Genomic DNA, 72,089 nt, shown 5'->3' on the forward strand with positions numbered 1-72,089 from the left:
CAAATTTTGGCACCCACCAACTTCCAAGTGCAGCACAGAACAGACAGCTCCAAGAAAAGAAAGAGAGATGCCTTTCAAACTTGTTCTCTTTTTGAGAGCTGGCACAGGTTTCAGAATGGAATCACACACTCAGAAACATTGTATTTGTTTGGCTGTGCAGTCGGAGGCTTTTGCTTGCTGATTAATTAACCAAGCCAAAAACTTTTCAGGTTCAGATGAGTAGATTATACTTTCCAGGGGTTGGATACAGTTTTTTGTGTCACATTCTTGCCATAATACCACTCCTGTGCAGTCCTCTCGCCTGTTACGCATTCCTTGGCTACAAACAGTTGAAGAAAGAAGTGTTTCAGCAGCTTCCCATCATGGCCCTTATAGAGAGGAAAATCCAATTTGCTTCCTTTTCTTTGACTTATTTGCTAGCTACAGTTGAGGTCTACGTGTGTCTCTTGTCTGTATGCATTCTGTGGTTCTTTTCAGAGTGAATGAACATGCTTATACTTTTGTAGTACTGCATTTACTTGTAGCTCTGTTGAAGATATGATTAACAGGAGAAGAAATTGTAATTTAGACTGACTTTCCTGAGCATCTTTTATCAATCTGTGTTTATGCCTTGGTCTCCAGGAGGCCCTTTGATGCATGGCATCCATAATAATTCTCAGACAGACTCCCAGGATTTATCCCCACCCTAACAGGATTTGCAGAGAGATACAAGGAACTATGGCTTGCTGATACCACCGTTGTGCCAGTGCCATGCCTGTGCATGCCTACACCAGCTGAGGGCTGAACAGTAGCTCCTTTTCTACTGCTAGATGGCATTGTGTCTTAAGGAAGGAAATGCTATATGACTGATTCTGCTCAGTTCTCTCAGTTGTTTTCATCTGAATGGAACATTTACTCTTTGTGTTCAGACACAAATTAGTCATTCAGTTAAAGGAGGTGTGTTTTCACTACACTTCAAAATGTGGGGGAATATCTCAGATGCTTTATTTGTAATCACTGTGTTGTAAAGGTAACTAGCAGCCATATGTTCAAAACTTGGTTATCTAATAATGTACTGGTGGGTGGAGTTGTACTTCTGAAAAATTTTCATTCTGTTGCAGAAAGATTAAAAAAAGATGCTTGTTTGAGATGTTAACTGAGTGGAAAAGATGGCTTGGGTAGTAGAACACGTACCTTCAAAGTGAAGTCACCCACTCACACATCTTAGCAAGCTCTTGCAGGCCAATATGAAAACCACATCTAGTTCCAATCTAACCTTGCTTCATTTGGGGGCGTGGGGGGAAGACAGAAAAAGTTACACAAGGAGCAAAGACGGAAATTTATGCCTTCAACTGACAGAGGCTTGGCATAGTAGGCTAACTTCAAAGTGTGCTAATACACTCCAGAGATCAGTAAACATGATTAATATACAGTCTGTGGGATTTGTGTGTGTGTGTGTCTGTGTGTGTGTGTGTAAAGTTACACAGACTTCTAAAAACAAAAACAACTTTTATAGTTAATGTCTAATGTATTCCATCTGGTGGAGTGTGTATCAATATGTTCCTATTAAGGGCCAAATTAGGGACATAACGCACATGCTGAGTAGTAACTTAGTCTGCAAATAGTGCTATGTGCTATTCTAATGAGGAAATCATCAGCATATGATTTTCAGTCTCCCATATCAGTATGTTTAGAAAAGCGGCAACATGCTGCTCAGGGTTCTCTCTTCTACATTGTACCTACTGGCTTCTTTTAGCATGCAGCCTAGGGAACACAAAGCTCTGATAATAGGTTTTATTCTCTGGTAGGTCTGCTCTGTGTCAGACTGTGTGATCTGTGCTGCTCATGCCAGTGAGGCTTTATTGGGAACTGTTTTCCAGGAGACATACTTCCAGTGTGCCTCTTATTTAAGGGGTGATACAGTTCATCAGCAGATGCTGTGGGCATAGAGCTGTATTGATGAGTCTTGCCTGGTTAGCTAATTGTGCCCTGATTCAGGTTTTCAGAGTCATTTCTTTGTATGTCTTTACTTTCTTTAAATACCAAAGTTTCTGGGTATTGTGCATTTGAATTTTGTAGAATTCAAAGGGAGCCTTCTGGATATTTGTAGAAGAGTTAGACTGCAATCCTTACTTCAGCTAGCAAATGGCATCTTCCACACTGTTCTGCTGTCTTTCAACTGCTACAGAGACCTTATATTTGCTAGTGGTCATTTTCTTGCAATTATTTTATTTCCTTAAAAACAGTAGGAAGGGCAATATATATCTAATATATTTTCTTTCTCCCTGTATTTCTCTCTATTTGCACCAAAGCTATGTGCTGTTCAATTATAAAATTTCCCTGTTCCTGCTCTTCTCCACAGAGGCAGAGCAGTTGGCAGACAGCTGTAGCATGGAAGGGTGGTAAGAGGGTGTGGGATTTTCTGCTGGCACTGCTGCCAGCTCTTCTGCAGCCCCACTTCAGTTCAGTGGGCTATGTACACATGTGCGTGCTGCCTCTGCTCTCCCACTGCATGTGCTGTGAGCCTGGAAAGGAAGACTCTCTGGAAAGGTGCCTTAGTTTTCCATGTTCATTTATTATTGCATTGGAGAGTTCAAGGGTATGTTGTAAACTTGTTAAAACTAAACTAAAATATCATGCATTTCAACTCAAAGTCTGTAGAACATTTGGTTAGATGGTATGGATTCTCCTCTTCTTGTTAAAAAGCAAGGTAAAATTTCATCTGTCCTGATAGAATGTGGTGCAGCTGGAGGCTATGCCTGTGGTGAAGGCAGGGTGCCTTTCTGAGAGGAGAGAGGTGGATTTGGCTTAGAGGAATGATCATTGACAAAGCATCTCTCTTTGGTTATATTCTTCTCTTTAGCTTGTTCTGGGGACTAGCTCCAAACTTTCAGTCCTAAAGCATGACAAATAAGGTGGCTATGGTGGTGCCAATCTTCTGGCTTTTCTGAAGCCACTCTGCTCTGCTTTTTCTTTGTCCGTGTGTACTTGCCTTCTGCTCAGCACAGTGGGGACTGGGTTTGAGGCAAAAGCTTCCATTTGGACAGACATTAGTAGTAAGGATAGTGATCTCCTCGTTTCATGACACTGCTATAGGTCGTGGTACAGTCAGCACATCTGCTTATGGTCAAAGTCAGCTGTGCAGAGTTCAGATCCATGGCAGCCCTTTACTAAGGCATATAATGGAAAAGCAAAGTCAGGGTTTGCCTGTTTTAATATGTGCTAATAGTCTTTAAGAGACAACTCGAGACAGCAAGGAAGTAGCAGGTAAAGTGGAAATTTTAATTCTAATTATTTTTTAGGCTCAGGCAGATGATTCCCTATCCAGGTATATTTTTTTTTTTACATCTTCTTTCACAGCCTAGTTTGCTGAGATGGAAACAAAACCTAAGGGATTTTGTTTTTGGAGGACAATGACAGATGCTGAACTCCAGAAGTTGTTGGCAGTTTCCTATAAAACCTGTTGGAATTGCTCTCTCTGCATATGCAAATGTGGCTGAGTGAAACACCTGGCATGATCCTCCAGTCCAGCTGATGCGGAGCCAGAGTGTCCACTTGAGGTGTCTTTACTACGGCTATCTCCAAATACTCATATTTGGAAGTAGGAACATGCTTGAGGTTTTACTATTAATGCTCTGCTGCTGTAACCTGTCATTTGCAGAATTAAAAACAGGGAAAGGCACCCAGGGCTGAGTTTCCAGAGGCAGATCCCCATTCATCAGGTGCAGGATTGCTGTGGAGCATGATTTTCTTTGAGCATGGAGAGAAAGGATTTTGTGTGTTTCCAGCACTGTGGAGTTACCAGTATTTCTCATCTGGATTTAACTGATGCCAGTGAGTATTACATCGAGATTTTTTTCTTCTGATCCACGGCATGAAGTTAGAATAACAAAAGGACTAAGTGCTCACAAAGATTTAGTTTTGCTACAGTTGATTTCATTTTTTAGCAAAACAGTGAAAGTTGCAATTGAATTTTTAAAATGTGACATTATTGCCATGTAATTTGTCTGTGGATTGGAATAATGAAACCCTGTTATACAAAAGTTCTTGGCAACACATTTGTGTTGGTAATCTGCTCAAGCTCCCTTCAGTGTGCTGAAGTCTGGTCAAAGTTGGGTGCTTTTCTAGATAGCAACTGACCATTATTCTTGCTTACTTACTTAAGCAGCCTTTTTAAATCTGTTGCCTTGCTTTGGACTGTCCAAGCACTGGTTCGGTTTAATATATTGTGTGAACAAGGTGTGCAGAATGCAGATATTTAAGGTTTTTGCTGGGCTCTAAAGAAGAAATAATAATCTTTTCTAAAGTCTGATGCATTTCATATTCTATCCAAACAGGCATACAATATTTGTACAATCAATAGGTTCTTATTCAATGGAATTCTTCTCCTGGGTGTAAAATTAAAAGACTCAAGAAACTATTAGCTCTCTAAAGCCTTGAGGAAGCTGCTAGATCGGAACTTATGCAATTTTGTCATCAGCTATACTAATCTTGATTTCAAATGCTTAAATCATCACAGGCTGCAAAAAAATATTAAAATGCTCTCATTAATGTCCCCCCTCTGGATTTCACAGTGCTTTATCAAAGAGTAATACCACAATGGACTAAATATCTTTGAATATATTTATCCTCTGGGAAAGAGACATTTACAGAAATTCCGGAGAGGAAAATGTCAAATGTTACTCATCCTGTCTGTGGCTTTTTATTCCTTTTTGAAGTATGTTTGCTTCCACTTGGTAGCTGAGGGTGTCACTGCTTGTTATTTGATATCTGGAACTAGGGCACACAAAAGGATGACTAATCCCATTTACTGGAATTTTACAGTTTTCATCAGGCCACAGTTTCCATTTTAAGCTTTATAGTAAAAGCAAAACACCAACTGGCAAACTGACTCCTGTTATTGCTGTAGTAAATTAATATGGATTGCTATTACAGTAAAAGAGTCCTTTCTGAAGATTATTTCTTGAACTGAAAAGAAACTTGGATTTAAATCTTTTATGAGAGGCAACTATACACTATATATCTTTTATGAGAGGTATATGAGAGGTATATAGCTATGTGTCTTGTATGAGAGATAACTATATACAGTACAGAATACCCATGTATCTTGATTATTTTTCGTTTAGTATTCAGCTGATCTCAAGGATCTTATAGTCACTGTTTTCGGCTGTTCTTTACAAAAATGTTTTATTCCGGTTTCTCCAGCACTTCTACTAAGGTAACATTTCCAGAGCCTCTGTAAGGGCAGCTATAGCAGGCTTTCAAAACTGGTCTGAACTCATTGTGATAAATCTGATAACCCTGAAGAAGAAAATCTAATTCTAAGATAGTCATCTGCTTGAATTCTAGCCCTAAACCCCTTCATTTAAATCACTGTGCTTGTCTCTTCCCTGCTATCAGTTCATTTCTGTTAGTTTTCCCTCTTTCCCTTTTTGCTCTCATGAATTACCGTCAGTACATAATATGGCTTCTTCCATCACACATTCTCCATAGTACATGTATTAAATCCAACCCTGTGACCTCCCGCACAGTGGGCAGCTACAACATAGCACAGATTTAAGTGCATTGAAGTCAGATGTTGAATTCACAAACAAATAAAATCTGCATTGCCTGCTCTTTGCTTTACTCCAAATCCTACACTACCCAGTATTCTGGATCCTGCATTTTCTGATCTGTCATCTGAACACCTCACCTTCAGATGAGACTGTAAGACCTAGCTAAAGGAGATCTATGCTTGAAAATGAAGACGGGAGATTTCATGATTTTTAGACCTTGTCATCAACACTGATTATACATGATGTTTTTTTTATTGCTTTACAGATTTTTCTCTTCTTGTCTTCTGGAAAGTGAATCTGCAAAGTAGAGTTTCCCAGAGTCCTGTTTTGCAATGTAAGTAGTGTTTATCTGGGAGACACCTAGGGTCCTCTTTCAGATGGAATGAGAGACGTGAACTACCAGTACACAGAGGATGATGGGAGTTGGGCAGACTCTTGAAGGTTCAAGTCTCTGTTACGGATAGCATTGGGTTGATTTTCAGTCTCTTGAAACCGAAAGTTTTAGCCATGTACTGGCTCTATGTTGGGTAATACCAGATAGGCCAACTGTGCAGCCTGAATGACTATGGAGTTCAGAAATCGAGGATGTCTCCATGATGTACATGTAGGCCACATTTCTCAGAGGTTCAACACTCAGCATGTTGTGCTCTGGACTGTGTGAATGTCAGCCAGCTTTCTGGATTTAGGCATAAGATCCATATCCCACGAATATAGCTGAGCTCACTTGACTAATGTTCTGTTCTGATAGTTGTAATGGCTATTTTCCATATAATAGTTTCCTCTCCTAAATGATCTTGTGTCCAAACTAAAGGTCTGTTCTTCATCTGTTTTAAATCAGTATGTCTGTGCTGATTTAATGCTTACGTATAATAACGAGTAAGCTGGAAATTTATAGCTAGTACTGTTATGCAAATGCACAGAAATTCATGGCACTGGTGTCACCAGTGACAACACTGGTAAGGATGTTGAGACATTTTGGAGTTCCTATTTGTGATGTCACTTCTGAGAATGTGAAAAATCACTGTGTTTCAGTCTCTGGGGGAGGGATGTAAGGGTGGGGAGGCCTAGGACTCAGGTTTCAGTGAGATTTCAGTTTTTTGTGATGTAATTTTTGTAATGTAATTTTTGTTCCTACACTTTTCTCACCAAAGCAATCTTCAGAGCAGTGCTGCTAACAAACAGAATGTTACTATCCTGGGATATCAGACCTTACTTGCAAAACTTTTATTTGCTTGAATAGCAACCAATCTCAAAGCCCTTCTTGCTTGTAAGTTTTGTCTGTAAGTTTAGGTAGAGACAGCACAGCCACTCTTGCAATAGTTTATTGTGGGAGGCCTAAAGTGAAGCTTTCTTCTGAGTTAACACCAAGGGAGCATCGGATGAAACTGGGAGCTGTGTCACAGCAGTGGATTGTCAGCAGCTAAACTACAGTCTAGAAAAGGAAAATGTATTTTTATGTCTTCTGCTTTGCTCCTCTAAGAGACTTTGAGGATTGTTTTTCCCATTTTGCCTATTTACCCAATCTGGAAGTCCATACACTTAAATTACTATTCTGTTTTAAAGAATTAATACTTCTAGCTTAAGCTTCCAGCATTAACCTGGCCCCTTTCAAATTACAGAAATATTCCAAGAGGATTTGAATGCAAAGAATATTTCAGCATAGAGTATTTCTATTTCCATTTGTTTGTTCACTTTGACCTCTGTGAGACTCTAAGCAACTGCTTAGATGTGATGCTGCCATCCTATATTTGAGTATTCCCTTATGGAGTAAAATGAATATAGGCAGGAGAATTTATTCTGGTAGATTCTTCTTCTTAAAGAATTCTAAAGCCATAAGCCAAAAGCTGTGAAACCATGAGCCATGAGAAGCGTTGAAACCATAGGGTGGCCATGATAGTGCTCTGCACAGGTGTTTTAACATCCAAATCCTGACCAAAACAAGTGCTCCAAAGCTATCTCATGCCCCATCCTGCACACTATCTGCTGAGCAGTTATCTTCTTCACTCCTAGCTTTTTCCAGAAGGTGTCACTGTTAGGCAGTGGTGATCAGAAGGCCTGCTGATTTAAAAATAATTGCATGAAAAGGACTTCATGGGTCTTCTTTTCTTGCTATGATTATTCTATTCCTAGTAAATCAACATCAACAGTTAGACCATTAGAATTAGAACATGAAATGGGATCAAAGTTGCTCTGTAATTTGAATTTACATTCTGTCTGAGAACATTCCATCCCAAAGAAAATTCAGCTTCTTAGACCCCTAGCTTAAGAGTTGAGAGTGTGAAATTGCCAACATGATTGGGCAGTGTTAAAGGACACACTTTTAATGTTCATATTCTGTGCACATAAGCACACATCTGAAAAGCGCATGTGCACCACTAGGCAATGTTTCGTGATGAAAAGCTGCAAATAATATTTCTATTTGCAGGTGTTTAGAGAGATTTGATTTGTTTGCAGACATCACCTTGCATTGGGCTGTGGGTCTCAGAACAATGCATCAGAGGCTATTAAGAAATGAATAGATGACCCAGATTTGGAAAATATTATTAATATGCGCAAGAATTGGAACACTGTTCTACAAAGGTGGACAAGCATCTCCAGGTCTTTGATGTGGTCATATATATTAAAATGAAATGCAAAGGTTCAGATGTAGGAATAATAAACCGGAAGTGCATCTGTGGGCAACAAGAAAATGGAAGATAATTCAAATTATGAAAGTAGACTAAAGAGCTATTTCTAAGATCTGCCACTGAAAAATGAAAGTATGGTCTAAAACAAAATAGAAGAGGTGTTTTTTGTGAAGCCTTAGCACCTCTAACCCAAGGCTGGCTGAGCACTCACCTGGAAATTTGCACCCAGCTCTGGCTTCTCACCCTCAGTTGTGGTGGGTGTAAGCTGGAAGAGGAAAAACACTAGTGTGCTTAGGGAACTCAGCAGCAGCAGGAGAGAAACAATGCTTAAGATGCAGATAAGTGTTATCTCAGATCTAGTGGGCCATTTGAGATGGAAACTGGAGAGATGGAATTGGGGGCAGAACCCTCTATATGTACTGTAGCTACAGACTTTATCATGGCCATAACTACAACACAAGACTAAAATTAGTAGTCTTAGTTTATGAGGGCCTGTTTCCTACTTGTGTTTTCTACACAGTGGGAAAATCATATGCAAGCTGAATGGTTCATTCATTTCCCATTTGCACTCTGCATGGGGTGTTTGCTGCTGGGTGACATATCTTCTGCCTTGTAATATAAGATGGATAAACCATCCATAAACATCACACAGTGTTTTTGGGAAAGAGGGGTAGGGAGACCAGCCTTCCTAATGCAAGCCCTGGACTGGCACTGGTGCAGCGTTGTTTTCCCAGTGATGGGAAAAGGCTCATTCCTGAGAATTCTTCATCTGTTATTGCCCAGGGAAGCTGTAGAGGCACTATTTATGGAGGTATTCAAGGCCATGCTGGATGAAGCTCTGGACAGTCCAGTGAGAAGCGTCCCTGCCCATGGCAGGAGGGATGGAGATTATACATAAGGACTCATCCAATACAAACCATTCTACAGTTCTATGTTTCTTTTGAAATGGAATCCATAAAATAGTGCAACCTTTTTGCTCTGGTCATAACAGTCTTCATGTTGTGAGAAACTGCTCTAGCAGGAGCAGATCTGGGGCAGTGGGTGGGTGAGCTTCTGGGGCTCCTGTAGTTCAGTGGGGAATGAGTATCCTGTGAAAGCACAATACCTACAGCAGTCCTGGTTCTACTTTGAGCAGACCTTGATAGTAGCCCCTTTCTAGCATGGGGATGACCTTAAAGAGGGGCACAAAGCCATAATCTGCCTGTGATTTTTGCTTTCCTCTTACAGCCATCAGAATGGAGAAAGGAAGGGAGAACAGGAGGGAGTGAGCCAGGAGGTATGTCCCTGAAGGACCCTACTGGGGCAGAGTTTCAAGAACTCAGTTTTACAGCACATGCTCAGCAATAAATCTACTATTTAACCAATGTGTTGACAAATCAATCCTGATCTGAGTTTGTATGTTGCTTTGATTCTTCAGGCAAGTATTGAATATGTGGCCAGATTCTTAATATAGAAGCAATTGGAAGTAGGTCATTTCCGCACTTCAAATGCCATTTAAAAACTCTACTTAAGCTATGGAAGAAAGGGAAAAGTTTTCCCCATCTTTTCTTCTTCCTTGTTTTTTGCAGCACAAATCACTCTATGAAAATAAATTGGCATGAAATAAAAATTGTTATTTCCTTTTTTTCTTCAATTTTACTCTTTATCAGGACAATTTTAATGAAATCCATCTATTTACTTTGTGGGATTCTAGTAACATACCTTCTCATTATACCATAAATAATGGCAAAGTAAAAATCTTATGACTATTACTTTAAAAGCAAATTTATGGTTTTTTTAATGGATTCCATAATACAGATTTCAAAGTTTACAGTAGTTTAACCATAGACAAACATTGTGTCCTTCCCTCCTTTGTAATTCAGCTGCTCTTTATTTTCTTTTTCAGCTTTATATGGTTTAAACATCTGTTCCCTCAGAGTCGTTCCATGCCTGCCTGCCTTATTAGAGGGTTTGGTGCTGGAGTTCTCTGACTGAACGCCAAAGTCCTTCCCTTTGTTTTTCTCAGTGACGTACACAAGAACTTTGAGGTGGTGTAAGAACAGAGGGATTCATGGCTAATAAATACTTCATCTAGATGGGTGAGTGTTTGAGCTAGGCTGTTAGCTTAATTCCAACCATAAGGAGCAATAACCACGGCATGCTTTGGGTGGGAGAAGACATCAATCACTGTCACTTTTCAACAAAGGAAAACGAGTAGAGATGGAAGAAGCTTTTGAAAACTGGGACTTAAATTTTCATCCTAGCTAATTCTTCTCTGGATTGCTGGTGTTCCTAAAAGCCATCTTGCAAGTCTCTTTTTCCAGTGGCAATGTTACTCCTGTTACTCAGTAAAATTGGATGATTAATATGTGCATTCTGACAAAGGCCGGCTACAGATATATTACTTGTAATAGAACATAGGAATATCCTCACTCATATCAATCTCTGGGTATATAGGGAGGTTTTCCAAAGTAACTCCCTTGACATATTAGGACTGACATACTTCTGCTGTGCTCTGAAATTCATTTTAAATCTTTCAACTTAGGGAGAAGTAACTGCTGTCACAAATTAGCATGCTGTCATATTGAGCTCAGAAAGTTCTTTTTTATGGTCATTTTATGTTTCATTTACCCTGCTATTAGTAGAGAATAAGAAGATTTACTTTTAAATGATTATGTAAGGTTTAGCGGAGTAATGATTTCTTGATGGAATTCTTTCTGATGTGGAAATGAGTTGCCTCCTGTATAAAGTTTTGCATTCACTGTTTTTAAGGAAACAGGACTGGGGCAAATGTCTGTGCCTCTCAGAAATCAAAATATCTCAGGAGAACAGCTTTTGTTACGAGCAGCTGTATTTGCCTGGCTGGGCTCTGCAGTCAGCTCGATGTGAGCACAGCTCATCCCTTTGTGCTTTGCACGCCGAGGGTGAGCTCCTGGCTCTGCAGATGCCAGGAGAGGTTTTGCCCTTGACTCCAGGAATTCAAGACATCAACTTCAGCCTTCAGTGCAGCCTGTCTCCCTGTGGCTCTCTGTTTTCCCTGACAACCTCCTTATCGTTCCTACAGTTATTTAAAAAACTCATTGCTGCTGTCCCTTCCTATTTGTTTTTTGGATAATGTGTGCATCCAAAGAAATCTCATCTTCATCGGTAGCATCACTACTGTCACTAGCATGGGGAAGGGGAAGCTCTGACGCTGCATCACTGTCTGTGCCCATTACCAGCAAAGGAAAGAGATCTCCTATATGTCTTATCCATTTAAGAAGAGTCTTTTTCAGTTGCAGAGCATCAGTCTCCTAACTGTGTTCAACATAACAGTTTTTTCTTGCAGATATATTCTGCCACTTTCAAACAGCTGAGTCTTGGTTTTTCTCATTGTTCTGGAAAACTGTTGTCATTCAGATGAGTTGCTACTTCTCTAAAATCTCTATCATTGCCTAATTTCTTTGAGATCCAGTTGACTCACGTAACAATACATAAATTAGAATGAAATTAGAAGAGCATTTGCTCTCTATTTTCTCCCAGTCGTTATTACTCCATACATGACAGCTTCGGATTTACACCAGTGTCAATTTTGAATAGGAGCAGAACTGGCACAATCCTTTAGGATCTTCTGATTAAACTTATTCAGCCTGTTTTATTTTTCAGGCTGTATTATTTTTTCCTCTCTTTTTATACCTTCTTAATCCCTAGTGTTCTGATCAGATGGAAACATTTCTTTTGCTTGTTCCTTTGGTAGAATCATGGATGAAATTACTGTACAATAATGGTCCCAGTTTTGCCATTTCACATCAGTGGAAATAAAAGGGAGGTTGGGAGGGAGCTTGCACATAAATAAGAAAACTTTAACACTCTTTGATAGTGCTTTTATTTACAAAAGAAAGAAAAAGAACTTCTAAGGGAAAAAAAAATGCATCATGTCTCAGCATTATTCAAAAAAAGAATTTTTAAATAGAATTTTTAATTTAAAAAGGTTTTTTATTTGTTATTTTGGTCTGACTGCTGAATATGTGGTTAATTGAATGGCTTCCTATATCTCACTGGTTTCATTTTTGGTTATTTTCACCTTCGTTGATATTTCTTCAAATCTTTCTTCTATATTCAGCTTGGTTGAGGTTCATTTTATTTTCTTATTGGGCTTAAGCTGTCTTTTAAATAGTAATATGTAGTCAGAGGACGTTTTCAGAAAGTGGGAGACTTGGATCCCAAACACTTCTCAAACAAAAAGCATTTAAATAATGTTATATGTACAGAATGGACAATCTACACTTGGAAGAATGTTGTAGTCATCTTCTTTAAGTATCCTAATTAAAGCTATGCTCTTTCGTAGATGTATTTCTTTGTGCAAGTCATCTACATATTTATTGAACCAGAGGAAAAAAAAAGACTTCCCAGCATAATAATTAAATTCCTCACCTTATGAAATAGGAAAACAGATTTCCACTCTGTGATTATTGTGAATTATTACTTCATGTTTTAATATGAAATGAAGAAAATCTGGGAGAGACTGAGTGTTTACATCTTGGCTTATCAGTCATTTATAAAGGAACAGGGTGAGGTAGATTTACAACTTCTTAATAAATGGAACCAAATTCCTAACAGATATGGGAATTATTTTAATTGTTAAGTGATCAGAGAAAAGGTTAATTATTCTCCTTAAACCTAGTTTTTCTTTCTTAGATTCATACTACAAACATTTGGAATTAAATTTTCTCTCAAAACGAAACTTAGCTTTGTGATATCTTCTTTGTAAAATCTTGGGTTTTTTTTAATGAACAAGAACATTTTCTTCTCTAAGCACTCTACACTGTTTTGTTTTCTTTGCCAGCCTTCAAACACAGAAAAGCAGTTATTTGATCGTTTCTGCTTACCTATTGAATTCATTCATTCTTGCCATGACCAGTGAAATTAAGGCTAACTACTTTGAGAAATTTTGTGCTTTTCTTATGGTTCACAAAATGGAAATGGCTTACCAGAATGTCTGTTCTAACTCCAGAAATAGTCCTTGATTAGCAGCATTCAGCAAAAAGTTGTTGATGTCTCAATGTATTTGCCAGTGAATAATTAATACATCTGTGCAAAAGCACTCCCTCCCATAGCTGCCCTGGGTCTCTAATGAGCGTTATTACTGACCAGGCACTGACAAAACATTTCACACACTTAAAAGCTGTCTGGAACTGTTTTTTGGTACATTAGTATATCTGAAGGGTTACTTGATTTGGCAAATTTCCTGTAGATAGCCACCTCTCATCCCTTTGAACTAATTTATAAACAGTTTGGCAGGATAATCTTGACAGTCTTTCAGTTCACCATCAGTAGTTTCAGAAGCCCCTTCTCCCTGAAAATAATAAGGAAATAGATCTTGGCATTCAAATTATTTCTACCTATTCCATACTAGATCTCTTCGAATGATTTCTTCAACTAATTCTCTTGTAATTCATGTCAGTTACTGCATATCTTTTAATCCTGTTAACAAGAGAACAGTGATTATTTCATTAAGGAGCTCACTGGAAAAATGATCTAAACTGTTCTCTGAATCATTAAACAAAGCCCATAATTGAATTATGTAATACTTGGGAGAAATTTCTGTTCCAAAGGGTCAGCAACGAATATCAGTTTCTAGTGTATTAAACACTGACCAAGAGCATAAAGAAGAATGATTTTCTTTGTCTGTTTCTTATTTTTTGCTAAATTAACAAATTGATTTAAAAATTTACAACTGAATAATTTATTAAAAAATGAAATGATGTCCAAATGTAGTTCTTTTTCACAAAGTGAAATGTTACCCAACTCATCTTGGTGATGCACCTTCACTGTTGACCTGCTGATCAAATGTAGTCCAGTACAGAATGCATATGAAAATCAAAATTTTATTTTATTTTATTTTAGAATATATAAACTTTATTGCTTTTGGATATATAAATTGATTTAATGGTACTCACTCAAGCCCTTTTCCCTACCAGCTTCCAAAGAGACCAATTGTTCTCCTGAAAAGCCTGGCTGACTTACCACCAAGTATTTGTCAAAAGTCAAGATACGCATGTCAGAGGAAAGGTGGAAATCTCAAATGTGAAGGTCTGTGTCTCTTGGAAAGATGTGACCTGTCTCTCGGGAATAAGGTTAATCTGTTTATCTGGTAACAAATTACAAATCAAAATCTGTTTTTGGTTTCGCTGTGATGGTAAGAATATTGAAGCACCAAGTCATAGGACAGAACTTGATGACTGAATCTTTAAATGACTTACGTGGCTATTCTCAACATTATTAGAATGGTAGGCTTTTTTTTCCATTCCTTTATTCTCAGAATTCTACTTCCAGAACATTAAGTCCTCAATAAACAAAAGGGAAATTCAAACTGCTGTTAATACCATTGCTGATGTTTTGCTATATATCTTCAGCAATATTATATCAGATATGAGAAAGTAAACAGTTTTCAAAGTAGCAAAAAAAAAAAAAAGTAAAAAAACATACATTCACCTTCCCGCATGTTGTATTGGTGTTTTGAAAGAACAGCCTGATAAAACTGAAAAAATTTAAGAGCTGAATAATATGGGAGAAAACATTTTAAAAGAAAATTGTGAATGATAGTTGGGAGCTACTTAGGAATATTTTATCAAATACTCCAAAAGCCATAATTGAGACAAAGCCATATTGGTTAAAAAAATAGAGACACAAAACAGCCAGAAGAAAACAAACTAATAATAATAATCATAGAATCATAGAATCATAGAATCACCAAGGTTGGAAAAGACCTAAAAGATCACCCAGTCCAACCGTTCACCTATTCCCAATAGCTCCCACTAAACCATGTCCCTCAACACAACATCCAGTCTTTCCTTGAACACCCCCAGGCTCGGCGATTCCACCACCTCCCTGGGCAGTCCATTCCAGTGCCTGACCACCCTTTCTGAAAAGTAATACTTCCTCATGTCCAGCCTGAATCTCCCCTGCCGTAGCTTGAAAAATAAATATATAATATAATATATATATAAAATATAATAAAACAACCAAACTTTTATTTGAAGAAAAAGTAAAAGCAGATATGAAAAAAAAAAAAAAAAAAAAAAAAAAAAAAAAAAACAGGAAAATGTACATTTCTATAAATGAAGGAAAGGGAAATTTGATAGGTAGATAGGACTTCTTCAATACTTCAATACAAATGCACGAAGAGAGAACTCTGGGTAATTTCTAGAATGTCAGAAGGAAATTTTAAAAAATACTGAGAAGAAATCCACCTATTGCATTGTTCCATCATTAAAAGAAATTCAGAGAATTGTCTATAATTATAAAAAGGAGTAGAATTGCTCAGTAAATATTCATGCCCTGAGAATGGAAAAAGAACTAAGAGATACATTCACACCAAACTGATGTTTAAACTGTTTAAACATCTGATGTTTAAAGACATTGAGCACTTGTTTTTCTTGATAAACTTATGCTTGATAAACTACCATCTAAACATTAGTTCTCATCTAGAACTGGGAAGAAAATTATGCCAGTACCAATATTTTTAATAAGTAAGACAATGCTTCCAATAGTTGGAAGAATCATGGGGGGGATGCTGAACAACTTCTGTGTGAGAAATGAAGAGGGTGTCTTCAGCATCAGACAATCCAGAAAAAAAAAGGACAATGCTAAAGGCAATGGCACCTAAGCATTTGACGTTTGGCATTCTGGTCAAGAGTTAAAAGGGACAATCAATAATATGATACATATTGAAACCTCAGTAGTGGGTTTTGAACGGTAAACTTCTCAGAGAGCTGACAATAGTACAGGAGGAATGGTTCTTTGCCTATGCATTGGTAACATTTTAGTCACTAATATGAAAAAATAGAATGTTGAGATTTTCAGAAAGTACTGAGACTGAGTATCGAGATATCCATGCAAAAAAGCTTGGAGTACTGATGCACGTATATACATATGTGTATGTATATATATATATACATGTTTTCTTTTCATGTGATTAAATGGAAGGTCATTTGTCTAAATGACAACGCAACAGAGAAAATGATGACTGTGAAAAAATCATTGGTAATCCTTCGAGGTGGCTCTTCTCAGATGTGCAAGGCCTGCAGATTCGAGAGCAGGAGGTCAGGCCTGAGAACCTTGTACCTATGGATAGTGAAAGCCTCTGGGATGTATTTAGTATATTGCAGAGAAGATTTGCAACTAAATATCATGTATGTGGAGAAAAAAAGCTTTGGAATAGGCAGAATTTTAACCTGGCAGAAAAAAATCATGAGTACAGATAGCAAGTAGAGTCGTGCTGTCAACTGGCACAATTCAAGGCAAGCATGGCATGTTTCAAGACATGGGATATGATTTAGTGAGCAGCATTGGTGGCACATGGATGGTTGGATTAGATGATCTTAGAGGCTGTAGCAGAAATGCTAATTTTTGGCCTGAAACAGTGATTGAGCACCTGGGGAGAAGAGAGGGCCAACCTAAGGGAGCTCAGGTGAATGCTATGCAATTCAGTAACTGGAATGGGTGGAGCCAGGATCCACCCCTTCCCAGACCTCATTTAAGGGCTGGCAGTGGAGGTGAGGGCATCTCTTGACTCCCTACCTGAGGTCTTCTAAAGGTAAGCAGTTGTTTGTTTGTTTGGGTTGTTTGTTTGGGTTGTTTGTTTGGGTTGTTTGTTTGGGTTGTTTGTTTGGGTTGTTTGTTTGGGTTGTTTTTTTTTTCTCCCTTTTTTGTTTCTGCATGTATGCTTTTGGGCTTGTTCTTATTTGCTGTGGCCAGAGACTTTACCATCTTGCTATTATGATCCCATTTTAGCATTACAGCAATCTTTTCCGACTTTAATGATTCTGTGATTCTAAGAATTAATTCTGGAAAATCTGAAGTCTATGAGGTGTCAGGCTAGAGGATCCCTTACAATCTGTGAAGCTGAAAAGTTAGAAGTGGCTATTCGAACCAGGATACCTAGAGGGGGAAGGGAAAAGATCTGCTCAGGTCTGAGCTTATTGCTGCAGATGTCACAACACGCATAATGTTTGGAGAGTTTTACACTAATGTAATCCATCTCTTTGAAAATGACGCATCTGTTTCCACTTTCTCTTCCTTATATTATCTTTGTAGCATCACTGTAGACTCCATCTGGAACTGAAATTCTCTTTAATTTTTTTTTTTTTTTTTTAAAAAAAAGAAGAGTTCCTGATAAAATCTGGCATTGTAATGATTTGGAGGCAAGGGTAAGTTTAGAAAATGGAACATTTTCTATTTCCTGCCCATGTTACTATTGTCCTTCTTTCTTTGCAGACACACATGGTACAGATATACACAAATATGAATGCATTTATGCTGCATGTATACTGTGAGGGGGGAAAAAACCAAATGGACTAAGAAAATAAATTCTTTCTTGTATTAATATCTTGCATACTAATTCTAAAAGCAAACTAAAATGTATATTTGGAAAATTATTTTATGTATTAATAAATGTGATATCTATCTTCTTAGGATTCATCATTTTGCTGTTCTTTATTACTTATGTTTTAAAATTTCTCTTGGCTTTGCAGTAAATTCATGCTGTTGGGTCTTGTTCTTGTCTTATTGTAGTGCTAAGGATTTTTGCCATCGACTCAGTAAGAGCCAGCTCTACTTCTACTTTTCCTTTGCAGCCTCTTTTAATTTCCTTTACTGTATGCGTTAGCCCAGGGGTAATACTGCCAATTCTATTATGAAAAGGTCCTTGATAACTTTCAGCATTTAACCATTTCAGTGGGAATGAGAACTTGTTTGTTTGTTTCAATGATAAATGCTGAGGGGAGCAATTAAAATGTATCCTCAGTGCATTTAATTGGGAGAAAACGTATTTAATAATCTAAAAAGTTTCTTGGCTAATAGTGATCTCTTATATGTCTTGTTGCACTAGGAAGGATGAATTACTGTGATTACTGGAAAACCTGTTTAATTTAATATTATGTCATCCCTAGAGCTCTCAGTACAGAGCTTACTGGAGTCAGTGGAGCCTTGGAATGCAAATATTCTTTTGGTGTCTTCGGTTCAGCAATAACACTGACTTATTAATCTTGACTCAGTTGCCATATTGTGGTGGTATCTTTCCAGTAAAAAAGGAGGGCAAATACTTAGCTCAGGGAAAAAGAAACAATTTTAAAAAATTATATTTTTAAGCAATAAATCTGTTGAATGCCCTTTAAAATCAGAGGGAGGGAATCCAGAGGGCTTTTTTTTTTTTTTTTTTTTTTTTGTGTGTGTGTGTGTGTGTGTGTGTGTGTTATCAGTCTTTCCTGGTTGAATAGCCAAGCACTTCAGGCTTTTTGCTTGCAAGGATAAGTAATACTAATCATATGTCAAAAGTTTGAATATGAAGTAAAAAAGGGCAAATCCATGAAAGACTGAAGTCCTCCTTCTTGAGCAGCTTCTTATCTCTGTTTAATGTAGGTATTTTTATGGAGGAAGAGAAGGGAAATATTTTGCAGAATCACATGTGATTATAATGGAACTGTCTCTGGACTTCTGCTGCTTCTTTTGTTCCCTTGTGCTTCTGTTTCCTGTCTCAGGTTTCTGAAGGAAATGGACTGCAGCTTCAACAGCTTCAACAATGACCTAGTCCTTCACAGCGTGCATGAGAAGTCTGAGAACTTGTTAATAGTGATGACCTGGCAATATCCTTTCTCTCCTTATAGAGCTGGCAAACACATAACTCACTCTTATGACTTCACTCATGCTTTTTCCCACTGACTTACATGTGTGATGACAATGTTCAATAGGAACTTAGTCTGGCAAAAGCCATCTAGGATCTTGAAATGTATCTCAAATCTTCTTCTTTTTTTTTTTTTTTTATCGAAGAAAAAGGTTTCTAAAATTGTTTTCCTGAGTGTTTTCTCTAAACTGCTTAGTCAAGTGCCTTAGTAGTGCCCTCAATCCATCTAGTTCATATAGGACTCTAATACTGTTACTAAAGTTAAATTTCCCAACCTTTGAAATTGGTGTTTCTTGTCCTGTTGATCATACAGATCTCTCCTTTTCCCTTTCTCTCTACTTCTCTTCCTTCTAGACATCAGATATCTACTTGCCTAATCTGGGTAGTTGTCTACCTATGTGACACAGGTAAATAAGCAGCAAAGAAGATGAAATCACGAGGGTGTCTATTTTCACTAGCTTTTAAACCTCACAAATCAGCTCATGTTATGGTTTGTGGGATTATTTAAACCTTAATGGAAGTTTTTCCTTGAGAGGAAATTTTTCCTCTCAAGGAAAAATGAACACAAAATAAAGTTTGGCTTATTTTACACAGTCAAAAGAAAATTAAAAAGCAATCCTTTAAAGCATGGGGAAATTTCTGTTGTCATTAGGAGATGTTGGGTCACCTCTCAGGTTACATCATTTAGTCAGCAATACTGGTAAATAGTTATAAGAGGGCTGAAGGTTTCTCAAGCGTACAAGGTGAAGTGGGTGTATTATGTGAGTAGAAAATATCAGTCCTGTATGTTAGCAATTCAGTAATCAAGAATATTGTATGATTTCCTAGTAAGTGGCTGGATGTGCACACTTTTCCTTTTCTAAAAAAAATATTTTATTTTTTTAAGAGGATCGCACCTTTACAGTGAGTCTCTTGAAAGCCATGTTTATTGCTGTTTAAGTTAAAGAAGAAAAGCTTTAAACCTAGAATTTAGAAATACTTAGTTTCATGAGAACCTTTGGTTTCCTGGAAACTGATACAGCTTCTAATATTTTTTAGAAAAAATTAATTCAGTGTAAGTCTTAATCTGCACTGATATGAGTGTGAGAGGCAAGTTGGTCCAAACAAGCCTATTTGCTTATTTTAGGCCCCAGTTGTAGTACGATCATATCAGATTTCATATATCCATCGATCTGTGCTGAGATCAGTCATTGAGAAAAGTTTTGAAAAGCAGTGGTGCATCTGTGCTCTGGATGTTTCCCTTAAGGCTTTGGATTGTGAGTTCAGTTTTATATAAGTCATTTAGTCTTAATGGAGGCTTCGATCACTGATGGAAGAAAAACAGCTTTTATTATCGACATTCAGAACTCAAAGGATGACTTAACAGTGTCTTAGGTTTGTACACGTGCTTTGGCCACAGTGTGCAAATGTTTCTCTGTGTCCCCCCCAAACCAGAGTACAATATGTTCAGATGGAAAGATGGAAGTTAACGAAGTATGAGTAAGCACTTTTCAATAGATATAGAAATAAAAGGAAAATAGGTTTTGTTACTTGATCTGACTTTTTTTTTTTCTTTTTTTTTTTTTTCAGAAGCCATTAGGGAAATAATCAAAAGCAAGAGCTGCAGCATTACAGACAAAGATTTCTTATTTTGTTGAATGAAAATGGTCATTGGATAAGGTTTGCCTCATGAACATGTAATTCTGGAGAGACAGGGAAAAATCCCAGTAAATAATTCTTCTTAAAATAAAGAGTTTTACTATAGCGAAGGGGATGCTGGTTGAAAACTACTAAATACCAGCTGCAGTCAAGTGGCATGGTATTGGCGTGGTGAGTTAGAAAGGAAGAAATAAAAGACCTGGTCTCAGTCCTTTTTCTGGTAGTGGATCACAAAAAAATCTCAGCACCAATAATATTAATGTTTTTTTATACTGAATTCAAATTGGTCCTCTGAATATTCTTCCCAGGTGTAATGCATGATGAACTTCAGTCTGTATCTTTATGTGCATCAAATGAAGTCATAATGATAGTAGCTAATACTATCTATATGATGGTAGCTTGATGTCTATCTTACCTTATTTTATTTGAGGGGGAAAAAAAAATCACAAAAATGAAACGAATTAGAAAACAAAACAAAAAAAATCGCAACACCCAAACCTTAATTTTCAGTCAGGAAATGAAGAAGTTGATGAAATTCTTATAATTATTCTAGATCAACATACTCTTAATTAAGTATATAAGCATTCCAAGCATTGTGAAATAAGTCTGAACATCATTGTATGGTGGACTGAAAACTGGCTGAGGTGGATTGAGAACTGGCTGGCTGACAGAGCATGGAAGACTGAGATCAACAGCAAGGAGTCCAATTGGAGGCCTAAAGGTGCTCACCAGTGGTCAGTGTTGAATCTGGTCTTGTTTAGCATCATCATCTGTGACCTCAGCAAGTTTGCTGATCATATGAAACTGGGAGGAGTGACTGACACGAGAAGGCTGTGCTGCCATTCAGGGAGACATAAACAGGCTGGAAAGTTGGGCAAGTTCAAGAAAGGCAAGTGAAGAATCTGATATCTGGAGGAAATAACTGCATATATGTTAGGGGCTGAGCTATTGGAAAGGAGCACTGTAGAGAAGGATGTAGGTGTTTTGGTGAACAACATATTACAATGAGGTGCGTGGCCAAGAAGGCCCATGGTATGCTGGGGTGAGTTAAGAAGAGAGTGGCCATCAGGTCAAGGGATGTTATTCTCCCCATCTGATCTGCCCTGATGAGGCCACATCTCAATTATTATTTTCTGTTTTGGGTTACACAGTTCAAAAAAGATGGGGATGGGGAACTTCTAGGGTCCAGAGGATTGACTTAATCCTGCAGCAGCTCCTGTATGAGGAAAGATGGAGAGCCCTGGGGTTATTCAGCCTGGACAAGAGAAGACTGAGGGGAATCTTATCATCAATACCTGCAAATAACTGCAAGGCTGGAGCCACAGATTCTTTTCAGTGGTGGCCCACAGGAGATCAAGGGGCAATGGGCACAAACTGAAACACAAATAACAAACCATGACCATGAGAAAAAACTCTTTTACTCTGAGGGTGACAGATTACTGGAGTAAGTTGCCTGGAGAGTTTGTGGAGTCTCCGCTGCAGATATTCAAGACCCAAAATATTTTCCTGGGCAACCTACTCTAGGGAACATGCACTGGGAGGAGGCTGGCCAGGAGGATTTCCAGAGGTCTCTTCCAACCCCAATTATTCTGTGAGTCGAGGTAGGTATTCCATCCAGAAGTCACAACTTCCTTTCCCTATCTACATACAAGTCAAAGCACTAATAACATTTTCATAATAAAACTGTTTAACTACTTTTTTTAGCGAGTACATTTAACTATATTTTGTACAGGATGTAATGAAAGATAGCATGGTTGTTGTGCAAGATGTTCAACTTTGTGTTTCTTGTATGATGTGTCACGAGAATGGGCCATAGTATGAATTTTACCAGCTTCCTTTCTCACATTTCCTCTAAAAAGCACTGCTTCTCCTGCAGTCTTCTAAAGAAAAATGACTTGCATTTCCAAAGGTTTGGGTTTGTTGCTGTTTTTGTCTGGGTAAGAGGACTACTGCACACGATACTGTCCTTCACAATAATGTTTCTGAGCTCTTCCAAGTGTTTTTCTTTAGACCCTGCTGCTAGCTCAAGAGAAGCCAGGCAGCCAATTAATTGTTGATTCAGTATCCTTCAGCTGCCTTGTGCAACACTCCTGCTAGCTGCACACATAGCTCATCAATGGGATACTGTAGATCTCTGAAAAACAAATGAAACAGAAAACAGGTATTAATTTTCTACAGCTCTGAACATGATATTCTTGTCTTAATTTTTTTTTCTTTCCTACCTTTTGTTCATAAGCAACTTCAAAAACCATGTAAAGCTAATGGATAGCAAAAGACTTTATTTGGAGGTATATTATGTGGTTAAGCCATGTACTCTCTTGCAGAGATGGTTTTGATCACAATGGAGAGCTTCTGTCACACTGTAGCAGCTTAGGCATCCCCAGCAGTATCCTAGCTATGATCACACAGTGCCTGATTGGAAGGCTGATCTCTCTGATGTGAGCCCAAAGCAAGTAACAGGATCCAACCTACAAAGGTCCATCGTAATTCCTACCCAAGTGCAGCATATCTCCATTCCTCCTGTCCTTGGGATCTTCATCTCATGACTTATTCTCCAGTGAAGCAGAGGAGAACGAGCTACTGTAGGAGCATTAGTCTTATAAACAAAAATGATATCAGGAATTCCCTTCTGAAATGAATCTCCCATTATTTCCTTTTGCAGATTTTTCATTCCAAAATGACAAGACAGTGTTGGTCGAACTGGTTAAATTTAAAACCCAGAAATGAGATCTAGTTCAGCTTCCAGGGTGCTCACAACACTATGAATAAGGAGTGGAGAAGCTGGATCTTCAAGAGGGAATTTTAATTTCTAAAGAGATACTCCTGCTAGAGCAGGTACAGGCAGCATCTCATTTTCTTGTTGTGAACATACCTACATATACAGTGGTTTCTGCTGGAAACAAGTGACTAAGCAACTTTGTGTGATGGTATCTTTTACTCACAATTTTCCTCTGGATCTTGGCCCCATTGTGTTCATGATGTAAGCATGAGTGTCCCCTTCTTGACTTGCTTCTCATGGCTCAAAGTGAAGGCTGCAGTTTCCTTCCTGTATGACAGCAGCAACCAGCTGCCACACCTCCTTGTTGATGGACTGAGGTATTTTCAGACCTGAAGTTGCATTCCCTCCAGCTGCCACTGATGTATACAATTTTTACTAGGCAAGAAAAAAGGGACTTAAGGGAAGAAAGAATAAAAGTGAATTGTCAAAGGAAATCCTGCTATTGATTTCCACTATTTCCTTCGATTGTTGAATGTCGCTGATGCTGAAGTAAATTTCTACTGAGATGGGAATCCCACGTTAACTATTGTCATCCACATTTGGTCATAGCCAGAATTTAACTCATTTTTCCTTCTTATTTTAACATCCAGAGGGCACAGTGATATTTTAGACTTTATTTCTGAGTAAGCATACTTAATATTTCCCACTGATCTTTGTCTTCCCAGTCAGGCCAAATACACTGAATTAAAAATATTGAAACTTACATTAAATTTATGGCAGCTATTATGGAGTAACACAGAGAAATATGTATGCCAAAGCAATCAACTTACAAAAGTGACATCATTTTGACATTTTTTTCTTCCTTGTTCTTGTAGATTAATTTGTATGTAACGTAATTGAATCCTCCATGCCACTGTTAATTTTGTCCCTAATGAGTTGTCTAAGACGTTTCCAAGAAACCCTTCCAACTTCAAACAGTGATTGAATTTATTCTGAAATTATTATCCTCCTTAAAGCATAAATACTGAGAATGTAGCAATGCTTGCTTTTAAACTTACTCCTTAAAAGAGAGTTTAAAAAACTCTTTCTAGCAATGCTATGCCTGCCAAGGGACTCCACAGCCCTTCTCCATACATCAGACATGATATTATCCTCGTAGGCTTGAGTGTATTTTTTCTACATGAGCACAAGTAGCCTTTACTGGATGAACATGCATCCAGAATGTTCACTATTGTGCAGCTTTGCTTGCAAAAAGCACAAAAACTATCCCAGACAAAAATCACCTGAAGAAAGAATTCAACTAACAGGGCTAGCACTTAATACTTATTAATACACTGAGGATGAAAAAAGTGGAAGACAGCAGCTCAAGCATTGAAGTGATACAACAGGCAGTGTCTTCAAAAACTATGCTACTTATGGAAGTTCTTAAGATTCTTTCCCTATCTGAGCATGATCCATAGAGATTTCCTTCAGAGGACAGTCTCTTACCTGTGGAAAATCTGCTGGTCCTCTGCTTCTTGTACTGCAGCAGACAGCATGGGGACATGGAGGGGACCAAACTGTGACAGACCATGTTATGAGTGATTCTGGGCTCCATCTGTGCTGATCTTAACCCTGTGGATGAAATTATTCAGGATGCTGGCATTGCTGTAAAAGCCAGTTCAGAAGTTTCCAGTTTTCTTTTCTGCCCTGGCAGTTTGTGTCCCCCATGTTAGTGTTTGCCATACCCTCAAGTTTCAATTCCATGACCAATTAAGCCAATCTGAGCACAGACATAATCACAATTTAATATTTTGCTTTGGGTCCTCCACCCCCTCTCTTGTGCTAGCACTGAAACTACAGAGAGCCCTAATAGATTTCTGTTAAGTCCTTGGAACCAGCTCCAAGTCACTGGAAATCATCAATGCCAGCATAAGAGGAATGGAGAACGCCAGAGAAAGGAAGGGAAGATCATGGCAAAGCTGGTTTAGATTGGTTTAGTCTGTTGAGAAACTTCATTCCCATTGCACTAGAACAACAGCATGTGTGGCCGCTCAGTAAGAGTTACCAAAAAATAAAAATAAAATCAGAATAATAATAATAAAAAAAAAGAAATATTTAAAAAGGCCTTCTGGTAAAGAGTTGCACTACTATGTCTGAAGAGATAGAAAACTGCAGCAGAGTACTTACACCTGCAGAGTCAACAAGGTATTTTGTCCATCCTGTAAGTTCCACCCTGTAAATTTCTTCCAGAACTGAACAGTGAATAGAAAATGCAAAGTCAGAATAAAAAGAAGTTAAAAGGCCTTCTTTATAAAACGATAGAGCTAGAATCAGGTCTGTGTTGGAGAAGCTTAAGAGTAACCAATTTAAACAGCTCATTATATTTTAATTAAACATGCAGGTAGATATTCTTCACCCCAATTCAGTCAACAAAAGCCTCTTATGATTTTCAGGAAAGATAGTCAACTCTAAGTGTCTTTGACAGAAATATTGAGATATAAATCATCCCAACTGAGTATTTGGAACAAATTAAAACCAGTCTGCTAGTGTGACATCATGTCTACTTAAATTGAGATAGAGTAATGAACTCCTTAACGCCATTCTAATTGAAGCAGATTCCCCAAGTATTTTTCTTTTCCATTTTAATGTCTTCAGATATGTTTTTACTTCTCACTGAAATGAAATAGCATTTATTTTTAGATAAACCATCTGCCTTGAAACATTTTCACATAAAATATTTATAATTTTCACAGAATTTTAGGCACATGGTGGTTATTTATTTATGTGAAAGAAGGCAGAACTTTCCCCCTCATTAAGCATACAGATAACCTGAGTCACTGAAAAAAATGTTTCCCATCATCTTTCTATCCAGATTTGCCTATATGAGGATAATGTGCTAAAAACTGTTAGCAGTTAAATGAGTTGTGTGATTGCCAGGACATGGAGTACAGTATAGTTGTCCTTAGTCACATGCTGCATCTTGCCCTCTTACTGCTTGTTGAAGAAGGATATTATGAGGTAGCAATCATCTAGCTAGGTGCCTCTTTATGGACTTCTAGTTGTTCAGGGTCTATGCATCTCTTCTAGTGTGAGATGCTCCACTGAATCTCCAGGAGTTAGAAATACTACAGTCCCTTACCTTTAACTGCACATTTGTGGTTGGTTTTCATGTCATTCTTTAAGTATAGCAAAGCCTTATGTTTTTGCATGTAGACCTTAAAGTACAGTTGCCTATCTTTCATAGCACATTATCATCATAAATACTGCTAGTGAAGCTGACAGCATCACTGTACAGTGATGTAGCTATGGTCAACAAATCATTTCATGCCTTGCACCTTTTTCTTTAAAAGAAAAAATAAATTATGTTCAGAATAGATCACTCAAGACATTAGTAGCTTCTTCAAAAGAATGAATGCTCTCTAAAGTAAACAGAATAGCGATGTGACTGGTCTGCACACTCTGAGGATGTTTTCAGAACTCTTAAAAAAAAAAAAAAAAAAAAAAAGTTCCATCACAGGGCACAGCTATGTCCCAAATCACTTCCCTCCTCTGCTCAGATGACTTCAAAGAAACCAAGAAAATGAAACAATTGGCCTTGTGGCACAGTGAACTGGAGTTGATGCATTCTGTTTAGATTTATGGCTATATCTGGGGAAAAAAGGAAGTATTTCTGTTCTCTGTACTAAATGAAGCAACAGCTGCCCTTACAGAGAGGCTCATAACAGGCTTTGGGTGCCTGCTATAAAAGTTCTACTTTCTGGGGCATAGGAAAAAAAAAAAAAAAAACAAAGAGAAATTATTAGCAGAGGTGAACGGAAATGTGAGTACTTTGGTGTTTTGTGTTACATACTTCTGTTTCTTGTCAAGCCCTTCTCACTGCCATTCTGTTCATAGACTACTTTACAGTGAAATACCAAAATAGTTAGCATCTGAGGAATCCATAGGCAAAAAAGACTTCAAAAGCTGCCTTGGGCCAAACCAAAAATGTACAATTTATTACACTAATTTGAATTAATGAACTTTGACAACAAGAATCTGAGTTGCAACCGTTTAAGTGACTTAAGATTTGGGGGGGAGAAGGGGAGAGAAGATACTGAAATTTTGCTATTCTCAGTAAATTCATCAAGGAAACAGAGAAACGGAAAAAAAAAAAAAGTCTCCTTTACTCAACCACAGTTCACACTTGGAAAAAAAAAAGAAAAAAAAAAAAGAAAAAAAAAACCCCAATCTTCCTGTCAACACACAGCCTATGCCTTGAACTTTCAAAAAAATTAGATAGAACTAGCACTGGGTAAGCTAAGCTACAAAAGCTTCAAGACAGTATCTTAACAGGCAGCTGGGTACATCTAAAACCAACAAATATATCTTACAGGTTAGTAGCTGTCATCTTCCTCGGTCCATTTAGACAGTTTCTTGGATGACAAAGAAGGACCTTACTGGAAATCCTGCTGTGGAAACAGTGCCCACCCAGAAAGTGGAGAACCATTAATTTACTTCTTTTTTGGAAGTGTGAACAATGATGTTTTTCAAATACATTTTTTCATTATGTTTCTGCTACCCTGGAACATAAAGGAGCAATGAGAAATTTATTCCTGAGGGAATTTTTCTTAAGGCACAACAACACAGTCTTTCTTTTATATAGCTACATTTAAATATTGGACAGCTGAATCTTAAAGTAAGGAGAACAGTTGCTTATGCTGAAGAACTGTGACAAGATGGTAGCACTCAGTCACAATGTAGAGCCAAAACAGTGCTAGCCACAGCTGCAAAAGATCTTCTAAATTCAATTTTTAAAGTGGTTGAGCAGCCACAGATCTTTTTTCTTAATTCTTGGTTTAGCTAAACTGAAAGCTGAAAAAAGTATTCCCAATAAAAGGCAATTTGTAGCAGGACCCTTTGAGACTGCTGCTTATCAGCGTGTACTGGCAGGGTAGTCATGTACACATGAGTACCTTATGAAATGTTCAGAAATTATCTACACATACAGTACTTTTTATGATTCCTAAATATTCATGGGAAGTGAAGTTTATCATATTTTCTGCCTGCAGATATAGTCCAGTCAGGTTATGATGGAAGTAGCAGCGTATTCCCTTCAGAAATTTTGACCCAGTCGACTCAGTTTGGAGCCTCCTCCATATTTGATTAGTACCAATCAAGTCTTATTTGTAGTTCTGATGAATTAGCCTTTACAAGGGGAGGGGGGGTGGTGGCGAAAATCTGACCCCTAAAAAAAAGCAGATAGTATAGTATTCAGTATAGTATTCAGTTTTTCATTGAACTTGAGCTGCAGTTGTACTTTCTAAGAAGCCTTGCCAGAGTATGCACACACCAAAATATATGCATACATATTTCACATTCTGTGTTTTGTTGTCTAGAGTACAGCATACATTTTGCTCCAGAGGGGAAGCAGAGTAGTTGCTGATGTTTAGATATTTGGGAGGAGATTAGCTGCCAAACTCTGTTTTCAGTTAAAACACTAATAGAGTAAATCTTTCTAGATTTTCCACTGAAGTCTTTTGGAGTGGGTGGCTAGAAGGAAAAGTAACTAAAAATAATAATTAAAAATATAATAAAAGAGAATTGCTGACATATGAAATTGCAAAATCTGACAGGATTTTAAGATACTCAGTTCCTACAACATAACTGCATCCCACAGTTCTGAATATCCTGTGGGTCTTAAGATTTTCAGTCGCAGCAGAAGTAAAACAAGCAGGTCTCAATTAGGTATTTTTCCCAAGGGGAAAAAAATAAAAAAAAATCAAGCTGAACTCATTAATATTACTAAACATGTACTGCTGAAAGACAATATAGAGCAGGGCCACAAAGATGGTGAAGGGCCTGAAGCATCTCTATTATGAAGAAAGACTGAGTGAACTGGGTCTGTTCAGCCTTGAGAAAAGAAGACTGAGAGGGGACCTGATCCAGGTCTATAAATATCTAAGGTGTGGGGGGCAGAATGGCGAGGCCGGACTCTTTTCAGTGGTGAGTGGAGACAGGACAAGGGGAAACGGCTGGAAACTGCAGCATAGGAAGTTCCGCACAAACATGTGCAAGAACTTCTTTACAGTGAGGTGACGGAGCACTGGAACAGGCTGCCCAGGGAGGTGGTGGAGTCTCCTTCTCTGGAGATGTTCAAGACCTGCCTGGATGCCTACCTGTGCGACCTGGTGTAGGGAACCTGCTTTGGCAGGGGGGTTGGACACGATGATCTCTGGAGGTCCCTTCCAACCCCTACAATTCTGTGATTCCGTGAACAACACTTAATATTCAGTGAATGAGTCATAACAGAAAAAAAGCCTTTGGTAAAACTAGTACACAACTAAGTAAAATACAAAAGCATCAGTGGTAATCCATTTATTATAAAATGTACAATTCAAAAAGCAGGTATTTGAATTTTATGAATGCTCCTTAAAAATCTAGAAAGTAAAAATCATTAAAGTTCTATGTGGATTTTAGTTTTCAATTGAAAAGTGTAACCATGTTGATGTCTGAGTCACAAATATAGTCTTTTTTTTTTTTTTGCCTTAAAAAAGAAAAACATTTTATCGGTCAGATTTCTACTTTTCTACTGTATCCTTTGCTTGAGGGTGTGGTAACAAGCCGTATAAATAGCTAGGATTAACTGCATGCCTGAATACTGAAGTGGAACTACTTGCATAAGGTATCTCAGCTCAGTGGGAGTAAAACAGAATTGGGTGTAGAATTATTTGTTTATTACTCATCGTACAGAGTTACTTGACCACCCAAATGAAGCCCCTGGGGCATTATCTGAAATCCAGCAATAAAAAAAGATAACATGCTCTTACAAGTGGTCTTTGCATAATTTTCTTTAGTTTTTACTCTGGACAGTGCTTTACAGCTCATTATTGGGGGTTATTAATTAAAGGGTTAAGAAGAAAGCATTTTAATTTGATCACTGATGTAAGATAATACGTATAATTATAATGTGAGCAAAAGAGAAAGAATTCTGGAAAATACAAATGGCTGTATTAATTACTACAGCAATTAGCCCGCATATAAAAGGACTTAAACCAAATTATTCAAGCTAGTGACAAATTTGGACAGATTTCTTAAGCTGCAAGAACTTCATTGGCGCCATCCTACTTCCTCTGAAGTCAATGGAAATTTTGGAAGTAAACAATGAGACAGTTTGGAAAACAAAATGAAAATGTCACCATCAGTGAGTCATGAAATCTGGAACCATACTCCAAAAGAGTGTCTACATTGTTAAGCCTCCATGCAAGCAAACAAAACAAATTTCGTACTTTAAGGAGCGCACCAATACAGAGAGCAACATCTTCTGACACAGTTCATTTCATCCTGGGACTTGAAAAAGTAAACTAGTTCAACGTCAAGTCCATGTTGTATCCAGAAGGTCTGATATTGCTTTCCAGCTTTTTTTGAGCCTGATGTGTCTCATCAGTTGTCAGATTCTGGGTATTCAAAGCCTAGAATGGGGCAGAGGTCTGGTAAGACTTATTTATGATCGTCTAACCTGACTCTCTCATATCAAAAGCTATGTTTTTGTAGAGATTTTCGAGAAGCTATAGTTTTTATATTCAAATGTTTTCCAAGTGATATGCTTTGGTAACCTGAACAAGTGGAAACTGTGGTAGATAAGATTTTGAGACCAATTAATGTAATCTTTCTGACTTAGAAAAATCTTTCTCTGCAAGGTATAATGAGATGACATTTTCCCCCCACACAAGATCCCTTGTTAGTTAACAGGTGAAAAATGCCCCGTTTGTCTAGAAGGCAGGAGAAAACATGACTGGGACTACCTAAAACCCCCTGTGGAAAATACTATGGGAAAAGCCACTCCAATAAATGCTGTGGGGGAAAAAATATATATATATATAAATATAAATATATATATAAATATATATATATATAAAAATATATATAAAACTGTGAAAATAAGGACTTCATCCACTAGTCTGCCATGGTTTCTTAGAATACAATGGCTGTTCAGTCTGAATGTATTATGCATATATTTGAGTACTGCATACTGGTTGTCAAGGCGCTCTTTTCAGAGAAAGCCTTACTGTTTATTAAAATGTTTCATAAGTCCTTGCTGTGGGAGTAACAAACCTCTCTTCCCTACCGAAGCCAGATCCCGTTCAGAATACAATTTGGAAGGCATGTCCTTGTTAATTTAAACTGCAGAATAGCCTCTCTGTGGTCTGTGTTAAAAATCTATTTGAAAGCAATATCCTTCCCCCAAGTTTAAATGGGTCACGCTGAAATAAAAGCATACTCTGACCCTGACCCTCTGATCCAACCAAGATATTTTCTGTCTCCTAGTGAAGAAGAACACAGAAAGAAACAATATTTCAGACTAATTCTTACTCTCTTATTCTCTATAGTACGGGTGAGAACAAACTAGTTCAACATTTTAGTAAGTTTTATTTAGTTGACTCAACTATAAATGATGGTGAAGCAGAGAAGATTTGTATACAGCAAACATGAGCACTGCATGCGTCTTAAACTTAGGCTGCAACAGAGATATTGTGTTCCTTCTTATTTGTTAGGCAATTCATTCCTTTGCACCATGAGAAGTATTGAGCGAAGCTACAGTGTAATGAGTCAACTTTTGCATTTTCTAAGTTTCAGTCTCTTACGTAGAGGTTTGAAGCATCCAGTTTAAAGTAATCTGTTTTTTTGCAATTATGTAGAAATGATTTTTTGCATCACTTTGATTGCTAGAAATCTGTACTTGTGCTTCTACATACAATAGATATATTAAATCATATATATTAGACCTAACAGCCTTTTGTTATTGGCATATGAAAGCTATTCATGCTTAAAATTATTTCACAGGAAATCAGAAACTGTACAATAGCTAAGATATTATCATTTTTTAACTGCAGCTAAGCAAAATCATAACTCTGCATCAAATCTCAGACTACTGACTCCCTTACTACACCTAACCAACATATAATCATCATTCCTGTTTGCGCTTTAAAGAGACCTCTTCTGGTGAAGAAGTGGGATGTTAAATACTTTCTATGCTATTTAAAATATTTTTTCCTGAGAAAGTTTTAGTCCTTTCTTTTACTGTCTTCCAAAGTCTTCTGTTCCAAAATAGCCCTGGACAACATGGATACAACATGGAACCCCACAGCAACCATGCATAGCTGGGTCTATATATAATACAGATACGTATTATAAATAATAATAGTATATACATCATGCTATATATATATATATATTATATTAATTAATTATAATTAATTATAATTAAATATAAATATATTAATTATATTTATATTACTCTGCCATTTACTTAAGACTGGGCCCTTTATCAAGGCAATTTCCTTTTTTTTTTTTTTTTTTTTTTTTTTTTTTTTTTTTTTTTTTTTTTTTGGAGAGGAGTGAGGTGGGGAAAAAGAGGACAAATAAAATCTCTCAGTGACCCATACCACATATCTTAAACTCAAGTCTTAAACAAAGAGATACAGCACAGCAGGATAAAGAACTGAACGCACAACAACAAAATGCATATTGGATAAATACACAAATGGTTCTGGCTTTTTTTTTTTTTTTTTTTTTTTTTAAACTAAAAAAGAATGTTTTGAACATAAATATTAACTGGAGTTTCCCTATTGAAAAACCTCAAATCCCAGTGCAAAGCACATTCCAAAATAACCCCTGGAGTGAGTAGTCCAATGTAAACAACAATGGCTCGCAAAAAGCATTTTTGGACTACTGATGAACTTTCCATTTTTCTTAAATCTGACAGCTCAGGAGAACTTCCAAGTATGTGCATACATCAACACATCAGTTAATGCAGAAATGGTGTCAAGTATCCTATAAAAATGAGAATGTAATAATCTAAGCTCCCTGTACACGCTGTATGGAAAATGTCCATCACAGAAAGCTTATCACATCTCAGCACAGCTTACACTCCCTTTGCAGCAGTGAGAGCCCTTCCAGTACAAGATACCTGCAAGGGACTGCTTTCTAGAATGGGAAAGCAACACACTGCACTCCTTGATGAATTACAGTAAGGCAAACATGGAGATTACCTACAGATATTTTTTTTTCCATCTCACACAGCTCAAAAGTAAGGCCGCTGTCTGATACTTGTTTTTATACAAAGGATTGTATTTTTTTTTTTTTAATTTAAAGTCGTATTTTTCACTATAGCCTTTCAGTTGTAACTTGCGGAACACTGATCACCTCATCAATTTTACTCTAAAGCCTCAACTGACTGAACATTAACACTTCAGTACTTCATTGAGATGGGATTTACTTGGGTGTACTTTCATTCTTCCTTTAGTAATATTCCAGAGATGGGCATGTATCTGTATGAATAATCAGCTGGATAAAGATTGTGCAAAGGTTGCAGCTTCTGTGGCTCCATAGCAAAATAAGGTCTTCTGTTCTAGCAGCTTTCCTCTGGGAAACAAACTTTACACCCAATGAGCCAGAAAACCACGGTTAGACAGTATTCCTCCAGAACTCCTTAACACAGAGCATACTGAGGAGAAATGACTGAAGTTTTTGCCTTATATTTTGCGCTTTTGAAGAAAACTGTATGGCCTCCGCTTTTGTTTAAGGATCCAGACGCTACTACTCCAGTTCCAGTTCCTTCTTCCACATTGTTACAGCATCACATGATGGAAAGTACAGCAATAATAGTGAGGGTAGAAAAGTCCTAGGCCACAACAAATTAAAACAAGCTCAAATACAGCAGCTGTAGACAAAAATGAAGGAAGAAAAATGTACTTACCCTTGGAAGGACTCAGGTAGACAGGGATTTCCAGCACAACATTCTCACCTCCACTGCCAACTCTTAAATGAGGTCTGGGAAGGGGTGGGTCTTGAATCCACTGATCAGGTGCATAGCTTGCACCTGAGCTGCCCTGGGTTGGTCCTGCCTTCGTACCAGGTGCTCAATCACGGTTTCAAGCTGTGACAGCATTTCTACTACACGTGCCATTTTTTTCCTGACATTTGACTGGCTAGAGGAAGGAGTCTATGGGAGGCAAGAGAGACCTTCATATCCAGAAAAACAGTCAATAAATCTCTGTGGCACTGTATCCTACTTTCTGTCCACACTAAAAGAGAATCCCCTCTGCCCATAGCACCACAGGAATCTCCAGTTTTTTACAGAAAGGAATTCTTCAAAGGAAAACTAGGGCTCTGTGAATGGACTGTTTCACAACCATTTACAATCTTCCCCTTACAAAAAAAATCTTACAAAACCTGCTTTTTTTCTTTCATAATTTAGACATATTTGAAGAACAAAAGAAGCTTTCTCTGAATATATTTTGTGCACATGGGATTTAAAACATTTTTGTGAACATTTTCAGGAGAATTCCTTGTATTTTGGAAGGTTTGTGAAAATACAGTAAGAAATGAGATTTTACTGATGAGTTTTTTGAATGAAATTCATTCAATGGACTTTCAAACCAAAGGATCTTCAGACCACACATACATATGCTTTTGCAATCTGGATATGCCTTAAGCCAATGTACTCAATCATTTCTGTGTTCAAATAAGTAGCATAGAAAGCCTTCAGGCTGCCTTCTCTCTCTTCCTTTTACTTCTTAATTTCCAGTGACTGGCACAGTTATCACACCACTGCCCTGGCCTGCCCTGCCAGGTAGCAGGGTACTCATCATCCCTTTATGCTGTGGCCATGCCCATTCAGAATTCCATTTGCTCCACTGTAATAAAGGGTGATAGCTTTTCAAAAGGATTAATGGCCTGGAGGATGGGCTTGCTTGTAGCATCTGACTGTTAAACATTTTAGCATATTTACTCAGGATATTTTTCTTCCACCTACATTTCTGTCAAAGATCTGAGTCATGCATGCACACATTCCCATGATATATTTCAGGTAAGCAGGCTCATTAAATTCAGTATGGTAAGGTATATATGAGTTTTCAAACTGATTTCAAACATGAAGTTGCAGGCCTTTATTATTATTTGAACACCCTTTGCAGCACTTGTCTATAAAGCTTGTGCTAGAGTAAGGCTCCTGTGGTATTTGGGGCTTCCAGAGTGGAGAAGATAGATATTACCTGTTCTGCCATAAAGAATGAGAAAGAAAAAACTCACTGCTTTGCCAGCTCAGAGCCCACTTGAAATCTCATGTTTCTGGGAAATGAGAATGGTTACTATGCGTCTATTACAATTATGCAACAGTTACAGTCATATCTTTCTGACAAATATTTTGCTTAGTGTAGCCGTTAAGAAACATGGCTGGGTGTGACTCAAAAGGTGCTGAGTATTTTCTTCAAGGTCTGAAGCATCCCTGAGAGATGTTGAGAACTATCATGCTTCCAGGTCTCAGAGATAATGCAGAATGAAGAAGTCATGGCAGCTGATCTCTTCTTCCTTCAAAGTCACTAGGAAAACTTTCTTTGTGATTCAGCTAACAGAGAACTCAGCTGCAAGTTGGTCATCTATCTCCGCAACAGGGAGCTTCATCCTGGTAACACTGCGTTAGGCACATAACATTAAACTTATCTCAACGACATCGTTTCTGCATCTCCATTCGAATCTTGAGCTTGCTATTGTTTGTTCTGTTGTACAAAACTGTGGGAAAGGAGTTGAAGAACATCACAAATATTTACTGTAGGCTTTACCAGCAATTAAACTTTATATTAGGCCTTCTTTTCTGAGTAGCATCAGATTATGAAGGGCCTAAAGATCCATGCTCCCACCACAAAAGAAATCACTGATACAGAGCAAAGATATTTTGGCACTATTTATTGTATGCATGTAACTGGCTAGGACTTAGATAGAGGTCATGAAATCACATGGAAGGAATCCCTTTTTTACCTCAGGAATGTTATCCTGCTTTGCCATGCCTGCTTCACAGGGAACCTTTAAATCTCAGGAGTTAAATTCCTAGTACAGATGTGAAAGCAGAAAGCAAACTCCCCTGCATACAATGCCTTTCCTAAAAGTCTGGCATCACAAAATACAAACAGCAAAGAATTTCTTCTAAGACTGGAGTCATGCTCACATACCATAAGAAGAATACTTTGTGAAATTCTGTGTTATGTTTAATATCATCAAGTGATACTAGCAGTAAAATAATTGAGTTTGGATCCTTTAAAAAAGTATTTGTACATCTTAGATTTAATAAATATAATTAATTCTAATCAGAAATTATCTGTACTCTAGAGTTGTTAAAGGGAAAGTGCGTAGTTTCTTGAGTGAGATGAAATTGATGTTCTTCATCTCCGAGAACAGAAGACTAGATCTTCATAGTGGCTTATTAGAATGAACAAGGGAACTAAATCTATAAGAAATAAGATTTCTCCAGTAAATAATGTTTTCTGAGATGAAAGGCATGAGGATTTGAACAAGGCATGGCCACACTAGTCAATAACACAATGTAGCTGTAAAAAAGCGTATTGCAATCCCTGCTCAAGCTACAGTGAGCAAATCTGGGCTAAGTGCCTTCCCAAGAGCAACTCGAAGGTGAGAAGTGCTCCGCTACTCTCCTCTCCCCGTTACTTGGACAGAATGAGGTTCCAATGCCTTAATTTTTTCTACCTGCACAGTGGAGATAGGTACCACGCTACCCCCATTCACTCTGGTCACCATACGAGTGAATTTTTGCTCCGAAGAATCTTGTTTAAGAAGATACATTGTCAAAATTTGCAACATTCAGGGACTTAAAACTGAAAATAGGCAGGGTAGCAAAGGTTTTGCCTTAGCCAAAAATAATTGGTGAATTTTTCATGTCATCTGTCAGGTTAATTCTACCCTCTCCACCACACAAATACATTTATTAAAGGACAGCTTGTACATTTACTTTCTTTAGAATTATTCCCAGCTATCAGTGACAGCAAACCCAAATTATTTTCTGCCTAATGAAACTACAGCTGCTGCCTGAGGCATAAATACACAGATGGCTTGAATGTTCAGAACTGAAATGCTACGTTGGCTGCTGAGATAACCCATTAGGTATATACTCAGAAAAAAAAATGCTCTCTTCAAAAAGAAGCTACGCAGTAACTGGAATGTTATTTGTAATTTCTGCTACAGTCTCTTCTCTTGGAGACAGACCCCATAGAACCTTGCTCTAAGATGCTGCCTGGAAAAACAGATTTGTACTTGTTGGCTTTATCATAATGAGGAGTGCATAGTGATTTTTATTTTGGAAAGTGCTTCATAACTCTGCTGCTTTCAGTCTTCAAAGGTGGAAACAGCAATTCACTCTTGATTCATTTCCTTTTCTGTAATTTATGCAAAGAAGACATTTTCTTACTGGTTTATATCTACATTAGCATGTGAAAGGAGAAAGTGCTGAACTTCTGCAGCCTGAATGACTATATTCAAAGGAAATCTTATGAGTAACACCCATATTTATCCAGTGATGGCTTCAACAGGATTAAAAAATTAGAATCAACTCAAGTAGTTTGTTTCCATGTCCAAGAAATATCAAGAAATTCTGCTTTTCCTGCTTGTGTAAAGACCCAAATCAAGACAGTTTGTGTTGGGGTGTAGAGCACACTCTATCCAGCAATAAGATGAAGGAAGAATCATACGGAAGGATTAGTACAACTAGTCATAGAGGTTGCACACAGTTCTTTCCCCATTACAACTTCAGATGTCTTGTCTTATGTCTTTCATGCTGTAAGCTTTGCACCTTCCTCTGCTTTTCAAGCCACATGTGCCTGAGCTGTTTCCTGGTCACACAGAAATGCACAATTTCTGTGGCTACATTCTTATAATAGAGGATAAGATTTCAAAATTATTAATCTCATGCCATATACTTACATTCTGAATGACTTCAAAATCGATGTCTTGTCGATGTGAACATTGATGACACAAAAGTGAGGGCTTCAAAGATCCCTCTCTCAGTAACTAATACTGAAGTTCTCCCTATTTACCCACTCCTATCCTTTTCCTGCATCTGCAAAATCTGTTTTTCCTCCTATAAAATGTAATAATGTTTGTATAACAATACATATATACTGTTATTTTGCTACATCAACTAGAAAGTTTCTGTGAGAAAATAAAAATTTTGGTGCATCCAGGAAATGAAAAATACATGTTCTCTTGAAAGAAAACAGTCTCCTCTGCTATGTATTTTATGTGTATCTGCTGTTTCCTAGTACATATAATGAAGTATATGTACTTACATGACATATAATGACTTGTTTCTTGTTTTTTTTTTTTTTGTTTTGTTTTTTTTAATAGTTTGGCATTAGTGTGATCTGCTTAGAAAGCACCCCATTGTCCTCCAGTTTACCCTGAAATTAGCTCAAACACCACTGATTACCTTTGTATTCTACAGAAAGCTGCTTGGACACGGTCCTGGGTACCCTGCTCTGGGTGTCTCTGCTTGAGGTGTGGTTGGGCCAGGTGGACCCACCTCAGCCAATCTGTCATACTGTTATTCTGGGAAGACCACCTCAGACAAACAAAAAATAGATTTGCTCTATTTGCCATTTACATTTTCTTTGGTTCTGATTAAAACACTCATTCTGCTTTGCTCAAGGAGAAAATCATTAAGCACGTAGATTTTAGGAGCTTGTGAGGACAGATTTCAAAATGGTTTGGAGCAAGAAAGAAGATTTATTTTGAACAGAAATTTTTGGTGGCTGAAAAGTTTCAGTCTAAATTTAGCATTTTGTTCAGAAGCATCCTGTCCTTGTGTAAACGCCTAAGACTGTGTACACACAGGCTTTCCTGAAAGCACTGTTTATTTGCAGATGCCAAGATGTCCCTCAGAAAAAATAGCTCACCCAGCCTTACAGAAAGTGGAGGCAGAACTTGCTCCCTCAGCCAGGGACAGCCAGCTGGCCGCATGTGTTCCAGCCACCAAGGGAAGCTGATGGGATACCAAGCCTTCCCAAATTGCAAAGGCCATGAATATCTTCAAGATCTCTGTGAGTTGTTCTGCTTAGCAATTAAAGAGTTTAAAATTTGGATTAAAATATCCATTGTGTAAATGGGTCTGCAGCCTGAGCACAGATTCAAGGCACTCTCTGAAAACTCCATTAAGTTTCAGTGGTTCTAAGCACAAAAGAACAAAGCCATTTCTTGAGCAGTGAAAATACAAAATACAATGAGGGTGATCAGGATGCAGATGGCTGAGGTAAGGTTTTGGTTTGGAGTACTTTGTATTCAAGATATAAAAATTACGTTTACAACTATTTCTACTAGCTGCAGGAAACCATCCACAACTTTTCAGGATATTGGGCCAATTAAGTTCCATAAGCTTTGGTGCTGTGTTTTGCATCAACAGTAAGAGAAACCTAAAAATATCCATATCTGTATTTTACCTCAGATTCTTTCTTTTAAATAGTCTGTAAACAGAATAACTAAATCTCCATGCCTTGTTTTCCTTTGTGGAAAAACAAAGACACTTATGCCAAAAAAATCTCAAGGCACAGTGATGCTGGGTTTGGACATGCTGAAATACACATCAGAGAACATTTTTTTGAGAGCCTTCTAGTAGAAGTGTCATCTGTGAAAGAGAAGGAGTGGAAGGGATTATCAGACCTGGGAATTTGTTTACAGCTTTGTGAAATCTTTCCTTTTGCCAGTGTTATAGCTCTAAATGTGAGGTGACATTTAGTGGTGACATTTAGCAAAACAAAGACAGCCTTTTCAAAAATCAGGTATATTCCTGCAATCTCTTCCCAGTATCACTACATTCTGTGGTTATTTTTAATCCTGATGTCAAAGTACAGGCATTCTGCTTAACTCCGCAACAACCACAGTCCAAAACAGTGATAAAGGCAGTTCTTGTCCTGTGCTGTTTATTGCTTTTCCCTGTCACTGGTGGCACCGCAGGAGAAGGAACTTCAGTCTTACGTAAATTTTTAATAGAATCATTTTTCTGCTGTGGGGGAACTTGGAAAGAAACTCCTCTATGTCTTGGAGCTGACTGTCATACAAAACCTCACCAGAATTCCACATGCCAAATGCAGAAAATTCTTGCTGATAAACTGAAAGAATATTTTACAGTATTAAAATGTCTTGTTAAATACCCCAAATAATTCTACAGTTTTCTCTACAAATACTTACTAAGTTATAGAACCATTTTCATCTTCGTGCAGCTACTTTCTACTTTAGAGTTTCTCCTTTGAGTCCTCATAAGAGCACTCAAAAAAAAAAAAAAAAAAAAAAAACACAAAAAACAACAACAACAAAAAAAGCCATAGAAAAACCAAAACAAAGAAAAACAAAAGAAAAAACAAAAAAGCAACAAACAAACTGAAAGAAACAACAAACACACCATGCAAATAAAATAATAAGAATGTACCTGAGGGATGAAAAAAAACAACACCCCAAATTGGTTATGTCTCAAAATAACTTTCTGATTTTTCTTACTAAATATTTGTGCTTTATGTTCATGGTGCTGATTCAACAACACAATGCTTTCTATTGATCCTCATTAGCATATTAATAATCTTTTAATTTTTTACTTTTTCTTTTTTTTTTTTTTTTTTTTTTAGATATTGAAATAAAAAATAAAAAAGGGAAAATAAGTATCTACCACAACTTTTATAACTATCAGTATTAAAATTATCAACATAAAACCAATTCTTAATTTTGTGCACATATCATGTTCCATTTGGATGCTTGCATACTGGAAGCTGAAGCGTATTGTTCCTTTCAGGACTAATCATTTAGAGACTTCAGCTCTTCTCTGGCCCTTTTAAATCTCTGACTACTCTGCTTACTGTCCTCTTTTTATAACTACGCCTCTTAGACACCTACTACAATGATCTATGAGACTTTCTGCATATGTCTGATCTCCTGCTTACATATCTTTCAAAGTAAAGGGAACTTTACTTTCTGGGTTCCCTCCCTTTCCTAACTGACGTTCTGCAGCTCTGTCTATAACCAGTATTTGTCCTACTGCTCAATCCTGCTCCATGCAGTTTTCCTTTCACTGCTGTATAACACTGCAGTATTCTGCTGTAGATACTCACATTCCCTCTGGCTGTAAAACCAGGTTTAGTGATATTTATGAGAACAATTTCATTACTAAAAAATTACCAAATCCAGCAGCAAATGTAACATGCATTCCAGAGAAGCTAAAGACACGTTTTCCTTGGCATTCACAGCAATGAGGTAAGAGAATTTAATGAGTTTGTGGTCATATAACCAGACCACCAGCAGAGAGTTATGAGAAAGCTAGACTCACTGAATAAGGAAAATTGTAAAAAGCTTACATGAGAGCCATCATTTTGGTCTTATACAAACCACAAGCTTTAATTATGCAAACTATATATAAGCTATGCTTTTTTTTTTTAGCTTTCTTCCTGTATTTTAATATTACTACGTGAAATAAGAAGTTGAGTTTGAGATTTTTTTAAGTGTGCTTTTACTGGAAAAAAAAAAAACCAACAAGCCACCACAAACAAACAAACAAAAAAGCCTCCCCAAAACACCAGCAGGAGATCAGAGTTGTTAATCAGCATGACCTCCTGTAGGCCTTTAATGTATAACTTGAATTCTGAGTGGGCATAACTATATAGGGTTTGATTTCTAAGCTATTTGTCTTCTCTAAGTGGGCTATATCACATATATCATGATCTGAAACAAATACATCCTGAAAATTGATTTCATATTTGCTTTTTAAATTAATTTTATGTTAGGATGGACTGTTGCTTATGCAGCTTGAAGCTGATTTCTTATGAGATAGGAGCCATATGACATTTTGCAGTCAGGTAGTGTGGAATTGCCCACTTTTGCTTTGGAGACTGGCCCAAAACATGATGAATTTGATAAACAGTGATTTCTACTGCCTCTGGGATTTGATTGCATCAGCAACACTATGACTGGACTTAAGTAAGATATGCTGGAAAACAGAAACAACCCCCAAACAAGTTAGTTAGTTTGTGTAGCATGGTACCATATCTTGCTCAATGAAGAGCAACCTGTCTGTGATTCAGAAAAAATGTAGCTGAATAAACGTGATGTGATGCCTGAACTAATTAACCCCGAGACTGGGTTGTTTGGTAGTGGTAGATTTGTCTTTGCTTCCTCTGAAGGTGTAAATTTTTGGCCATCTGCTTTCCACTAAAAACATGGAACTAAGTTCTACAAATGCTATACGTATCTATATTACATAGTACATACTACATAGTGTATAGTATATATATATTATGTGTATTTATGCTATATGTATATATATATATAAAACAAATCTGAAAAACCTTTGCTAGGGTAGATCTTGTACCTAAACTAGTGGGAGCTTGAGAAAACTTGGAGTGGATAATGGACTATTATAGACAGGAGAAAACTCCCACAAAATTGCCTAACTTGGATTGACATAAATGCTTTGCTTTCTTGGTAGATTGCTATCAGATGGCTTTTCTTGTTTACCCATTCCCTATACAGTGGCAGTGGTGGTACTACAATGCCCATCTTTAACTCAATAATTCAACATTTGGATATTAGTACAAATGTAAGATAAGAGGATTAATTTCCCTGCATTTCTTGCTGAATCCTGAGTCTTTGCCATAAAGCAAGCACAATAAGTTTAATAATTCTGTCATTGGGTATAAGTGCAGAGGATGGGACAGAGAAAGACTAGAAAGAATATGTCTCTCCAATGTTTTAATTACACATTTTTTGTCTCACGAAAGCCACTTATAGAATGATGCTCTATGTCAAAAACGCAGAGAAAGTGAAACAGCGGATTTTATTCTGTCTGTCAAAAATCTTTTAGGTATTTCTACAAGATGGCTCAGTTTTGAGAGCAGGGGCTGAGAAAACATCATGTAAGTATGAGTTCCATTTGGGATGCTACAGTATTTGCTTGGAAGGTATGCTTTTCTGACAGAGCAGGGAAAGCAGCATTGTGGGTGAATGACACATTTTGGCTCTCAGGTAAAAGACTGTTATTATCAAATCCAGTTCTGGATACATTTTATTTGTGTGCTTGAATATCAAGGAGCTCAGCAGAAACATTGCCAGTGGTAGCACAGGTTTCTACCAGAAGTGTAGGGATAAGTCTTGTACTTCAGGAATATGCTAGATTCTATGCACTGATGTCATAGATCTGAAATGGAAATGCCAAATATACTGCGCACGTGTAGGCTGAATCAGGCTCAAAATTTACATTTCAAACTCTTTCAAGAGAGTTCTAGGCCTTCCTATGAAAACATACAACATCCTGCAGTGTGATGAGAAGATTTGCTAAAGCTATCCCAGGCCAGACTCTAGTGGGATCTGTTCAGAGTACATTTAGAGGATCATGTCCGACAGGCAAGACAAATGTGACACAGACCTGGACAGATCCAGAAAAAACACTCGTCTCGAGAATTTAATGAGAGAAATACAGACATGTGAGGACATTTGATGCCTCCCAGGCAAGTATGCTACTAAGAGTGAGTTTTAAGCTTCTGAATATTGGAAATAGTTATGCCTCAGGTCCTGTTGCAGGAAATAGTGTTGAAATATAGCAGCAACAATTTAGCAAAGGTCAGTGCAAGCTCTTATGGGAGGAGAAGATGATTTTTGATTCAAATTAAACCTTAATTAAAACCGATTTCACCCATTCGTGTTCAGACCCTTATTCCCACATTAACAACAAGATGTGTAAACACAGGTATTCTGTTCAGCATTCAAGCATCTAGGTGCTGTATCCACATGGTCTGCTTAGGATTCTTTGTGAAGATGTTGAAGAAGGATGCCATTTGCTGAGTTCTGCTTGCAGCTATTATGTTCTCCTTGGGTTGGCAGCCATCTCTTGCTTTAGGCTATGCTTTTCCTCTGCCAGTAGAAACCTTCCCATCTCATCCCACCTCTGTCACCAGGACTTGCTCACTTACTTGGTCCTGTGATCTGGATGTTCTAAAAAGCTGCAAGCAGACATAATGCTACGCTCTTGATTTCCTGTTTATCTAGGTGCTATCACAGCATGCTGTTCTCATAAGATTTCTCCCATGTCTTTCCTTTCAGCCTTTCATAAACAGACACAGATTGGATTTTTTGGGTAACTTGGTACATTCAACAACATGTTTGAGAACTTCAGGAAGCCCCATGCTCACGAAGTGAAACAAAACTGTATTTTTCTAAGTGAAATTTTAAAGAAAGATTTCTCGTCTCTTGCTCATACAAATTCATTCCATCCACAGGAACTGCTGAAAGCTAAGGCATTGGATTAATTTGCTTTTCACAAAGAAAGAATATAAAACTGTATTGCCAATAAGAAGTGAAAAAGTAAAATCTTAAAGCACTGCTATTTAAAAACTACATTCTCTTGAGACTAATAAATAATTTCATTTCAATGCAAAAAAAATTTACTAACCTTGAAATTTTGAGGTCATCTAACGACTTCCTCTTTCTTTCCTGTTTTCCTATGCTTCAGGCCAACAAACTAGCATTTATTCTGAAAATAGAACTTGCTTCCTCAAGCTGTCCCTGGAAGATAGTCCCTGGAAGATTTAGTGTTTTGCATATTTCAAGTGTATCTTAAATATTTAATTGCTTCCTTACACTTCTGTCCCTACGCACGATCTGTGGTTTTATTTCTTTTATTTACATTGGAGAACAAATTTATTTATTTATTTATCTACGTAACACTTTATTTATTTATTGGGTTCAATCATTTATGTGTCTTTGGGCAAATTATGCTGCATGTCACTGTAGACTGACCATAGGAAACATGGAAATTCTTAATCTGAAATGTACTAGTCTTGATCAGATCATTTAAAGTAATCCCAGGTCCAAAAAGATAAATATGGCTGCAGGCATCACTTGTACAAATAAAACATGCCAAATCCCTATCTTAATTTCTGGAAGTTGAATTTCTTCTCCTTTTCATTTTTCCTCTTGATGTTAGAGTCGTGTACTCATCTGGTGTAAATTGAAATCTCTCTATAAGGTTGGAATTAGGCTGATTTATACCAGCTGAGCCAATCTCCCCTCACTATGCACACTTTGTGCTGTCTGTGTGCTTCCAGCTGTGTGCTTCTTAAGAAATGGCCTCCAATAGCTCTCTAAAAGCTATTTCAAGTTTAAATTTTGTTGCTTTCCTTTTGTAAGAAGCTTCGTGGTGGAATGCTATCATTTAGAATCAACAGGGACCTCTTGTTTAGAAGTAACACCTTTATGTCAAATTTCAAGCAGAAAAGTACATCAAACTGTGCTTTCATCTTATAACATTGGGTCTAGCAATGTTCTTAGCTTCTACCAGACTGTGATTCTATGGTCAGTAACATTAAATTTACCTCTCTGGATTATTTAGTAGTATAAATCTGATAGAAACAGCAATGCTTAGTAGTCAGACTGAATTATCCAAATTCCAGAGTCGTTTCTTGCTCTCCCGGCAAACTATTGTACTATAGGATTTTCCGGGGGGTGGACTGCCCACAGCTTGAACTTATAGTTTGAACTCTACCTTTCTGCATGGGGTTCCAGATAAAATGCATGTAATTGGCAGAATAACACAATATCTGCTTATCAAAATAATATCACTGAGATATTATTTTTATGTTTTTTTTGGGACACGGAAACTAAGAAAACCTGTACTGTGAAGTATGTATAGAAGAAACAATTACATGCGTACCCTATCAGGTAGTCTTCTGCAGAATATATGAACATCTGGGCTTTCTCTTAGACTTGTACATAAGATGCAAGATAGTGCAAGACAGATATGTAAAGAAAACACATAAAGAATATTTTCAGTATTGGAAAAAAGAATTTAATAGAGATTGTCAAAACTCAGTAAAGCAAGCAACCAATATAGTGTGCATTAAGAAGACAGTTTCTAAAGCTGAAAACCCAAATCTGTGTCTTCTTCCCTACGAATCCTTATTTTCCATCTCTTTCTCAGAGATGAGTCACTCTTGAGCCCTTGACTCTTCACAGATTCAGTGTTGCATATTAGGTTTTCAGATTTTTCTCACTAAATGTGGCGATCACATTCCTCCTAATAGGAAGAGGACTTCCTATTCATAAGTTCATAAGTGAAAAAGCAGCTGCCACTTGAGCAGATTAAGAGCGAATATCCAGATATTTATGGCAAAAGAATCACTGAACTTTTTCAATAATCTTGTGCAGTTTTGCATATGGTAAATATCTAGGGTATGTGTATATGTCTATATGCATAAATACCATAGACCGTAATACAGAGATACTTATTACTATTTTTGTAAAACTTCATTTTTAATTACACAGCAATGCACAATATTGAGAGAAAAATCAGTGCTGAAGAGTTTTTCTGATGGATTTAATTTTGTTGCAGTTTGGGATATCCACCTGGTTCAGATATATTCCACACAAAGTTTCATGAATAGCCAAAATGTATATTTAATTTTGTCATCTTGCCAATATTCTCGTTCTTTACAGTACATACAAGCATTTCTTGCTTGTGGATTGCTAACCTTTGTTACATGTCAGCCTTATACAATATATTTTTTGTGGCCCACATAAACCTCAGTTACAGGCTGGTTTACTTGTCAAGAAGTTATGGCTTAACATAACTCTTTAAGATAAATTGAATGCTAGTATTTTCATTGGTAGCATTGTTTATCTCTTTCAGTCCACCATCTCATGGACACATGGTAATTTTGAAGTTGAACATCTCCACCAAAAATCTCTGCAATTGCACTACTTCGAAAAAACAGTTTGTTTGTTGGTCATAAGTTCAAGATAGCTCAGATGATTCAGAAGTATTTTCACAGATTCAAAGCATTATTATATTGTGTTTGTTTGTGTTTTTCTAATAATTGCAGTTTATGATAAATTGAATGGATGCTGATTTGTTCAATGAAAATGCTACCAAGACTGAAAGTTTTTATGGAATACAGATAATTTCCTCTTTATAGCTGTTGCTATAAGAGACATTGCTGTTCTTCAGTTCAAGGAAATGAGGAACAGAATGAAGACCTTTTTTCTTCATAATACAGACAACACTATTTTTTTTTCAAATGTATACTTCCCTGCTGAAATCACCACAATGGAAAAAGCACATAAAAAAAGAAATCACAAATAGCTCCAAGGCTAAATTTTGTAATAAGTTATTTTGAAAATACTTTAAAAAAAAAAACACATTCAGAGAATTCTAGATTAGTCAGCTAACAATTAATAGTCTGAAGAAATATCTAGGTTGGGTAAAATATTCATGGCTTGCAGTATAAGATAGAAAATGATGGTTTGTGGTCATGTAACTACAATCAGCTGCCCTGGCTTGTCAGAAGTGCCTCTAATCTTTCTGCTTATAGTCTAACTATCCTTAAAAATAAAATAAAATATAAAAAAGAAAGCATCTGGAGAAAATTATAAACCTGAAGCTACTTTACAGGCCAAAAACTTCTGATCATTAACAGACTTCATATTTAGTTTAAGGAAGGTCAAAGACCTCTAGCATTGAAATATATCTTGTCCTGCTTTGAGAGGAAATGCCTTTAGCCTTTAGCTACATAAATTTTGCTCGTATCAGTCTGCAAAAGCACAACCATAAGAGAGGTGATTTAGATGTTTTTTCTAACTTATTTGACCCTCTTGTATCTGTACAGAGACAAGCCCTAAGCTTTTCACTCATGTTAATAGTGTCTTCTCTGGGGAAAAAAATCATGTTTGTTTGCTAGTAACTAGAAACCAGAATGGATTGTTCTGTCCAGATTTTAGAATCATTTCCCTGTGGACCAGTTCCTTTGCCAGCGAAAAATCCACCCATCAAATCCATATCTTTCCAAAATGGGAAGAGGGATGTTGTGAGGGACTATATCAAAGGTCTACTGAAATCCACATAGATTGCATCAGTGGCTCTTCCCTTGTTCAGTGATGCAGTTACATCAACATAGACAGCCAGTAGGTTGGCCAAGCAGGAGTTGCCCTTGGTGAAGCCATGCTGGTTGTCTTGTATCTCCACTCTCTCTTCCATGTGCCTTAGCATAGTTCTGGAAGGACTTGTTCCTTGATCTTCCATGGTACAGAGATGAGGTTGACAAGTCAATGATTCCCTGGGTCATCCTTTCTACTCTTCTTAAAAATGATGTTGCCTTTTATCCAGTCACCAGAGACTTCACTTGACTGCACGACTTTTCAAATACCATTGAGGGCAGGCGGGCAACTGCATCAGCCAATCTTCTCAGGACTCAGATGCAGCTCATCAGGACCCATAGTCTTACAGATGTTCATGTGGCCATAAACCTGATCTTCTCTTCTAGGGGAGGACCCATTCACTTGAGGGCTGTGTGAAGAGCAATTACCAGTGAAGACTGAGGTAAAAGTTTCTTGACTAACTCACTCTTCTTCTCATGCATTTTTACCATCCTTCTTCCATTGCTCACTAGGGAGGTATTTGTCCTTATACTTTCCTTTTTCAGTAATGTACTTGTAGAAAGAAGCCTTTCTTGCTCTTCTTTGCTCCTCTTGCCTTGTCCAGTTCCAGTTGGATCTTGTCTTTCTTGATCCTGCCCCTACACAGCCTAGCAACATCCCTATACTCCTCTCAGGATATCTGTTCATGGTTTCACTGCCTATGCATTTTCATCTTGCTCTCCAGTACAACCAGCAGATCCAGTTCAGTCATGCAAGTCCCTTGCCTTCCTTTCCTGACCTCTGATAGCTAGGGATGGAGAGCTCCTGTGCCCTAGAGAGAGCTTCCTTAAAGCTTTGCCAGCTTTGCTCCACTAGTCCATTAAGACAGTTTCTCAGGAGATTTTGTTGACTAACTCCCTGAAGAGCTGGAAGCGGGATTTCCTAAAATTTAGCACTTTAATTTTACTCTTTGTCCTGTATTCTTCAAGAGTGTGCACTCCACTATTGCATGATCGCTACAGCCCAGATATCCAATCCTGATGTCATCAATCAGTTTGCTTGTGCTGGTGAGAAACAGGTCCAGTATTGTATCTCAGCTTTATGAGGCTGTCTGTTACTTGGCTCAAGAAGTCATTCCAAAAGATTCCCGGTCTACCTACATCTTGTTAGGTTGTTTTTCAAGCAGATGTCAGGATGGTTGAAGTCTCCCAACAGGATCAGAGCCTGTGATCACAACTTCTCTGTGGCTGGAGGTAGAAGGCTTCATTAACAGGCTTCCATAGATCAGACAGCATGTAGTTGACTCCAATCACAAGGATCCCTTTGTTGCCTCCATCTCTGACTCTCACCCATGATATCCATAGCCCTTTTCTCAGAGTTTGTCAAAGTCCTGAACCTTACAAACAGCACAGATTCATTGATTGCCAAGGGAATGAAAGCCTTATAAGACAACAATCTGTTTCATGCTATTTAACTTCATTTCTATATTTAAATTAGGGGATGTATTTCATCTTGCTTCAGTTGTGCAGAAAGACTGAGACATATCTAGGAGTTCTCCTTCAGTAGCCTGTAGAAGAAACAGGCAAATTTCATCACCTCTGGAATCAGTGGTTTCTGGATCCTAATTTAAAATGAAATTGAGCCTGTGGGAGCATGGAGATCTTCATTGATTAAATCAGAGACTTTAGCTAAAAGTAAATTTTTGGACTGCGAACATTAGGTGGGATAAATCCCGTTCTCCATAATAAGCTTTGAAGACAGGAAGTGTGCAAGAATTATTTTATGTAAAGAAAATATTAAGGGAAATTTAATTCTAGGGTACCACAGATTAAATCCTTGCTTTTATGGGGTGTTTGCATTTGTGTTCCTGTCCCTCATATTATTTTTGTTAAAGCTTTGCTTTCTGAAATGGAAATAAAAGAATATGCAGAAATAACCTGTGATAATTTCATTTACCATACTATTCGATGAACACAGAATCCTGTTCTGCTAATGTTGCTTTTCATGACATAGAAATGTAGAAGCAAAATAGGATTGCATGACACCCTAGAATTTCAAAGTATTAGTGAGGAAAAACAGAACAATTTTAAACATTTCTCTCAAACACTTAGAGGTTTAGTTATACAATTTATCTGTAGCTGCTTCATATCATTTCTTGCCAGTGTTGTATAATTCTCTGTCTTCTGAGCTAAGGACAAGCTAGGCTGACAGGCATAGCAAGTCTACTGCACTTTTGACCTGCTGGTTTCCATTGTTTCCTGTCTACCTACATTAAAATTTGTTCACTTCTATATGTCTTCATCTACAGTAAAATAGATATGATTTTATAGAACAGCTTCTGGCTGCTATTAAATGGAATAATTAGTAGATATTTCTCCTTCATTCCTGTATAGAGTTTTTACCTACAGGAGACATTTAATAGATACATACATATATAAAACAAAACAAAGCAGTATGAACAAACAACAGTAAAAACACACAAACACATACACACAAAAAAACCCTACACACACACACACAAAAAGCCCACAAATAAAAACAAAGAATAACTTCTTTAGTCTCTGTTCTAGGTCATCTGTCTTTCAAACTCTGAGGCTGGCCTCTCTTGGGAAGGCCTGATGTCTTCCACTGGAAGGCAGAAGGAAATGAGAACAACATTATGGAAAAAGAAGAGAAGAATAGTTTTCCTTCCTTGTTGGATTATATTCCCTTAGGGCTCAGCAGAAGTCTGTACTGTAGACTGAACGTGAAATAGAGGGTTCTGCTTTTCCTAATTCTGTGATAATAACCCAGCAAGATAAAAAAGCTGATAGGCTTCCCACACATTTAAAATTGTCTTATAAAAACTCATTGTAAAAGTAAATGTATTCTGGAAGATGAGCAGAAAAGAGACATTATTAATGCCCTCACAGGAAAAAAAAAACCAACATGGACGTGAGTATCTGCACTGAAATTATTTGGAGTCAAAGACTAAAAAGTCATTCCTGAGAATGACATGGGGAACGTCTTGCATCAATGCAGTAGCAGATTTGTGGCGAATCCAGGCATCTGTGGAGTACCTGTTTTTTCACAAGTGTGACAAAACTGAACAAACTGCTGCTGAACAATAAACATATACACAATTGAATGATACACTGCGTATGAATGTAGTAAAGGGTTTGCTGGATATTCTGCCTAAAATCTCAGTATTGATAGGTTCTTTCACTTCATGCCTTTCCGAAGAAATACAAGTAGTACCCATCTTTTCTTTTGGTAGTTTATGTCTACTTTTGTGATATCAGCTATTACAGATTCTTCATCAGTTTTTGAATTTCTTCTCTGCATTGCCTTTCACTACCAGCCATATGTTTCTTGTAAATGCTTCTGTTAACTTTTTCTTGATGCCTTATTCCAATAGTTTCCATGTGGTCAGCACACAGACAATTCCATGTACTTCTTTACCTTTTGGTAGCAACTATTTCCTGACAGACTTCATTATTCCTATAACACTTCCATTCCTCTCCCTCAAGTCTCTAAAGGTGTTTCTTTTTTCTTCTCTGTAAATCTCACATTCCTTGACTTTTTATTTCTGTTGACATTACAGAAAACAAAAGTACTAATTATGCTTGGCTAAATATAATCCACTACATGTGGCATTTCAGTAGAAAAGACAGATATGTTAAGCATTAAAGCATACAAGTGTATAATAGTTATATGAATCTCATCAGAGTAAATGTTTTTTTGGGATGTCAATGCTGGCATGATTTTCTTAGAAAGTACTTGTTTACTTACTCAAATACACAAACAAGTGGCAGAGCCTCTCCTAATTTTTATTCTGTAGTTAAAGGTCCAGAATCCTCCATTGCAATTCCAAAAGGAAGCAGTAAATACTGTGTGCACATTTACCTGTCAATCATGGACAAACTGAATGTGAAAGAAAAATAGTCAGAAGACACTTTTTTATTATTCCAGTTCCGCAGTTTTGCCAGTGTGGAGTTATGACTACAGAAGTGCAAGATAATGCTTTGTGACATATTAAAGCAAATATAAACAATAAAGCTACTTAAAGGAACAGAAAAATATCAACTAAGGTAGCAGGTGAGAGGACTTTATAACTCCAAAATCTTGTTTAATTACAGATCGTATTTCCAGAAGGCTCTGTCTGCCTTCAGTCAGATCTCTCAAGAAAAATCTTAAATTACATAGTTTTCTAATTGTTCCAATTGCAATATGTTCATTTTGAATTGAACTGTCAGGTAAAAGAAAAGGTTAAAGACACTTCCAAAGACCTCTTAATTAGTTAATACATGAGAGACTAAAAATCAAATCAATTATCAAGATAGAGAACTTAAAACTTTGTGTTCTGCACACAAAATTTTTTTCTCCTGTGTTCTGAAATATTTCTTTTCATTAGATGACCTGACTGTATAAGAAGAGAATTTTTCACATTTAAGCAAAAAAAGTTGACAGTAGTATTATTATGTCAGCAATTTTTTTCATAATATTAGAGTAACTTTGGTATATCTTGATAACTGGAAGATTTTTATTAAAGGATTAATTTAAGATATGTTTTCACAAATGCATCATTTTATAAGTTCATCTACTGTGTCATTAATCTGGGATATAAAGATCCACACAAATAGATTGCTTCTTCTAGTTAAAGAAATATTTATTTTTAATTTGAACCATTCTAACATTTTGTTTTAAATAACAGCTTTTTGATCTCTGAAGACATTCATAGCATGCTAACAAAAAAGAAAACTGTTACTCTACAAAAATGTAATGTGGTTAGATTTTCTCATACGGATGCAATAAAGAGCACTTCTGGTGGCTTGACATTGCACAGCTGAATAGTTTTTGACAGGGAAAATAACTACAGTTTAGTCTGAGCTTTGGCAGTACTACAAGTTATTAAATACTTCAATTAATCCAGTAAGCGAAACTGTCTTATATGCAGGTTGCTTGAAGGTGTATTCTCTCCATAGTTACAGACATTTTCATTATATTAGCATTTTTTTGCTATTTGAATGTGCTTCTTGCTTCTTAATTTTTATATTGTTTCTCTCATTGATCAGAATGGCCTTTTGGAAGCCTACAGTTTTCCTTTTTTATCTTCTTTGTCTTTTATAAGTAGGATGAACTTTTTCTGAAAAACTATAAAAAACATTCTGATAAAAATAACAAAAGTTCAGAGTTGCCATTCCAGTCAATTCTCTCATTTCTCATTCTCAACACTGAGTTTTATTTGGATCTCTCTTTTCTTATTTTACAAAAAATCTTCTGTATCTCTGTGTATATTACCTTACCTATCCTTTGGGCTTCCAATAGCACAGCACATGGGCCCATCAGTCAGCATGTTCTCCTCTTTTCTGCATCTGGGAATTGCTGCATCTCCTTGCAGATAAAGAAAGGACACCTCTATGTGAGCACAACCTGCATTGTGCAGACGTGGGGATTCTGGAGTAAGTTATAAGAAGAATGGCTCTGACACAAGCGGAAGCAGCTACAGCACTGCGTGCCAGCACAGCTGCACTGCTTACATTGCCTTCAGGTACCATCTCTGCCGAGAGATGTATTCTGCAGGTGCATTATGTGGCTGGCCCAGGCTCAAGCAGGGACTCTGAGTTGGGACAGGGTCAGTAACTCCGCTGTCATGGTTTCACAAGTTTTCATCGGTGTTCCACATCGTAACATTGTGCAGTGCACTGGGAGTTAAAGAGTTAACGTTGCAGCCCCATGTAGTGTTGATATTTCTAGTCTCTTGGTATCAGAAGAGAAGAATCAAGTACAACTCCCAGAAGACTTCATTTTTCCCTTTCGATTTTCTGTTTGGAGGGAAAGATAAAACTGACTGGAAGTCATGAGACAGCATCTTTGCTCTTCCTGCTCCCCGACTGCTTTGCCTACAGCATTAGAGGACTTCGTTTCAGAAACTCTCTCTTTAGCATTTTATTCGATTTAGTGGCTTCAATTTCAATCATGTTATATTGTATTATCTCACATTCTGCTACTGTATTTTGTTATTTGAGTTTCTTTCCTTTGGCTCATTGTTGCTGTTTATCTCATCCAGGATCGTCTCCCTTCCTTTTCCTTTTCCCTCTCTCCTCTCAACTCCCCAGAGTGTAGATCTGTGGGACCCTTTGCTCCCTTGTTATGGAAACCAGGACAAACTATGACATCCACACTGGTAAACATCACATTAGGAGCACTCTCTGCCTCTCTCTTTCCTCTGACACTGAGCATAGGAGAAGGAACCCAGCGGTTCTGCCAGATTTTTGTATGAACTTGGAGTAGATTTTGTAAATCTGCTAGAGGGGAAGTGCTCATTAGGTGAGTTCTACCTGCATTCCAGGGTCAAATTCTAAGGGCATGCAACAAATACCTTCACGCTTTGTAGAGTGAAATGTGAAAGCTCATTCTTTGGATTACACAAATAGTTAATAAAAATAAAGTAAGGATTCTGATGGTAAAAAAATACACACATACGAGGAGAAATCTATCCATGAAGACAGGGAACAGTAGCTGACATACACAGGAGTAGCGAAGTGTATTAAATGTGAAATAGGTAAATCATTAAGTCAGTATATTTTACTAAGTCCTTCCAGATATGGTTCTGCTTCCTTAAGTGATTTACTTTATTAGGAGATTAGTTTCCTTCTAGTGTGGAAGAGTGGCTAAAATAATATTGGAGGTGAATTTGTTCAATGGACCCCTTTCCTTTTTTCCCTGCTAAATGGCAGTTTATTTATTGCTGTCATATAGAAATATGACATGTTGTTGCACTGAAGAGAAAACATGGAAAAAGTCTAAAATGATCACCTGAGGAATTGAGCTGTGTTAGATTAAAAGTAACAAAGAGATGACAGTGGAAAAATTCCAGAACATGATTATCTCTCACATTAAACTTAAGCTCTATCATGAGGTTTTTGTTTATGTTTCAGATAATATGATTTATTTAAAACATTAAATGCAAACATAGTATGCAAAATCAGTAATGGAATAATTTTTGAAAGAAAAGGGGTGTGTATACTGTAAAATTACTCACGCTGTAAATCTTACTAAAAGCTATTGAACTATTTTGAATTATCTTAAAAGTGACAAGGTTTGTATTTGGTCATCCCATTTCAGGTTACAAAATAATGCATGAGTAATTTCTACAGTCATTTATGATTCTATTTGTTTCTCGAACTTTATTAGTATTTAGTATTACCCACACTATCACAGATGTAACAAAAACTTTTTCCTAATTTGTTTTTATGTGATAGATAATTTTGAGCATTTACTCATTAGAATAATGGAATATTTTGTGTAAAGAGATCTGTTGTGTACAAACCAAACAAAGCGATTCTTGGTGTGTAAGAGACCATACAATTTTATAGATTTGGGGGACTTTTAACCCTTTCCCTTCCCTCCCCTCCCATTCCATTCCATCCCATTCAATTCCTTTTCCATCATGCTCATAAAGTTATTGCTTTGCCTTGTCACCTAAAAGGGAAACATACTAGCTTTCCAGCTGAGCCAAAAGAGTCTCCACCAAGTTGTAATTGCAACCAGTTGGCAAAAATCAAGTGGAGATAAGTGTGGAAACTTCTTTACGGTGTGTGTTCACACTTTTCTATCACTTTAAGTACTTGTTCATTAGGAAAATGTTCACTAATTTGTGATCAGAATGGATTCTATGTGTAGGGACTGAACATTACTCACAGTACCACAAATATAAGCCTTGATTATTACAAGGAAAGGCACTAAGGCAAGCACCTCTTTCATCAAGTGGTTAGGGGGTTAAATTTTGTGCCTGGTCAGAAGTTGATGGAGCCAAAGTTTAAAGCAGTTGCAAGGGAAGCTGAGGGATGCTGATTTCAGGAATACTGATCTCATTTTTGCAGGAGAGTAGGTGAGTCTTTGTACTCTGCTGTGTGACTGTTGCCAGGTTATAAAGGTCAAGTATTTTATAGCATAATTTCATTTTACAACTTTTTCCACGTTAGAAGGCAGTCAAGGAATCCAGTTTAGATAACAAAATGTCATAAATACATACTTTGCTGTGCTTTAATTGTGAATCTGTTTTATGTTTCTCTGCTGCAAAATTATAGCCTATAGGAGCACGAGCTTCCCAACTCAACAACCCAACTTGGAGCTGTGACCTGCTGCAAAATGCTGTGGTGGGAAAAATAGGCAAACTCAAATCCAATCACAGTTGCTCTGCATTCTGTAACCTGTATTCTGATTAAAAATTTGCTGAACTCTACAGGAATTTCAGTTTCACAGAAACTCTTCTATTCATTAAAATAATTCCAGATTAAAAAAACAAAGCTCTTTATCAAACATTTTTTAGGATGAAGAAGAAAAATCTTGCACATAAGATCTGACATTGAAACACATAGCAAAACTCTGTTGTCTCCAGCACCATTCATTTTTCATTCTGAAGTTCCTTAACAGTTGATCTGCATCCACATTGATGCCACGTGCCAGAAGCTAGCAGAACTAAAGTAACTCTTGTTCTACATTATCCTGTAGGAGACCATAACTTCACAGCCTGTATAGGGAGTTCTGTGGAATCAGCAGGTTAATTCAACATATCTATTAATTGTTGAAAGTAGAAAAATAATGAAAACCAATCTGCAGCCTGCTTCCTCCATTCCCACTGGTGGGATTACAATGATCCCCGTCACATGCAAAATCCATTAAAGGTAGATCACATACTGTCTAGGTGAGATTTCCTTTATGTATATATTTTTACACTACCTAGTTCAATGGAGTGATATCTTAGTTCTTCAGATCACTGAGAGGTAAGTATTTAGTCACAGGCAAAATAACTCCAGCCTGCAATAATACTTAATTAACATTTAATCATGTTGTCAAAAAATGACAACACATGAGTCTTAACACAGGTCACATCTTTAAGCAGTGAAATGCAGCTCTATGAGAATATTCAGCATTTATACACATGCAGACCAGAAAAATGTGATTCTTCAATCTATGTTTTGTCTCACTAAGTTTGTCAACTTTTTCTATAACTACAGTTTGTTCTCTACACTGGCCTAACCTATTCCAGCATAGGCACTCAGTGAAATGAATCCACTTGCAACCTTCTTGTAGCTCAATCTATGGAGAAGGGAGAAAAAAGGAGAGAGAGGACAGTGCAGCTGCCTTGGAGGCTCAGGCCTCCATTTGCTTTTTTGGGAGTTGATGCCATTTAAAGTTTTTTGCTAGAAAATCTTTAAACTGCAGAGAAAATTCTTGATTAAAAAAATGCCATTAGATATACCCAAAATGGTGATAGAATAGAATAAGGGAACAGAAAGTGCCCTCATTTGGAGGCAAGTAAAACATTTTGCGAAAGATTTTCCTTGATGAAAGTGAACTGATGCAGAAAGGGTAATACTGAGAATGAACATCATATATGTTTAAGGAAAACGTGTGTTCCCTGAATAAATTGCCTAGATTTAAACTTTCTCAGGGGTCTGCAGAAACAAGTAATTTATGTTTATGTAAGTAGGAAGAGATTCTTTGCACAAGCACTGCAGTAATACTTCTGGTATGCACTTTGAGGTCTGTAAAAATGCTTTTTCTGGGGAAAGCAGTCCATGAAATTTCCATAGCTAAGGCCAATTTGCACAATCCAAGTAAACGTCCTGGGATATTCTCTGAGGGCTGAAGGGATGAATACATCCACAGCACCTCCTCCCACCGCAGCAATCACGAAGGCTGTAGGTAATAGACATCCCCTCTTTCACCTCCTCTGAATTCATATCACATCTGAACCCATACTCGTGTCATATTCACATAGAATAATGGTTAGTGATAGCTCTACTTAGCAATATTTTATTGTTCATTAACACATGCAAAAAGGGGAGTTGTTTCCAGTGAATCAAAGGAAAATATGCATTACTTCTAGGGTGGTGGCAAGATTCTACCCAGTGGGTGTGGACATTTTTTGCACTATATTGCATTATTTCCCTCGCATTCAGGACACATGGGGAAAGGAGGGGAAGTATATAGCCTTTCCCCATACTAAAACATTAAAATGCAAAGACTTTTCCTCTTCTTTCTTTTGGCTTTACATTAAGAATTCAGTTTTTACCCTCCATATTGCTCAATAAACTGCTAAAAATTTCCAGCAGCTACATTTTTCAGTGAAGCCAAGTACAGTACGAGGTTTTCCAAAAGCTGAATGAAACAATCCATTGAAAATGTCAGTCAGAAGCCAGAGCATAATTTTATTTATTTATTTTTTGATCCTATTTCAGAATTCATGATTAGCATGTGGCAAACTGTAAAATGAAGTGGAACAAAACTGCCTGAAATAAATTTCACCTTGACCTGATTTCCACTTGACTGAATTTGTTGTAGTAAACTGGTGACACATAGTGGATAAACAGTAACACATGTCTGCATTTGAAAAGGGAGAACAGATGGTAAACACAGTGATATAAGAACTGTTACACAAGAGGTTTGTGTATAATTCAGAAAGGTCAAATCCCCTGAAAGCCAAAACAAGTTTAATAAGGGAGAGGAATTCATTGACAAGGAGGAGTGAAGTGGGCAAAACTGATGAAGATTGGTGCTCCTCAGAGAGTTTCACTCAGAAAAGGCATCTGGCCACATCTGCCTCTTTTTTTTTTAAAAAAAAAAAAAAAGCAAACAAACAACTGTTGGAAGTATTACTCTTTTTTAATGGTACTTCCCTGTAGGAGAACACTTTGCTAGTCCACAAATCTGATTTGTGTCACTGCTCTAAAAAGCACTTCCTGTGCAACAAGAAAATACACACTTGTGATGGTTTGGAATATATTTTGACCTTCCAAAGACATTGATTTACTGGGCAAGATCTTCTTCAGTGTGATTATCTGCTCCTGTTGGTCTGCTGATCTGCTTCCATCTGACTATGAGTGCTGCATTGGGTAAAGGAGTCTTAGCTGAGCTCAGGCAGGATTGGGAAGGCAGCTGTCTTTGAATGTTTGTAGTGTCTTCGTGTCCACTTGGCGTGTGGAGTTAATATCCTTATTTTGAATATCAGGAGCAATTAATTGGTTCAGTGGCCACCTGGACTAGAATAATGCAAATAAATAATAAAAAAAGCAGAATCTCCCAAGCCCTAGGTAAATTTCCTGCACGTCAAACTGTCTTCTACCGGACACACACTTGAAGGCTTTTGTCAAGTAGTGCTGGAAAAGAAAAAGAACTGTTCTAATTTGCCTTGGTTGAAGCATTCATGGTCACTAAGAGGAAAAAAAAAAGAAAAAGAAAATGAAGTGAGAATTCATTTAAGAGTTCATTAGCCAACAGTAGTGTTATTGGTGCAAAGTTCCTAGATCTCCTTTCAATAGTATTTCTAGAAATCCAAGCAAAAGAAAAGTTATTCACACAAAATTATTCCTTTGCACATATCTATCCTTTATCTTGCAGTATGCTTTGAAAACATTAAATATTGCTGCTCACAGATACACCAAAATATTATCTAACTTCCTTTGTAGATATAAGTAATTTAGTTGAAAATAATTTCTGCAAAGTGTGAAGATTTTAGTTTTCCAAACTACTCAAAGAAATTTTATTAAAATGTAATTCATAGTAAAATAGCTATTCTCCTTTAAATATAAGTTCTATAGTTAAAAATACACCTAGAGAACGTTATCCCTAAACCACATTTTTTTAATCAATTCTTGGCAGCAGACTATAAACTTTAAATTGAAGTTACTCTGCTTAAGGGCTCCCAGAAAACAGAGATGGAGTGAAAAATTAGGTGCTGAAGTCAGGCATGTTGAATGTTCAGCTTGTATCTGTTTTCAAGAATTAACAATGCCAAAGTCATTTCACTTGTGACTTATTTAACAGCTGTCTGCAATTGGAGATTCAAATTTAGTCTCTTATCACATCTTTTACTTTAGGATTTACGTATTCCATTAAAACAAATGTACCTTGAGCCAACAATTTTTCCAGTAATAAAAGATTATTTTAGCTGAATAGAGACTTTGCTTGTATCTCTGCCACACAACAGATATCTTTCTGTCCCTTACAAACGTGCCCAAATTTTCATTAGCAGCTACAGCTCTGAGGCTAAAAGGTTTGCAGCCTTGACAGCGCATAGTCTGAGTAGAGATGCTGTTCTGTTTTCTTCCTTAGCTCCTCAAATGGTGGTAAGGGTACTTCCATATATTATTTCCATCCCTCACTTCCATTTTAATTCTTCCCCTGGTGACCTTTACATATTAACTGAGGAAACACAATGAAAGCCAAAACGCGCAGAATACAGCACAGTTCCATACTTCCTGGGGAATTTCTAAGCTGCTCAGATCACAGAATTAAGATGTGCCTCCACGCAGTTCTCATTCTACAGACTCCCTGACTCTAACAGCAGATCCTGTTGCTGACATCCCACTGGTACTGCAAGGACAGGTGTCTTTCCCCTTGATTCTCCATTAAATGGAGTCTTTTGTTTGTCAACTTCTCTAATGCTACATATCAGATGAGCATGTTCCCCTTTTTTAATTTTTTATTTTCTCTTATCTATATATTGCATGAATTTTCTTCATTATCTATTCTGTGTAATTTGTTTAAAAACTGTAGGATGTTATCCTTGTGCTCTGAGGACTGTGGAAAAACTACTCTATGTACTTTTTGTACTTCACTCTGAAAGCACTGGGTGGGGTTTCTTCTTGATGAAGTACAAGCATCCCACTCCAAGTCAGAAAAGGATAAATGCAGTGAAATATTGACAATCAAAAAACAGTGGCAGGTTCATCTATGAAGACATTTCATGTATCTATCACTGTGTATATACATGCAGAAAGTGCTTTTTTCTGACCATTTTGAAAAATGATAGTGTAATCCTCACAAGCAGCAGTGCTGGTAGTGTTAAATCTAACAGAGAGCATTTGAAGGTTCACTCCCAAACAGCAATGCTTTTTTTCCCCCTCAGAGTCCTTGTCCTACTCCTCTGGAATAAGTGACCGTTCCTATATAACTCAAAAATATATATTTTTTTCTCTTGTAGGTTTAGCGTGCAGGAATAAGTTGGCTGTTTACAATGTAATGGCATTTCTTTGACTTATTCTAGAATATGATTGTTTTCCTCTCTTCAGTTAGAGAACCCTGTATTTAAATGGAAATGATATCAATTCCAGAATTTGCAAATATCTTCATAATCACTTAAGACCCTATATATGTCTCAATCTACTCCTGATTTAGGCTATATTTACATTAGTGTTTTGTACAGAGCACTAAGGACCAACCAGTAGAGCAAGACAATTGATATCAAGGATCAGGTATCCCCATAACATGAGTTTCAGGAGTTTTACCCCAGATGAGTTCTAGTCTGCTCCTAGGGACTGAATCTCTGTTAACCAAGGGTGTGTATTTTGTGGTATCCTAAATTAGATTCATCAGAAAGTAGTCCAGATTGTGTACTTGGAACTCAATTTGTTCTGTAATCCAAAGGAGAAAGAGTGGGGAAACCATGCCAAGTAATTTAAGAATACCCTCCTGACCTAAAAAGAACTGAATAAATGTTAGCTGTGTACATAGCCACTGATCCAACCTGTAAGTGATGAATATCAAAGAGATTACTCACAATTCTCAAGCTGAACTGCATTTGTGCAAAGAAATTGCTAAATGGGAAAACTAACCAAGTCAGCTATCAGTGTGTTTTTGAAGGAATCCAAATGTCTCTTTCTGTCTCAACTGAGACACCAAGGTGAATATTTAGACTCTTAAGGTACTCATAGTTTGGCTCTAACATCATCTCTAAATCAAGTTTCTAGAAACTGGTAATCTGAATATCAAATCAGCATCTTTACTTAAGGAGGAAACTAAGGGCATTTTAAGTCCTCCACGATAGAAACATTTGTTTTAAGGTGAATACATACAGGAGAGAATGCCTCTAAATTAGACAATACAGAGAGTTTCTGAAATTTAACAACTGTACTATGCTATCATATTTGTTACATTATATTAGATTGAACTTACTGTTATCATACCTTTATTTTTTGAACCTGGAATATTTTTTTCCCCCTCCATGAAATGACATTTAAAAGGACCGCATTTAAAAGGATCATTAAGTTTACCTCAGTGCTGTTCTTTCAGAACTACTTAGTAGTACTGTCTTTAAAGGTCATGAATAAAGGGTAAAGTTCTTGGCTTTCTGCTTTTAAAATACTTTCCCCTTATTTTTTACCAAATGAAGGTTACTTTAATTTTCTGCTTCTCAAGACAGGAATTTGAAAAAGCATGACAACAAAAATGGATGTCAAGCTCCCCTTTTTTTTTTTTAATGGAAGGACCACATTATGAGTGAATCATGCAAAGTCCTATCAGTATCCCACAAAGGACATGACATTGAACATCAGTTTTTCCTTTCAGTACTTGTTTGTTCTATCTTAGAATCATTTCTCTATGCTAATTTGAATTATTTTTCATTTCAAGTGTAAGATTATAATAGAAAACACTGAAGAATTCACTGATTTATCAGTAGCTGCCTCATTTCTAACATTTGTTGATAAGTAAAAGGAGTCTAGTTAGGACATGGAGTGAAAATAAAGTTCACATGACATTACATATGGGCCTGCAACAATATTTGTGCAAGAGTAACAGTCCATTTGGGGGTTATCCCATGCAAAAGCTGAACAAACTAAGATGTTCTGAGAGAGATTATAAAGATGTAGGACCAATAATAAAATTCCCTTCAAAAGGAACTGGTGTAATTCTGAAGGTGGAGCAGTGGAGGAACTATCCATGTTTGCACATTCCAATATGGATCTCACCTGCATGAAATTGCTCCTTCCTAAAAAAATTTAAGCAGCAGTTTGTAGTTTCAAGCTACTTTTCTAGTACCTGGAAATCGATAAGTTAAGGAAAGACTTCATTATCAGAGCTGCAATGATTTGGCTGCCTGGAGAGCTGAGGTGGTAAATAGGTGTAATCCTGTCCAAGTTTCATTTCATCTTTAATGTTGTAGAGTTTCTTAGTAGGTTCTAAGCTCCAGGGTCACATTTCTGAATTGTGATACTCTTTTTTTTTTTTTTTTTTTTTTTCCCCCAAGCTGAAGACTACATGAAAACTTTTAAACATCTGTGTTGGTGCCTTATATTTGCAGAGTAAGGGCAGGTCAAAGAAAAGTTTCTCATGCTTGTGAGGGAAGGAATAGAATATTTCTTAATCTAAATGGCTTTACTAGAATCTGAAAAATAACAAATGATAAATTAAGTCATGAAATGATCAATAAAAGTCTTTACCAGTTCCTTATTTGGAAAGTGCTGCTTTTTTTTTTTTTTTCCCTAAACCATCTACTTTCAACAAATAAACTCACTGACAAAATTAGTTCAAATCTTTCCTATTTTTAAGATAGAGGACATATTAGCGAGGATCCACTCAGTGAGTGCCTACATGCAAATTTAATATATATATTCCCATAAACGAAGAAAATAATTATTGATATCTATAAGAAGGGTTAAACAACTGATTCCATGTCAGATACTTATTACATCTACAGTGCAGGATATGCATACGTTATACACCTTAGTTATGCCCCAAAGATTGTCAAGCATGAAATTACAGGATAAAAAAAAAAAAAAAAAAAAAAAAAAAAAAATCAAGAAAGCATAAAAATCTCAAATTGGAGTAGAATACTTATAACCACACAACATGCAAATATCTTTTAAGTCTCATAGATCTAATCACAAGCTTATCACTAAGCACATTTACTCAGATATCTAGATGTGCGATCTGTGAATACATGACTTAAGGTCAACTTCTGTGACTAATTGAAACTCACAGGAACTTTTAAGATTTTGCTTCATGTCTACTAACTGGAAATCTGAAATTAAAGGTAAAAAAAAAAAAAGAATGATTTGTGGAAAAATCACTACGTCTATAGGAAAAAACTCAGTGCATGAGAAGCCAATATTCAATGCCTTTAAAACATGGCAGATGAAATGTAAACAAAAAAAAATTGTGACAAAAAACATTGAAGATGTACTTTCAAAGGGTGTTGAAACTACTAGGAAAATTTATTTAATTTCATCAGAACAGAAAGCTAGATATGAAAACAGTGGGACAACATAATGTCTAAAGGACTAAAATAAGTGAACGGTAAAGTCATAGCAGAAAAGCTCACTAAAGTTCTGAATCAGGCCTAACTTCTAGACACACTGAGGAGAAGTCTGTATTCAATACATAATTTTTGTAAGATAGTAATAAGAAGAATTTGAAGCACATGTATAGCAATTATTGAATGAAACACACTTTACGTTTCAATAAGTCAGCAGAACTGATTGATATTTTTCTGAGAATACTGAAAGAAATCTAGAATTTTAGACCTGATTGCATTATCTGTCATTACAAGGTGCCCCTGTGCCAAGGGGCTGGCTAATTGGTAATGTCTTTGCCATCTGCAAACAAGGCTGTAGGGCAGGTCCTGGAAAATGCAGACTAGTGAGTCTGTTTTCCTTCCCTGATAATATGATACGGCCTGTAATAGAGAAAAAGATCAATGAATGCACATGAATGAGTACAGGATGTTGGAAAGGAGCCAGTATGGATTCTGCAAGAAGCAATCTCACCACATCGTCCTACGGGTACTCTCTGAATGCATTGATGAGCATGTGGGTGAAGAACAGTCACTGTGGACATACAAAAACTGGGTTTTCAAAGTCTTTGATGAAGTTTGACAGCAAAGGTTACTGAAGAATCTAGATTATTTGCTCTATAAGTTCAAAGCAAATATAGTCTACAACCTTGGGTTCAACTGCAGGTAATACATGTTCCATACACCATAAATGCATCTTAGCAAAGTTTTAACCAACTGCTGTTAAAAATGTGAGAAGATACATGAGCTAAAGGCATTCAAGATAAGAAAAGTAGAAACACAGCAAAAGAGTGAGATGGTAATTGTTGAGAAAGTAATGATCTGCATTTCAAGAATTCAGTTGCTGACATGAAAGAGTATAATTCTAAAGAAAAAAAAAAGTCCAAATATTTATGAGATGGGAAGATTAACAGGGTAAAGGACATTCCAAGTTACAGAAGAAATCTGGCTGATGCACTCTAGGCTAGGTGTGGCTCACTGGATTCTTGTTGCAGCTTGGAGTATTATTATTTAGCCTAGTATTATTTATTTACTGTGCAAATGATTGGCATGTACTTTCAGGTTTTAGTTATCCTGTTTGAAGAATATCCTTGTGTGTGCAAAGGCCAGGTAATGACAAAATGGACAGAAGAGAAAGGTTACAAGAAAAAAAAAATGATTTATGGACAGTAAAAGACTTAAAAGTTACAAAGAAACTGGTGTTCCAGTGATCACTTTTCAGAACAGTAACTAGTGGCTGTAACTCAAGACTACTAGGGGGGCAAATTTTGTTCAATGTCTTCATGAATAACCTGGAGGAAAATTTTTACGTAATCAGATTACATACTCACAGTGATAAACTCCAGATTTTTTTATTTTTTTTTTTTCAGCCTTATTCCTCAGAATATTTCTATTAAATTGCCTAGTTCTCCACTCTTTTTGATCTCTTAGATCTAATTGGAGTGGCCACAATGTTTGCAAAAAAAATACAGTCTTGGGTAGCTCATGATATCGCTGTCAGGGGATTCACACACAGTAAATTTATGTAGGTGGATTATGAGATTTTCATGTTGTAGCTCTTTTCAATTATAGCTTATCAGGAAAAAAATAAAGATGCCTGGGAGTATTGTTGTGCCAAATGTCTAGCAAAGACAGTTGCTGAGAAAATAACTTACTTTTTCTTCAAAATTAGTACTACTGGATATTCTTACAGAGGCCTTCTAAATTATTGACTGCTTTCTATCTTGTGTAATATTCTTTTTAAAATATATATGAAAATTTCTAAGTAAATACCTAATAGAATAGTAAGATCAGTCCTCACTGTGTCTTTTCCTTAATGCCTATATTCCAGAAGGGAACTTGGGAAAAAAAAAACAAAAAAAAAAACACAAAGATCAAAAAACAGGAAGAAAAGGAAGGGAAAACCCTAGGCTTAAAAGTCATTTGGAGAGATTTTTGAAAGATTTATTGCAACACTACATAAAAGCCTAAGAATCATGTCTGCAGGAAATTAGTTATGCATTCCAAGAGACTTTTTAAGTGGAACTTTGGGACTGACACTTCTCTAATCTACTTTATGAAAATACAAGTATAGAGAAACTTCCTGCCCTTCACCCAGCCCACTTAAACCTTAAAAAAGAGACTTAACAAAGAACATCTTATTTAATCTTCACACACAGTAAAAATGCTCACAGTGTTTGAGAAATATCTAATTAGCAGTCTGATGGTATCTCCGAATCATCCGTAAAGACACTGCTTAAAGATGAATTTGATGTGCTCCGTGAGAGCTAGCTTTTTCTGCTTCTGAGGACACTTAAGTGAATTGAAATGGCTTCTGTAATGTTCAGCTGATGTTGTAGTCCTCTGCATTAAGGTACATGAACATCTATTGTGTTCTTGTTCCTATAGTAAGTGACATCAATCATTTAGATTGATAGCATGCCAATGACAGAAAAAGGGAAGAAATTGTAGGTGCTTTTTCTACTATAACTGACTCATTGATACTACCCCTTTATCTTGCCTGAATGTTTCAGAGGATCCCTGACATCTAAAAGTGCCTTAGCCTCTGCTTTTTCTGGTACAGAACACTAAAGTACCTCCCTGTAAACTATTCCTTACTATGAGACAGTCAATGCCTCATTTCCTACTCTACTGGAGGACATTCCTTAATTATCAAACTACTGGAGCAGAGTAGCTCCTGGAAGAGAACAAAGTGAGTTAGCTCTCATAGTGAAGACAATTTTGTATACAACCACACACAGATTACAGAAGAAGCTTGGTGTAGAGACAAACAAAGCTGTAAATATGATTAATAGGTCGAATCTTTTGCCTACCTCTGCAATCTTCTTTTTTCTGAAACATCTCTCACGCTCATCAGAAAGTCTTTCAAAATAACTGTGTACAATTAACAAATACAGCTATAAGGGTGGCATTGTTAGGATAGCATTTTACAGGTTTATAGTTAAAAAGATCATCATGGTGGAAAGAGACAATCAAAAATGAAATGCTCACCTGTATTCTATGCTTACAGTAGAAAACTCCAAAAGAAGACATCTCCAGAAAGAGATCCTTCCTAGTGGCAGTCAGCCCTTAAATGGGGGTCTAGGAGAGGTGCAGCCAGGCTCCACCCCTCCCGGTCACACAGCTGAATTGCCTTCACCTGTACTCCCATGGCTGGCTCAGTACTTGCCTCAGGTGATCAATCAGTGGTTCAGGCCATGACTCACAATTCCCATACAAACTGATATTATAATAATAGATGATATTACCAATATATTATTTATAGATTCTACAACAGGAGGAGGCTTGTATGGCTTGATTGTCTGATCACAGACTTAAGATGCCTGACTAACTTTAAAAGGAAGTGATGTCTCCAAATGTTTATTATCCTAACAATCTTCATAGTTCTTACTCTGAGGATACAAGGGTCCATCCCCACCAGTAACATGGTAAAATCCTTCTATATCCTTTTTTTCTCTTCTCCTAAGTGCAGTTGGCATGTATATTTACATCAAGTTCAGTATCACAACCCATGGAATTGGGAAACATTGCATCAACACGCCAGCTCTCCATGGATATTCCCCTGACTCTGTGAAATCACAAACAGGCACGCAGCAGCAAAGGCTGAGTCCAAAAACGGGCATGTGAAAGACAGAATGTTTCTCTTCTGGTTTTGAACAAGTGACAATTAATTACACTTGTGAAACACTACCTTGCTAATATTTTGCTAATTGCTAATTTCTTTGTATGACGCTATTCTCTCAAGTTCCCATTAACTGATTTTTGGGTGGTCCTGTGTAGTCAGGAGCAAGACTCAGTGATCCTTATGGGTCCCTTCCAACTTGGAATATCCTATGATTCTGTGATTTGTACAATAAATATACATAGAAGAGCAGTTTACCTTTTCCTTTTTATTACTATTATTATTCCCCCCCACCCTTTTTTTTTTTTTTTTTTTGAGATCCATTCCGTCTAATCATCTGAAAAGTATTACAGATTCTACAAATATAATTTAAGGCAAACAGACTAATTAATGGCTTCATGTTACACTCACATTTATTGTAATTCATCTATATAGTTTATTGTTGTGACTTGTTCTCTCTGATTTAATGTTTTCCTGTTATATTTTTGTGTATATAGCACTGGTTTAACCAAGATCAACATCAATCACTCAGATTCCAAAAAAATGTTCACACCATTCTTCAGAAATTGGACTCCTGTAGCAATGCACTGGGATGCAAAAGTATTCTTTAACAAAAGAAATGGAAACTAGTTGCTCCAACAGTATTTATGTCTGCTCTATTTTAGAAGAGACTACTAATTTGTCATAGCCTTTGTTACCAGTCTGGAGACAGGAGCATCAGCTCTAAAGAAATCTTGGCATGACTTACTTGCTAGTGTCCATAAAAGCATTTTTATATTTGCTACTGACAAACTTACAAGTTAGCAACCCCCCAGTGAAGATTATTCCTGCTAACTGAGGTTCCGTAAATGATATTGAGGGACCCATACAAAATGGTAGTCCAGGATCTACTCTGCAAATCTTAGTGTTGTAGGCTCACACCACATGTGCAATGGAGGTATGTTACAAAGCACTAGCAGAGACAGGAAAAGATTGGATGAGAAGGTTTATGATATAATGCACATGATTAAATAGAGCTGGCGATCATCCAGCTTTGTGTGTGACAATCAGTAGCAGACTAGAAAGGCTGAGTAACAGATGGCTTGTATGGATGTTAGAAAGGTTTGTGTTTAGGCACCCAATGCTAAGCCAGCTAATCTACTTCACAGATGTCCTTCATTTTGCAGCTGTTTTTGTCTTTAGGTGTCCTTGAAAATTCAAAGTCTGATCCCAGGCTACTCCTAGATACACCTGATGTGAATTACATTTCATGTATCATTCACAGAGTGATAAATTCAGCCTTCAGTATAAGAACTGTGGAGATGTAGTTGGATGTTTGTATTTGTACAAAACTTGTCACTAGTCACAGCTTAAGGCCAGGTTGCCAATATGAACAATCAGAGTTATATCCAAGGCTTAACATTTCCATTTTGAATTGCATTTTTTTTCCACATAACTTGAAAAAATAACCTAGAATCAGTGTGAGAATAGCAAACTTGTTAGCTAAGACAACTGTTTTTCAAGAAAACAACCCATTGCGTTCTCAAGATGTCTCAGAGAAACCGAAGATCGTAAGAAAAGAGACTGAAGTAACAAACAGTAACACATAACTGTGCTTTAGATATTGAGAGGGGATATTCTTTCTAAGAAGGCTAGAAGGGTTACTGCTCTAGATTTAGAAAAACATTTGCATAGCACTCATGCATCTAGCAAATTGCAGAAACCCTAAGAAAAGGGTCTTTGAGTAACCCAGAACAGTTAAATATTTATGAAGAGAATTTTTGATGGACAAACGCATGAGATTCTAGTTTTGTGAACTAAACCACAATACAGGCAGTTTATAAAATTATTACTTATCTACTGGTCAAGATGAAACCATCACTGCTGCTTGTTGAAGGGACCATCTGGATAATGGGACCTTGGCTATGCCCCTTCCTTTCAAGGACTTGTATTCTGAGGATTACAGAGTTTCTGATTTTAGTGTATCTTTTCTTGTCTCCCTCCTTGTGGCCCTTAAGGTTCTGGTGAAAAGTTCTTCCTCAGAAATTGCAAGAAGCCACAAGAAGTGCCTTCTGATGACTTAGCTGCCAGTAAGCACAGCATTGCACAGCTGTAAATGGGCCAAGTGACCCAATAGCAAAATGAAAATGCAAGAAATTCCTAAAGTTAAGAGTTACTAGAATTTCATCTTAAGGTCTCCACAGAAAAAGGGCAATGTCTTCAAGCCAAACCAGATAGATACAGACTTATGGAGAGGAGTTACACTAAATAGTCCTCATCTGTACTTTCTGCAGACTGGTCATTATTCTCTTCTATTTTTCCTAGGAAACAACATAGGTAAGAAATGTGTTTGGGAAAGATTTCTTCAGAAGGAGATAAGAGCTGAAGCATGAGGATAAAAAAGCTTACATCTCCTTTAAGAGTTTGGATCAAGGATCCACAACAAATTGTGTGGCAAAGTAGTGGAATGAATCCAAATTCCGCAATTTCAGCCTAGGCCTCCAGCACCAAACATCTATATGTTTTCTTTTTGTTTTGAAGATACGGCCATACCAGAGACTGCTTAACATATAGAATTCACAGACATTGGTGGTATGGCTAGTCTCAAGAAGCCTACGTAAGCAGCGTGGAGACCGGGGTGGAGTGGGCTTAGTTTAAAATCTGTGGAATTTTATAGATTGAACAGTTTGCATGGTGTTACTGGGGCTTATTAGCATGCGATGTTGTTAACCTGCCAGACAAAAAAAAAACCCTCACTTTATTGTTGGGAGTTAATAATTCCACAAAATCCCCAACAATGTTTGGTTTTAAGATCTGAAGAAGCCTTGATGTTTACAGCATACATTTGTTCATGATCTACTGGGAAATTATCTCTCGCCCCCCTGCTCCCCTTGAGATATATTACTGGTAGTTGTGATCTTTTTGGGGAAGCTGACAGTCCGACTTTGCTTATTTCTTCTTCAAAGCTGCAAAGTAAGTAGCAGAACACAGTCTGACTTCTTTGATATAGTGAAGGTTGTTTGTATTCTTTGACATTGACATTTGCAACTATCACAATGTTTGTCCTACTAGCACAGGTTTTCAGAAACCAAGCTTTTATGCAGCATCTTATTTTTCTGATTGCGAGTGTCAAAATCAGTCTCTTGATTGTTCCTACTTGCTGTAATTTGACAAACAACATTTTTAAGTCTTCTGACACTGGATAACTTCTGTATGAAGCTAAAGCTTGACCTGCTCTAGGAGTGGGGAAGAACAGGTCCAGCCACCACCAGCCTTCAGACTGCCTGAAATAAAAAGCCCCAAAACATGTAATGTGGGCATCAGCACCCACTGAGCTGGTCAGCTATTCAACAGAACTATTCCTCTTGATCTCTAGTACCGATCTCTCGATGTTGGCATAGCCAATATAAGACTGGAATGTTACCTAAACCAATGTAGAAAAAAAAATCATGGCTTTTACAGAGATAATGACTTCCATCTTAGTGTGCTAGCAACGTACATTTAGAGTGCAGAAAGCTGAGTTTTGCTCCAGCATTTCACATACAAGAAGAACAGATCTGGGTCACGATAAGTAATAAGCACCAGAATCTGACAAAAAACTGTACGTTATGGATAGAGGCTTAACAAAAGCAAGTGTAGAGTCTTGCATGTAGGAAGGAATAATTGCATGCACCGGTACAGGTTGGGGGATGAGCTACTGGAGAGGAGCTCTGCGGAGAGGGACCTGGGCGTCCTGGTGGACGATAGGTTGGCCATGAGCCAGCAGTGTGCCCTTGTGGCCAAGAGAGCCAATGGCATTCTGGGGTGCATTAAAAAGAGCGTGGCCAGCAGGTCAAGGGACGTGATCCTCCCCTTCTACTCTGCCATGGTAAGGCCTCATCTGGAGAACTGCGTCCAGTTCTGGGCTCCCCAGTACAAAAAAGACAGGGATCTCATGGAAAGAGTCCAGCAGAGGGCCACAGAGATGGTGAAGGGCCTGGAGCATCTCCCCTATGAAGAAAGGCTGAGTGAACTGGGTCTGTTCAGCCTTGAGAAAAGGAGACTGAGAGGGGACCTGATCCAGGTCTATAAATATCTAAGGTGTGGGGGGCAGAGTAGTGAGGCAAGACACTTTTCAGCAGTGCATGGAGACAGGACAAGGGGAAATGGCCAGAAACTGCAGCACAGGAAGTTCCTCACAAATGTGCACAAGAACTTCTTTACAGTGAGGGTGACGGAGCACTGGAACAGGCTGCCCAGGGAGGTGGTGGAGTCTCCTTCTCTGGAGATGTTCAAGACCCACCTGGACACCTACTTGTGTGACCTGGTGTAGGGAACCTGCTTTGGCAGGGGGGTTGGACTTGATGATCTCTGGAGGTCCCTTCCAACCCCTATGATTCTGTGACAGCCAGACTATAGCACAGTAGACTGGAACTGGAAACACACATTAAACAAATCTGAAATAAAAATAAAACCTCTCCTTTTCCCTGTGAGCATGTTTCCCATTATTTTTTTATTAATTTATTCTGCAGAACGATAAACTCACCAAGTCTTCTTCCTGCAATACAGAATGGCACAGCTTTTTAAGGATTTAACATACTT

The 72,089-nt window shown here is 37.3% G+C and overlaps 4 long non-coding RNA genes across 6 annotated transcripts; 2 read left to right on the top strand and 2 right to left on the bottom strand.

Moving 5' to 3' along the window:
• The first annotated feature begins 5,816 nt into the window (after positions 1 to 5,816).
• On the top strand, positions 5,817 to 10,210 carry LOC122189819. The gene is made up of 3 exons (XR_006181978.1): positions 5,817 to 5,868; positions 9,389 to 9,437; positions 10,047 to 10,210. It is a non-coding gene; the product is annotated as an uncharacterized LOC122189819 (long non-coding RNA).
• Positions 10,211 to 16,696: 6,486 nt separating this feature from the next.
• On the top strand, positions 16,697 to 18,847 carry LOC122189820. The gene is made up of 3 exons (XR_006181979.1): positions 16,697 to 16,718; positions 17,286 to 17,331; positions 18,661 to 18,847. It is a non-coding gene; the product is annotated as an uncharacterized LOC122189820 (long non-coding RNA).
• A 3,296-nt stretch (positions 18,848 to 22,143) lies between these two features.
• Positions 22,144 to 33,902, bottom strand: LOC122189664. 2 transcript variants are annotated; one of them, XR_006181916.1, is made up of 6 exons: positions 33,878 to 33,902; positions 27,513 to 27,587; positions 25,330 to 25,394; positions 24,649 to 24,774; positions 23,384 to 23,595; positions 22,144 to 22,575 (listed from the first exon to the last, which is right to left on the bottom strand). It is a non-coding gene; the product is annotated as an uncharacterized LOC122189664 (long non-coding RNA). The 2 variants fall into 2 exon arrangements; XR_006181915.1 differs by lacking the exon at positions 22,144 to 22,575 and having other exon boundaries at positions 23,319 to 23,595.
• Positions 33,903 to 58,562: 24,660 nt separating this feature from the next.
• On the bottom strand, positions 58,563 to 66,940 carry LOC122189833. 2 transcript variants are annotated; one of them, XR_006181991.1, is made up of 3 exons: positions 66,899 to 66,940; positions 66,721 to 66,781; positions 58,563 to 58,994 (listed from the first exon to the last, which is right to left on the bottom strand). It is a non-coding gene; the product is annotated as an uncharacterized LOC122189833 (long non-coding RNA). The 2 variants fall into 2 exon arrangements; XR_006181990.1 differs by lacking the exon at positions 58,563 to 58,994 and adding an exon at positions 64,022 to 64,291.
• Between the last annotated feature and the right edge of the window lie 5,149 nt (positions 66,941 to 72,089).

Source organism: Lagopus leucura, unplaced genomic scaffold (genome assembly GCF_019238085.1).
Source record: "Lagopus leucura isolate 7727_CA_CO unplaced genomic scaffold, USGS_WTPT01 Super-Scaffold_100157, whole genome shotgun sequence".
NCBI lineage: Eukaryota > Metazoa > Chordata > Aves > Galliformes > Phasianidae > Lagopus > Lagopus leucura.